General features: G+C 35.2%; 3 protein-coding genes and 1 long non-coding RNA gene across 7 annotated transcripts in view; 2 read left to right on the forward strand and 2 right to left on the reverse strand.

Annotated features, from left to right (window-relative positions):
- The window catches only part of LOC110463068, a 7,306-nt gene extending 1,809 nt beyond the window's left edge, over positions 1–5,497 (reverse strand). Inside the window, exons 1-4 of the long non-coding RNA XR_002464346.1 lie at positions 5,149–5,497; positions 4,822–4,889; positions 4,221–4,447; positions 30–302 (exon numbers count right to left, since the gene is read on the reverse strand). This is a non-coding gene — a long non-coding RNA (uncharacterized LOC110463068). The remainder of the gene's footprint in view (positions 1–29; positions 303–4,220; positions 4,448–4,821; positions 4,890–5,148) is intronic.
- A 9,540-nt stretch (positions 5,498–15,037) lies between these two features.
- LOC110463113 (T-complex protein 1 subunit zeta-like) lies at positions 15,038–28,526 on the reverse strand. The gene is made up of 15 exons (XM_021517466.1): positions 28,352–28,526; positions 25,286–25,349; positions 23,605–23,739; positions 23,296–23,355; positions 22,983–23,096; positions 22,617–22,720; positions 21,531–21,641; positions 21,079–21,238; positions 20,765–20,847; positions 18,983–19,079; positions 18,411–18,558; positions 17,703–17,795; positions 16,798–16,941; positions 15,793–15,865; positions 15,038–15,459 (listed from the first exon to the last, which is right to left on the reverse strand). The coding sequence occupies exons 1-15, from the start codon at positions 28,486–28,488 to the stop codon at positions 15,384–15,386; spliced, it is 1,599 nt and encodes a 532-aa protein (XP_021373141.1). The 5' UTR covers positions 28,489–28,526; the 3' UTR covers positions 15,038–15,383.
- A 4,022-nt stretch (positions 28,527–32,548) lies between these two features.
- LOC110463152 (NADPH--cytochrome P450 reductase-like) lies at positions 32,549–56,345 on the forward strand. Its single transcript, XM_021517541.1, has 15 exons — positions 32,549–32,669; positions 37,050–37,256; positions 37,815–37,869; positions 38,847–38,975; positions 39,589–39,738; positions 40,113–40,237; positions 40,578–40,667; positions 41,694–41,792; positions 42,051–42,167; positions 42,460–42,578; positions 43,481–43,659; positions 45,571–45,720; positions 45,900–46,164; positions 47,636–47,864; positions 48,581–56,345. Exons 2-15 carry the CDS (start codon positions 37,072–37,074, stop codon positions 48,723–48,725), a joined length of 2,037 nt encoding a protein of 678 aa, XP_021373216.1. The 5' UTR covers positions 32,549–32,669; positions 37,050–37,071; the 3' UTR covers positions 48,726–56,345.
- A 5,595-nt stretch (positions 56,346–61,940) lies between these two features.
- The window catches only part of LOC110463114 (twinkle protein, mitochondrial-like), a 25,234-nt gene continuing 15,085 nt past the window's right edge, over positions 61,941–72,089 (forward strand). The window contains exons 1-4 of one of the 4 annotated variants that reach the window (XM_021517470.1): positions 61,941–62,018; positions 66,752–67,931; positions 67,962–68,417; positions 69,255–69,348. In XM_021517470.1, coding sequence (XP_021373145.1) covers positions 66,815–67,931; positions 67,962–68,417; positions 69,255–69,348 — 1,667 coding nt within the window. In that variant the 5' untranslated portion in view covers positions 61,941–62,018; positions 66,752–66,814. Of the gene's footprint in view, positions 62,019–62,716; positions 62,767–66,751; positions 68,418–69,254; positions 69,349–72,089 lie in introns of those variants that run through there. The other 3 variants (XM_021517468.1, XM_021517469.1, XM_021517471.1) reach the window with 3 other exon arrangements.

Raw genomic sequence — 72,089 nt, forward strand, 5'->3', positions numbered from 1 at the left:
TGAACAATTCAGTAATTACAAAAACATACATAAACTTACCGTAAGATTTACAATATTATTCCAATCGCAGGCGCTAGTACAGTAATCAAGTTTTCTCCCACACCTGTCACATTCTTGTTATGGTTGTTATCGATGATGATATGATGATACATTTCATACCAACAGCAACCGCACAACAAGACCATTGATGCATAAAATAGTTTCCATTGGCTGTTCGATTGTCATTCATATGTCAGCACTACAAATCGTTTCTTCGATTCGTATATCAGCCCATAATGCTTCAGTCAGAATGAGCAGACGATCTGTAAAATTAATATTTGATGTCGCTATGTGAAATGAAACCCCAAATAACATGCTCGGTAATTAGTTATATACCTTCCGTGGTGATTTCTGCCGACGTAGTTGTGTTATAACACAAAGAGAGGGGACATTCAGGAATTGACTCTATTCTAAAAATAATTACATTTTAAAATAGATTTCACTTGGATGTCACTATACAGCATTAAATTTGATCGCTAACAGCGATTACAATAAACATGCAAATGGCGTTTAGACAAGCGTGACTCCTCGGCAACTTGTTATGAATATTTTGTTAACAGACAAAATCAAATTCAGCCAACCTCCACGAAATCTTTCTCTAGTAGTCATTTTAACACTGCATCCATCTACATGCCGGATGTAGACGCCAGATAACTGAATCTGTATCGTGTATATACAACGATGTGTCTCTGTAGTTTACATAACTGCTGGTCTGATATACGCATACGCTACGTTTGCATTGATATTATCTTAGTTGAGAAGAGAATTGAAAACTGTTTACCCAGTATAGCCAATGTTAACCTTGGACTCCGGACAGCCTTCACAGCAACGTTTAACATTGAACAATATGATAGGAAACGATTCGGACTACATATCATACTAAAGCATCAGGGTTCTGGATTATATGGTTCTGTAGAAGGTGTTGCTTGATGTTTTTAGCACATTCAACCCCAGCGACGTTACAAATACAGAACTTTAAAGCAGGGTCATTTATATACAAATGTTTGCACTCTATCACAGGTACCTACTAGCCAATTAGCGTGACTCGATCTCAGCCTTATGAAACTTGAGAATGGGTTTTTTAACGTCTTACCTTTACTGCCTAGGCTAACCTTTAACCCTATACAGTTTTCAGCAGTTGACCTTTGGCCTAAACAAATGTGCAAGAAAAAGCTGTATTGCTGGTCGACATAACTTCCATAACTCACGCCCTTATGTTCCATAGAAAATGTTGCTGGAAGTTGTATCATTGTGGACCCCTGTGACATTGAAAGTAAAACAATGTCATCGATAAGAGAAAACTTTATAGCACTCTCTCCTAGGTACCTCAATAACAGGACACTGGGTCTAATGGAAATTAGGAGGATTCTTTTAACTTTTTGCCCATTATTGCCCATGATAAACGTCGACTCCGTCTAACGTTGACCTTTGACCTTAACATTATATGCTTTATATTTAAAAAGAAATGCACTGCTGATTGACATATAATACAAAACACTCATGGCTTCAGACTTCAAAATTCTCTAGAAAATGTTGCTTGATATTTTTTTTACATATTTTTAACCCATTTGACTTTTGAAATAAGATCAATATCATTATATGAAGAAATGTTCTAGCACCACAACAAAGGGTTTTTTGGAAGTTGTTTAAAAAGTTTAATATGAACTTAAGTTTCTAACACTTATGAAATATGTGATTTGATTGAGAAAGCATTGCATCTCGATCACCTTTTACTTGTCAGTCATTCATGGGTATTAATAAATATTGTATTTATTGTGTTAGCCTAATGTTACATCTTGACACATACATGTTACAAAAACCGGTGCAGAATTGTCAACAAATGTGGTCCAAATCTGGCGCATAGACCACCTACTGTCCGCTAGGCATACCCCGAACATGTAGCTCAACTTGTCAAAGCATTGTTAGCTTTACCATTAGATTGTTGTGTTAGGATTGGTCGTTTTTCAGCCCGAGTATATGAAACAATTGCATGCTACGTTTATATGATTTACCACAATCAACCTTTATTTTAATGAGTTTAAACTGGTAAATTAGTGATGCATTCTTATTAATAAAAACCCAATTGACTGACTTTTCATGGATAACCATTTTTTACATAGATCAAGCTTAACTTTCCCTTGAGTTTGGTAATCTATACATTCTATTTGTGCCCTCCATGGGGTTCCCCACGGGTGTCATTAAAAGACCATTGTATACTCGTGTTTACATAGAAACACAATCCTATGCACGCCGCATATAGTACATATAGTACATATAGTATGCACAAGGACTTTTTTTTTGGCAGTTATGTCCCTTTTACCATACCTGTATTGAATCTTGCCAAATATATGTTTTTTGTCCCTTTTTTGTGAATCTAAGTTGATGTTTCTGTCTGAACTTATTAAAGTTAATCTCTTTTATGATATAAATATATTTTGTCCTGAGTATTACCCTCATTTCTCAGTCACCTTTATATGGCTGTATTTACTTGCAGTTTAAAGCCGAAAGCACCTTACTTACAATTAATACAGAAGAATATCTTATAATCTTATTCTAAACATAAAGTTGGTTTATTATTAAGCTGCAGTGCAAAAACTAGTTTCTCCTTTTTCTTCCACTTTCTGTTGACTTTCTCCGTTTTTCATTGCTATTTTTTTCCCTTCTTTTCTATTCTCTCTCTCTCTCTCTCTCTCTCTCTCTCTCTCTCTCTCTCTCTCTCTCTGTTCTCATAAAAGCAATATATGTGTACATGGGTACCATTACATGTACTTGTGTCTAAATATATCAACTGATGTAAGTAAGAGTATATATGAGTCGTGTGAGGTCTGAATATATAATATGAATTGTTTGAATGTAAATATACCATATATTGCAAAAAATCTTGAATAAAAAAAAAGAAAAAAAAAATATATATAGTATGCACAAAACACTAGAATTAACCCTTGCACGACATCATACCATTGATTTTAAAAGGTCTGTCAGTGATATAATCAAATATTGATTGACATGTCATGTCATCAGGATCACATGGACATGGTCATTATTTCTCATCCATGATTCTTATCACATATTACAGCATACACTTCTTACTACTAGGAAATTGCACTGCGGCACGTAACAATCATGGGATTAGACAGGTAACAAATTAAGTTAGGTGAGTGTTTAAGATCCACTTCAACACACCATGTGTGGAAGTTTGTTACTCTGTATTTCTAATAGTTTTTCAGTGCTATGCGATCTGATCATGAACATAACCAGTTTTATGTCTTGCCACTCTGCCCACATTGCTGCCAAATTCTGTGTATACACAGTATATTCCCCTCCATCTAGAGATGTCCTATACCATGTTTAGTCCAACTCCCCAATTCCTTTCTTTAATTCTTTCTCACAAAAATTCTGGATGCAAAACTGTAACATGCAGCATTTCCTGTTCCACATACTGATATCAAATTATTGCAGTTAGTTTTCCCCGCCCAGCAAAGTTGGCAGTGGATATACAAACGGGTTCTGGTCACAAGGGAGAGCTCTGTCCCAGTAGTCTAGTGGTGCGTTTTGCAAACTTTGTCATTTCTGGAGCATATGTCAAAAACTATAACATAACTTTACAAAAATGTCTAACTACATGAATCTAGTTGTCTGGCAGTGCTTTTCGTTATTAGGACATTTTCATTTTAGACATATTTTCTGCTTCCATAGAAACAAATGGACACTAATACAAAATTTGTCATTTCCGGAGCTTATCTCCTTTTGAGATAACTTGACAAAATTATTATGTACATCATTCTAGTTGTGTAGAATTGCCTTATACTATGGGTTTGTTTTTTTATTTTTGATATTTTCCCTAATGCAAAAGTAATGGCTTCAAGTTCATTTCTCAGAAAACTTTTTAGGTAACTTTACAAAACTTTGTATTTACATCAATCTAGTTGTTTAGTATTGCCGTTTACAAAGAGGATGTTTTCAATATTGACGTTTTCTGTTATTATGGAAACAAATGTAAGATAGCCAAAAATGCAAATTATAGCTGGTGGACAATATCTCAAAAGCCTTTCAAGATAACTTGATTAAATTTTATATGCATTCAAATCTAGTAGTTAGGTTGTGCTTTAAGCTATCAGCAAATTTTTGTTTTCGTTTTTTCCCTGTTACCACAGAATAATTTAATCTTGCTTGTAACAAACCTTTTCATTGGCCTAAAAAATTATGTTATCAGCCCATAACGTAAAAAATGACGTCGCAGTTTGTGTAACCGTTGTGTTCCACATAAATAGAGCCCACGGGTGTTGTTTACGTAATAATGAGTTCTTTATTCTTCAATGCTTGGTACAGTACAATTCACAGAGGCAGGGCAGGTGGCATAGATAGCATGTATTTACATACTGGATATTTATTGTATTCTGTAGATACTCTGAAATAAACATAAAAGAATATACTTAACACTGAGTGGAGAGAGCAGTGTAAATTACACGCACGTATAATCAAGGGACACAACTCTCTATTATGATGTACATCGATAAGTCCATTTCAAATGGAATTACTAAATAATCATAATATATTAAATGAGATAGAATCTTTAAGATTTACAATTTCATAGATCTTAATCCAACAATACAAATAATAACTTCTTTCAAGTTATTATAACGTTACAGTTAAATTGATAAGAATCAGAACTATAGAAATGATCTACAATTTATCATATATATATCAACATGGAAATGGCATCATATAAACGATTATATGACATTACCACTAAACAATTTAAACATGAAATAAGGCAAATACCTGTGTATGGCACAGAGCCATCCTAGATGCTTCTATTACTGCCACCTCTGTACAAGTTTCGAATAATTCTAAAATAATACAAACAAATACCTTACTACTATGACATTTGCAAATACATAGATATATCAAAATAGACAACTTTCAAACTGAACTTTGCACCATTTTTATGAAACATATACTTCTAGCTCTATGGCTGTAATTTTGAAAATAAGAAAATTACTAAATATACCAAATACTTCAACATTATGACTTATTGAAGTTACTTTATATATTAATGAAAACTAATATTACACAAGAAATAATTTACAGAAAAACATAGAAACTTACTTTGTAACTGCCTGGAATACTTTAAAGACAAGTAGATAGAGCTTGTGATCAGCTTGGCAGGCAGGAGTCTAACTGACCTAATAATGATATTCCCGCCAAGACTGACCAACAAGGGATTATAAAAATAGCGACCAATAAAAAGCAAGACAAGAACATGGACTCTGGACTTAAATCACTGGGCGTAAACTGTTACACTGAAAATAGCAACACATTACACAAAATACATAGAACACCACACCCTGTAACATGTAACGCCAACAAATGGACAAACAAATACACAAAACACCCTGGGCACATACAAATGGATATTTATACACAATTATAACATTTACTATATATGACAATAAAATTGACCCTGTTACATTTGTAACGTCGCTTTTGATTGGCTGATACAGCGGCGTAATAAATTCTAAGGGAAAAGAGTCCATCAATAAAAGTTGATTTCCACAGGGATTGTGCATGGTAGATTAAATTATAAGGATTGACTTGAATATGTTTTTTTATGTTATGGAGCTATATAACACAAAAAACAGGAGTGTACCTCGTTTTTTTGTGTTATAGCTCCATAACATAAAAAATATATTCAGGTTAAACCTTAAAAAACAAACAAATAAAAATGTAAAATTTGTTATTTCTGGAGCATATGCCCAAAACCTTTCATGATAACTTCAAGCTGCTAGACTTGAAACAATGATGTTTCTCCTTATTATTGTAAGCTTGGTTTCACTATACAGGGTCATCCATGGTTTGACATTTGACCATTAGTAGCCAACAGTGGTTAACACAACTAAGATATGGTCAAACCACCCTATTAACCATATTCAACAACGGTCAGTCACTTGCCTGGGTAATTTCATAACGTCTCTTAGTCACATCACCTCTTTCATTCGGTTCCTCATCCTAATAGTAATACCCATACAAATTAAAATGAGCTCTTGGTTCGAGTTCCGTAGAAGCATAAAACTGAAATTGTCAAAAAGTCAGAGTTGTTTCCCAAAAGACGAATGTTGTCAAACTAACAATGCATTGAAGGATAATTCATGATGCAACCAAAACTAGGGATCATATGCTACAGTATACATACATGTATAAATCACTTGCTATGGTGAATTATCAGATATTTACAGACAAATCAACTGCCAGAAGCCATCTCAAGAAATATATTTTCCAAACGAAAAATGTGTTCATCTTAAAATAAAAGTACGTTATAACTTATATATACGAAAAATAGTTTGATTATAGAGTAATAATAATTACAATAATTACAATAAGTTTATATAATAATACTATTTATTTTGTGAATGACCCTAGCGACTAAACAACGACTGTTCTGGGTACATCTTGACTAAATTAGATGAACAGACCACATGGGCTTTGCGAACAATGTTTACTTGCCGAAATATACGCAATTTAAATTCTAATTTAATCCGCCTTGCTACTTCCAGTCGCCATTTTGTAAACAGGACCTAATCTCGAGCTGATGCGCGTTTGAAAGAGTTTAAAGTATTGCAAAGCTTCTAAACGATCGTGCCCAGAACATACTCTCTAAGGATGATGTTTTTGATAAATTTACTATCAATTATTCACTATATTTCCTTTCTGTATCACTTTCATTAATTCATAAAAGAACAAATTTATTTTTTCCCGTTCAAACTTTTTTCTTTCAAATGTTAAAACACATTTTTTTGGAAAAAAATGTTCTAGTTTCCAGATTATGATCAAACGTCGTCTGCTTCGCAAACATTCAAGAATAATATTTTTCGCGCAGACCTACTTTCGTTTTACAGTTTACATACATTTGTACATGTCGGCATCGGCCTTAACTTGTGTCTTTCATCGTGCCGAAGATTATACATAGGCGCATTCGAGGAAAAGTTCGTGATTGAAAGCTTGTGTGTGTGGTTTTTTTTTTATCTTAAAATTATCGGATAAAAGCATAGTGGCATGTTACTTCAAAATACAAGATACAAGAATCATTATTTTACGTTGAATATATGTCATAGTTAACATAAGCTCTCAGGAGCTTGTATTTATATGGTAAAACATTGTAACAGTGTAAGGCAAACAACAAATTTTATCACAAGATACCTACGTTGGAAGGATTAACTAAGATAAAGAGGCTAAATAATCATGCTGCACAAAATTTGGCACTAAAACAACTTACTTAAAAACCAGTCCAGAGGGCAGGTGATTGGGACATAGCATTTATTTGTAAACTGGAGCACAGGTTTGGTAGCTGTTAATATTAAAAGACATTTTAAGTATTGATGCTGCTCGTGACGCCAGTGATGTATTTTTCGCTTACAAGTTAAAGCGTCATTATCCAAAGAGAAGAATAGTACGAATTGAAAAGTGAATTGCCTACAACTCGTGTCAAAAATAAAAAAACATTCCTCTCATGTTATTTCTCGTCACCTGGACATTTGTAAGTTAGAACAGCTGGTCTTGCAGATGCTTAAACTATGTACACAATATATATATACAGTTATACCACAGTATTGTATTGTCTCGGTATGGCTACGAATGCATTCCAGGTCAGGTAATAGAGCATCAAATGTATTAAATTCAAATATATCACCACTTCACGACAATCATGGATTCATATGGGTACAATGTTATTAAAATAGCATTCATACAATGCATGCAAGCTGAACTTAACAAATCATTTGTTTAAAATTACAAGTCATCATTTCCATGAAATTATCCAAATAAATAAGATCTTTATGTCAAAATAAACTTCAGGTTTGATTTAGTATTGTTTAATGTATGTCCTATCAACAGCTATACATGGTCATTTAAAGACGGCCTCCCCATATGCTAGATGCATGCGTGTGGTGAGTTCATGCATAATTAATTTGTGTTTTGGGAGTCTGTGGTATGTTCATCAGTTTGTCTCCTTGTGATAGCGCAGGACTGATGCTGACTTTATAGTGTCATTTCACTGGAGCATACTGCTGAAGACACATCTTATTTTACGATCTAATCTCGTTATCTCACCATCTTCAATAGCCAAGGGTTCATAATTTAAATTTGTACTATTCAACCTTGGCAGATTTAGCCTTGTGTTTAATTTCCCTCCCCTGCCACCTAGCAGAGACACTTTACTAGCAAAACTTTAAACTTTCAAGTTTATTTCAGCACTGGTCGCCTATGTATTTCCCTTGGTTATCATTTACAGTTAGAATATGGCCAATTATCTCTACCAACTGATCAAATACAGAAAATGTTTCTTTAAGTATTGTCCTCCTTTGTTTTTTGACATAAATCATGACATAGTCGACAAGGCAACTTGGTACTGGGCGCCGCCATTATTATTTACATGCACAGGGACTTGGTATTAATGTCTAACCCTCAGTTCACATATGTGTATTATATAATGTATGATATAAACAAAAATTGTGGACCATAGGATGGTAATTCGTGCCAAGTCCCTGTGCCACGTTCAGTAATTTGAAAGCTTAGAGAACAAGGCTAAATCCGCTAAGGTTGAATACATGAATATGTGAATTACAAAATGAACGCTTGGCTAGCAAAGAGGAGATGTTACAGGCTGGACAGAAAATGACAACAAAAACAGGCTGAAAACATGTATGGAATGTGTTTTTCTTAAGAGAGGCTGTATAAACACATTATGAATATGTAAAATCATGATGGAAGTCCATTTTACCCGAATTACCTGACGTTATTTTCAATAATTTTCAATTAATAGGAATCAGTTTGTTTTTTGGGTTTTATAAATCCTCGCAACCACTTTTAAGACATATGTATAAGAAAGGTCTGCCAAATATCTAATTCTTTGACAACTTTCAACAAATATATAGCAGCTAGGAATTGAGCTTTTTATATCCACTGCACTACATACACTTCATATTATTTGTTGACATTTTTCTGCTACAGTACATGGAGTTTCCTCAAAAGATGCTGATAACCAAAAAAGAGTCTGAAACCTTAATCATATCTTTTAGAATACTGTTTAAAAAAAAGGTTATACCGGTACAGTACATTTCACCTGTTATCACGTCTGTTAATGTCTCTTTTCGGTTATTATCATGTATTATTGATGCTCATGTATCTCTTCGATTCACTAAACATCAACAACAACAACATTTAAACCCTAAATCTGTGATTAAAAGGATTGTAAAAAAAAAAATGTGTTCCGTAAATGTTAAAATATTTCTGTTCAACATTCATATTTACAGTGGTGTTCAAATCCACTAATACATAAGTTAACATAAAATTGTACTGCAGTATTTTTTGGTCTGATTTTGACAGCTAAATAAGTCTCATCGACCTGTCAGAAGATGAAGTAGCCAAAGTTATTTGACTTTGGTGAAGAAGCATCCTATTTTCACGAACTTGAAGAGTTGTGCCCCTTTGTTTGTTTTCCTCTACATCTTATTCTGGCAGTTTATCATTCATATTTTTATTTTTCCATTTGGTATGCACTTCATATACATCTGATGAGAATGGGAGATATTTAAAAATGCACAAAATTCACCAAGAAAGCTGAAAGTCACAAAAGGTGAAACTTTACACCATGCAGACCAGGTTTGAACATTTTACTGTAATGTTTGTTTTACTTTCCATGTGGGGAGGATTTTGAATGCATCTCGACTGTTATATCAATCAATTAATTTTCATTTATATGGTGTCCCTGAGAATTATTTCTTATATAATTTAAAATTTGTTTCAAGTGATACTCATACTCTCTGTTTTAAACTAGGAACACTTGCTATTTACATGTACTCTAAGTATTTGTGTAGTTATGATTGATTGTCTTCCTTTTGATAATATTCCCGTGAGTTGTGTCCCTCACATGATTTCCTCACATTCCTTTTTGTTATACATCGGATATATAGTTTGTTACTTTGATAAGTTCCAAGTTTCCTTTTAGATAAAATATGTCATGTTTAGGTGATTTTTGAGAATAAGTGGTTTTGCAAAATTTGCTTATTGTTTTGCAAAGTACCAATATTTTTATGTTTATTACATATATAGGGTGCTCCCATAGCTACCACTTTCTTTGAAATGTAGATTTTCTTCCTGTTGTTTTTGGAAAAAAATATCCAGAAATTTTAGATAGTTTTGAACTTTTGCTTAAAACTTACCATATTGACAATGTCAGACAATTTCAGACATGCGAAACATATAATAATGTGTAATTCTTCTTGAATTTGGTGTACAGATATATCTTGAATTGACAGATCTGTCAGATCAGCACAAATTACTTGAATTGGAGTCTACATGACGAGTTATGTGCCTTCACTTTCTTTTCAAGTTTACATGATTCAAACAATTTTCTACTTGAGTCATCGAATCTCTCAAAATCTGTCAAACCATAATTTAATTTACATACAATGTACATAAGATGGGGGGGCCCCCTGAAGCTGAAGAATCGGGGATTTGCTTTCATGTCTACTACTTGGGGGACATTGAACAGACCAAAATAGATCTTCTGCCCCCATTGCAACACACTTGGGATCTTAAATCTTTCCTTTCTGTCTTCACTGTTCTGCCTTTCTTTGTGGTGCTGCCTGAGAAGCATGGCGAACAATTAAGGATCACGCTACTGTCCGTTGTCGTTGGCGGCGGCAGTCACATTTAAGTTTCCCAGACTTTTTTTCGCCACCATTTACCATATAAATTTGTAACTTTGTGTGTGGCTTAATCATAATAGATTACAGATCAAGTTGGAACCACAGGCCAATGTTTTATTTTTTTTGCTGGAGTTACATGTATGCATGGCCCTTTCTTTGCACATTGGAAGTTCTCATAATTAACTGTGTGTCATACTTTGTTCATTACCACTTGCCACTTTAATAGTATGTGGCTTTATCATAATGGATTACAGTAAGAGTCCAAACCCTATGTCAATATTTCATTTGTTGCTGAAGTTATGGCCCTTAATTTACAAATAAAAAATCTCATAATTAATGTTTTCCCAGACTTTTTTTCGCTACCACTTGCAACATCAATTTGTAACCTAATATGTGGCTTTGTCATAATGGATTACAGTTTGAGTTTGAACCTCGTGTTAATATTCTTTTTTTTTGCTGGAGTTATGGCCCTTCGCACATAGGAAATTATCAAAATAAACTTTTTTTGAACTTATTTCCCTACCGCTTGCCATATCAATTTGAAACTTTGTTTGTGGCTTTATCAATAATAGATTACAGAGTTTGAACCATGTACATGTATTAAAATTCCATTTTTGACTGGAGTTATGGCCCATTTGCACATAGGAAATTCTCATAATTAACTGTTTTCCATATTGTTTGTAACTTAGTATACATGTATAATGGATTACAGTTTGAGTTAGAATCCAGTGTCAATGTTGTATTTTTTCTGGAGTTATAGCCCTTTGCACGTAGGAAATTCTTATTAGTAATTGTATTTTTTCCGTCAACACATGCACTTCCTTCGAATTGTAGTTTTCTTCTATAGGTGTCTCCTTGACACCCGTCTTCATATGACCCTGGCTGTTGCGAGGTCATAAATCACCTAATACAGTACATCCTTTGAAGTCCTTCTGTATGGCTTGATGATGTTTTCAAACCAATGGTCTGGAGCATTACTCGGTTAAGAAGACTGAATGCCGTTTAAAGAGGGTCTCTCTCATAATACCCTGGCTCCCTAGGGGGAGGAGTGGGGTCCCAAAGGGGGATTCTCCAATTCAATTTCACAATTTGTTGTTAGGACCCCTGCACATCTATAGTTAGTAATCAGGTTTTCTGTCTGTCTGTCCTTCTATCTGTTTTTAGCTCACCTGCCAAGGACAAGTGAGCTTTTACCCTGGTGCGGCGTCCGACGTCCCGTCCTGTCCCGTCGCGTCGCATCCCGATTCAATGTAAACACTTAGCAACTTCATTCTTTGACAGTTTTTGGTCAAACTTTATACAAAGGTCAAGTATGAGTAAACTTCATAAATTGTTGTATTTCAGGGATCCAAGATCAAGGTCAAGGTCACACTTGCTATACATAGAAAATCCTCAACTGATTCAATTTAAACACTTAGCAACTTCAATCTTTCACGGATTTTGGTCAAACTTTATACATAGGTCAGATATGGGTATACCCTTGTGTTTCAGGGTTCCAAGGTCAAGGCCAAGGTCACTTGCTATATATAGAAAATCAACAACTGATTCAATTTTAACACTTAGCAACTTCATTCGTTCATGGATTATGGTCAAACTTTATGCAAAGGTCACGTATGAGTATACTTCGGACATTGCTGTGTTTCAGGGTTCCAAGGTCAAGGCCAAGGTCACTGTTGCTATATATAGAAAATCATCAACTGATTTAATTTAAACACTTAGCAACATCATCCAATATGTTATGGAGAGGGTAATAACATACAGAAAAACATAAGAATATTAAAATCAACTTAAAGTGTAGTACCTTGTGTGTGTGCATGTTTCAGGTTATCAAGATCAAAGTGGTTGTAACTTTTTATAGAACACTTAAACTAATTTCACATGGAAGCGGGGGCATTTATGTTTTACAGACCTTTTCTAGTCTCTTTAAACATCTTCTCAATAACCTAGAGGCCCAGAGACCTGGTATTGGGCCTGTAGCGTGCTGGGGTGAAGGGATATCAAGATTGTTCAAATGAGTGACCTTGCCCGACTTTTCCAGGTCACAAGGGTTAAATGAGGTAAAATGTTTAAACAACTTATTTTCAATAGGGGCCCAGAGACCTGATATGGTGCCTGTAGCATGCTTGAAAAAAGGACAACCAAATTGGTTCAAATGAATTATCTTGCCTGCCTTTCAAGGTAACAGAGGTCAAATGTGCTAAAATCTTAAAACAACTTCTCAATAACTAAGAGGACCATGCTATTGAGCCTATAGCATGCCTGGATGAGAGGTTACGAAGTGTGTTCAAATGAATGACGTTGACCGACTTTCAAGGTCACAGGGGTCAAATGTGCTAACATCTTCTCAATAACCAAGAAGCCCAGATACCTGATATTGGGCCTGCAGCATGCTTGGATAAAGGACTACCAAGTTTGTTCAGAGGTCACATGGGTCAAATGTGCTATATTTGAATAAAGTGGTAATGAGCTTAGCATCCACATAAATGACCTAGATCAACTTCAAAGTTGCATTAGAAGCAAATGAGCGACACAGGCCCATTGGGCTTCTTGTTTAATTTCTGCACAATATCTTCAGTAATGTTGGTTGGATTGCTTTCAGATTTTATCCAGTGCTTTTCTGAAGAAAGTGCTTGCTATGAATAGCTTTTCAGGTCCTGCGGTTTAAAGGTCAAGGTCACTGTTACCATGAATAGAAAATTAGTTAAGGCACAATATTTCCAATTCTGTTGGGATGATTATACTCAGGCTTTATCAAGTGCTACCTCAGAGAAAGTGCCTGCTTTGGTGGTGAAAGGTTAAGGTCATTGTTACTTTAGAAAGTATTTGCTTAGAATACAAATTGTAGCTTTTGAGGCATCGATGTCAAATTTCAAGGTTAATGTTACTATAAATAGAAAAACATTTTATGCACAATATGTGGAGCCCTTTTGGGCCGTATGCACTCCGACTTTATCCAGTGTAATAAAATATTTGCTTAAGCTTTTGGATAGCTTTTCAGCCTTTGATATCAAAGGTCAATGTCACTTACTATAAATAGAACATCAGTGTATATATACAAATCTTATTACCGGTTCGCTTGTAATAATAATAATAATAATAATTCGAGGTTCTTATATGGGTCGTCTCAAAGCAGTTCACAAATTATTATCCGAGGTTATAGGGCCTTTGCAACCAGACAATTTCTTTCTCAACCCATTGGGGACCATACAGCCGGTGCTGCCAATTCGGCGCTCACAACTAGCATTCAACAATTCTAGCACTGCCCAACCACGTACACATTTACAGCCGAGTAGACTGGAACAAGCGGAGTAAAGTGTATTGTTCACAGATACAACACAGTGCCGTGACGTGACTCGAACTCGCAATCCTTCGGTCACGAGCCCGGCGTCCTACCACTGGATAACCGTTCCTCCTGAAAGGACAAGGTCATGAAGTACCCGTGACTAAAATAGCAATCCAAAATATGCGGTGGAGCATATTCAAAGAAGGGCTCAAATAACCATATAGTCTAAACATCAGAATTCATGGCTATGTAATTAAGTGTATAGTCAAATCGTTATGACTGAAAACTGACAGAAGAAAACATGTTTTTCCAGTTTGGATGGAATGAATATTAATCAACAGAAAAGATGTTTGGAAAAGAATCGTTGGTTTATTCCTTTTTAAAATGGCCACCAAAACGTTGATTCCGAGATGCCCTTTTAATAGTTGATGACATTTGCAGATGTTTTGTAAGATGCAATAGTATGAAATATGTTCGAATGGCAGTTTTGGAAAAAATAAGGAAGGAAGAAAAGATGTAAAGCTTTGAGTTTGTTCTCAATCTGGTGATTCTATATTCACAAGAAAATAACCTATTTATTTCAAGCTTTTCCAGCCCTTTGGGTGCATCTGTTCTGGATTTGAGGGGGCGGCACACACCCATCATTTATACAAATCCGATTCCCCTTGGTCCAAGGATGCTCCAGTCCAAATAAGGATAAAAAACCTTAATTATCACGGCAGCAGACAGATTAGAATAATGATTCAAAGTAATTATTCCAGATGTATTAGGGATTGAAAATAGCAATTCTGAATCGAAAGTTATGAGGAGCAGGCTCCTATGTTATTTTAACATAGCTGGAAATAGTCCCTTTGGATTGTCTTTCACATTGACTATAAAGTCCTTGTTTGAAAATAAGTCTTATTATCTTGTTTATCTCAACTTGAGCACATGATTGTCCACTTCGTGTTTGGATGGTTTTGAAGTGTGAAATCATGACATGAAAATATTTCAATGGAAGCAAATGTTTAATACAAACACATATGACAGTATAAAGATTATATAAAGCTCCTTATATATTGTTTAATGCCCAAAACATAGGACATTTAATTAATTTTTTGTTCGAAGTTCAGCACTAATATAGAAATTCTTTTAGACATTTCTGAAAGTTCATGGCTTTTCCATTTCAATTCTTGATGTTGGCACAATAAAATTGACATGGTATTATATAAAGACATCTTTATTTTGTTGTTTCAGCTAAGATCCATTGAAGACATCCTTTCAATGAATATGTAAATCCTTATTTGGTCATATAAATTAAGAAAAATACGAGACAAACACAGGTGAGCACACAGGACAGCAGGATGAGACTAGGGCTAAGATCCCTTGAGTGATGTCATGCCAGCCCTCATGATCTCGTCTACCAGTAGAAGGTTGGTCGCAATTACAGAGCTGCAATACAAACCAATACCATATGAAAACAACTTTATATTTGCTTGGCAACATGATCATCATTCATCTTAAAATTTCTGGGTCACAATCTTTCCAAGAAAGAACGAGTAATTTTTTTACTGTAACAACTGTTTTACCACAAATTTAATTATATCACTACATTGCTTCCAGTCATTCTTCAAATAGTGGGACATGTTCAATACATACCCTGTTTGTATATAAAATAAAGTAACACTTTGATATAGCATGTTTCCTAACTGATGAGTGTTACTGAAAATGTATTACAAATTCGACAATCAATTTTATTAAAGGGTGTTTATTCCTCTTTCTTACCAAGAGTGGAGGAGTTGTTTCTTTACTCTATAGTTGTCTACAATACCAGCATCTGCAGGTATCAAGGCTTCACCTGTAAAAAGTAGACTCAATATAAATCTCAGTATTTTAAGCAGTGTTTGAACAGTCATCATATCAAACTGTAGAAAACAAATTGGAACTGAACCCAAAAATCTAAAATGTACGTTTTCTATTCCAGGCAATGTACAAATAATCTAGTTGCTTGTTATTGGCTTGGCTAGAGGAAATTTCACTCGAACATAATCAATTGGGCAATGTAAAAACTAGTCATCTGTAAAGCCGGGTTTGACTCCAGGTGGAGACACTTAGGAAAAGTCTTATCTTTTAAATATTTCTTAGAGATATCTTTACAATTCCCTGCTTCGAACTCAACTTTTAATGACTTTTAAAACTTCCAACATTTTGCCCCTTAGGACTTTCAAAATAATATTGCATGTGCTTTTCATTCAAACAGGTAATTAAGATAAATTTCCATTTTCAAAATTGTCTCGACAAACATTAAATTATTTTATCACTATGCAATGAAACAGACCAATATTTCCCAATTTACAGAAAAGATTTGTTTCAGGTAGCATGACTGAAAAAGGTATGATAGATCGGTTGGTATTTGCTTTTATTTTAATTCATTATTATTTTTTAAGGGGGTTGGGGAGCCGGCTAATTTAAGAAATTACTAAAATCACCAAACCTAATAACAATGCCTGTCTAATGCTGATTTTGTTACTTTTTCTATAATTCATATGTGAACATTGTGCAAATATGAGAAATCAATCAGGTTCAACCCGCCATCTTGGCAAATCCTGGTAAACCTATCATTGTCATAAAGACGCTTATCATTTTCGGTGCATTCCAATGTGACTTTTGGTGCATCTGAGTTATATAAAATTGTTTTGGTCAGTCAGAATACCTAAAATAAACATTTAAACATTAAAGTATTAAAGCATTTCATCCCCTTATCTGACTGCCCAATCATATCTTTATTACCTGTCTTGATGTCCAGTCCTACAGCATGGCTCGGGTCAGTGTATTCCTCCTGAAGCTTAACAATGGACTCTTGTGGGTCAAGGCCAGAGTTACTAGCCAACACCTTCACAATAATCAGTAGGGCATCAGCAAAGGCTTGCACACCTGTTAAAAAATATGTGTACTGTAGATTCAAAGCATTTTAGCATACATACTCCCCCCTTTCCTCCAACCTTAAAGGTTTAATTTCTTTCATACCCCTTTTCTTAGAAATATATGAAGCCTACTTTACAAAGGTATGGTAGCTGGGGATAAGCAGACACTCTTTTGTGACACACACACCACAATTTTCCCCCCTTTGACCAACTGTGTAAAATATTTTACACCCAACCCTCACTCTTATATATTCATATTGGAAATAACTCTAACATGTGTACACTTGTCACAAGCTTGTGTATATTGTAAGGAAATCACCGAATCATGCAGGAGAGACAGCTGGTCAGATGCTTGTCACCTCATTGTGCCATGATATTAATAGAAACTTACGGACCATACAGCAGTTTTCTCGCATCACAGAAATTCAACTTGTAGGGGACTTATAAGCAACTAAAACCAATTATGAATTTAGTCTTGTTTTTATTATATTGACAACTAGATTGTATTACCTAAGTAGACTCGTCACTTGTTTGATTTTTTTTTAACTTTTGCTCTCAATATGCTTGTTGATATTTTGTTTTGTTTAATTTGTCTTTATTTTTTCCCCATCTAGGTTTCACAATGCATGTACTTCGTTTCAAAAAGAATTTATCAAAGCTATTGTCATGCAAGTACAAAAGTTTCCAATTATTGTAAATTTTTGGGCAGCAGTATAGAGATACTTAATACCTCAAATTGCTTATTTGGATTAACTGGGTTTGTTTTACTACCTAAACGTGGTCGTCCCTTCACTTCATTTTTGTACTTCATCAGTTCCTGATAAGCTGCAATTTCAAAGGCTCCTGCTCCTGGGATGACGCATGCTGAAACCACAGAAACACAACTACTGATATATGCACCATGTAAAAGGATCAACATTTTTTGAATCCATTTTTTTTTAAATTTCTAATATAGGTAGTCTACTTTGTGGATAAATTTTGTAATTACTTTCCAAAAATAAAAACTTGAAACTTTTTTCCAGTATTAAATTGCTATTTCTAACGTTAGAAGGGAGATTTCATTGTGTAAACAGTATTTCAGTTTGGCTATATCAAATAGAGATCTCAGAGGATTTCCGATTGTTTTCAAAAATATCTTAACTCTGAATACATTATGATTTGATCACGTCGTAATTAATCAACATCAAAATATCATGGATTCAACATTTTCTTCAATTTAGATAAACAGTTCCCTAAAATTTGATACTAACGATACTTGAGGATTTTGATCTAGCATTGGATTCATAGAATTCCACAGACTGCAGATCTGGATCCCAAAAATTAGAACTAGTGGGTTTTTACTGTATAAAATACATTATAACATATGTACCTAACATTATAATATATTCCATTATACTCAATTTCTTATAATGCATCTCAAGTTATGATTTGAAATCAAAAATATTTTGTTTGTTTGAGCATGCCAAACATTAAACTGACCATCTTCAATGGCATTTTTGACTGCCCGGAGCCCATCTCTGATCGCGTCCTTGATCTGGGTCAGTGTGTGTTTGTTGGGCCCTTTCAGGACCAAGGTCACAGAGGCTGGGTTCTTGCACTGTTCCACAAAGGTGTATTTGTCTTCTCCCTGTAAAGGCAGATAACTACGTTAAAAATGGATAAATAACTGTCAACTAGGAATTAGAACCGTCTTAAATTCCTTTCTCTAAGTAAACATTTCCTTTGTTCAAGGTTTGCCTCAGCGTCATCAATTTTCAGTTCTTATTATAGCTTTATTCACACTTTGGCATATTTTCATTCTTTATGCAATGTAAGTAAACTTAACAATGGAATTTGTTTTTCATATAATTAATTAATGATAATAATTCATTAATTATCTCTGACTGAAGTTTATCAAACAGAATTAAACAAAAGCAATCTATAATGATACTAGACCAAGTGTCTTTAATTCATGCAATAAATAAAAAAAAAAGGGTCCGCAAAGCATTTGTTTTGATTTGCTGTCATATTGAAGGATCTGATTGTGAGAAATTAAAAAATATTGTACCTACCAAGACCTGTTCATACACCAGACCAGCATGTCCCAGACAATCTGGTGTCAGTTCTTCCACAGAGTTCATAGCAGCACCGCCGCAGGCCAGGGAAAGTCTGTTAGGACAGTAATGAATGGAGTCTCAGATAAAACAAGAGGCCCATGGGCCTTAACGGTCGCCTGATATATTTATACAGAGAATTGATTTTGTTTTTAACATGAACAGAAATATTATTCAAAGTGCCAAAAGACAATAAAACCCCCTTATTCAATATCAAGCATATAGATTTAAGACTAAAAAGTATTTGAAACTAGCACCTTTGATTCTAAACAAGGAAAATGAAGAAATGTTAGCACACTGACTCCTTTGGGTCCCACCCTACAGCCCTTGGGGTCAAACTGTCAACTCAAGGTTATAATTCCAATCAAGTTATTAACATGTATTATTCAAAGTATCATTTGCCATTATAAACCATAATAAATTTTGCCCCCCTCCTTCCCCAGGGGGTAAACGTGCGACCCTAGTCATAAACCTTAAGACCCTTCCATATATGAAGAGAATTTGATTCTATGATACCTGGGTCTTGAGAAAAGATTTTTGAAATTTTAGTCAATTTGACCCTTTTTGGCCCTGCCCCTCAGGCCCCTGGGCGCTTGGGACTAAACCGGCAACTATCTTTGTTGACATTAGTCCATGGAAGGTCCCTGAAGGTCCCTGCAAATTTCATTGAAAATGGTTAAGGGGGTTTGGAGAAGAAGATTTTTGAAAATTCAGTAAATTCGACCCTTTTTGGCCCCACCCATCAGCCCATGGGGTTCAGTCAGGGCTCATATGTGCATACTATCAAACTGCTACCTAATACTGATAATGCTACCCAAAATTGAATTACTTCCAATGGAAATTAAACAAATGCTGGTCCAAAATGTGATTTCCCTATATAAACTATAGTAAAGTTTACTCCCTCCCCAGAGGGAAACACGAGACCCCAGGGTCAAGAAATTCACAATTTTGGTAAAGCACCTTAAGGCCCTTCCATCTATGAAGAGGACTTGATTCTACCATATCTGGGTCTTGAGAAGCAGATTTTTGAAATTTTAGTCAATTTGACCATTTTTGGCCCTGCCCCTCAGGCCCCTGGGGGCTTGGTACAAAACCGGCCACTATTTTTGTTGACCTATGTCCATGGAAGGTCCCTGAAGGTCCCTGCAAATTTCATTGAAAATGGTTAAGGGGTTTTGGAGAAGAAGATTTTTGAAATTTTAGTCAATTTGACCCTTTTTGGCCCTGCCCCTCAGGCCCCTGGGGGCTTGGGACTAAACCGACCACTATTTTTGTTGACATTAGTCCATGGAAGGTCCCTGCAAAATTTCATTGACTGGCTTGGAATGAATTTGAGATCCCCCCCCTCACCCCCCACAAAACTCTTGTCGTCCTAAAATTTTCTGTCATCCCTATAGATGTCATAAATGTGACAGCAATCAGCTTTCCATGGGCGATAACAGACTTCAAATGCTGATAAACATTTTTTTAAACATATTATTGATACAATTGGAGCAAATAAATAATCCCTTTATGATGAGATATGCCAGAGAAATCTCTATCCCGAGGGTAAGATTCTTAAATGTCAAACCTTCACCTTGGAAGCCAGCTTTGGGTCAGGAATATCACTCCTGGAGTCAGTATGTCTCTGTCATACCCTCATGATAGTGGAAAATTCTATTCATCTTTCCTTTCAGATAATATCATCGTTCTCTTTAATTCCCTGTGAGATTTAACATCATCTTTTGTAAGAAATCTTACCGTTCCATGTTCCTCCTCTTAGCTCTCCTTAGTCCCACGATTCCTTCTTTAGCCAACATGTCAAGAGACATGGGATCAATACCCTGAAAACAACAATGGCAATATAGAATCGCCGATTCATACGTTATAAACTAGTTGCTTTACATTTTTTCCTGTCTATAACTTGACATAATAATAGTAAAATTAAAGCTGTAGTTGGGCTATGGTAAAACATAACAACATTTTCATTGGAATCAAATAAATTTGAAAAGTAGACAATGGAATTTTGCTAACATTGTTATTTTTTGTCTTGCTCTAAAAGCAAATGTACTAACCTTCTGGTTGATTACGATGAATCCAGAGTCATTTGCTGCGCAGACCTTTTTTTTCAGAGCAATAATCTTTCTGACCCTCTGATCTATAAACTCCCTCTCAGCTTGTACCAATTTCTCACGCTCTGCAGCGGTCTTGTAGTAGAATGCTGAGTTAACTTCACTGAAGAAAGAGGTTACATCATATAACTGTTGGTCTTAAACTTTCAATAAAGTGATCCCCTCCCAACCGCCGAAAACGTTGAAATGTTTAAAATGTCAAACTGAGTCTATTCTTATTCCAATTTTATTTCATAGTTAAGTCTAACGTGGTCGTTTTTTTCAAGTGCTACCTCAAGAAGAAATATCTCTACAAACTATTTTTATGACCCTGATCAAGTGGCTCTGATGCAGAGTCAAACTCATGTCTACAGTACATACTGGGATATTTTTATTTCCGTTCCTTCATTACTTACGTTTTTTCATACTCCAGCGAGACATTACATGTGAGAATAAAGCAGTCCTCTGAACGCTTCTTCATGTCTGGATGACGGGCACCATGGTCCATCACAATACCCCGTACCAAACTGAAAGTCAATACCATCCATTCTTAAAATTTCTGTATTAGACTTACTTTAATATCCAAGTAAATAAATTGGATTGGAAATAAAACATTATTTTAAACTGTGTGAAAATCTAAGTCTTACACTGAATTTTTTGCTTCTTCTCCTTTCTGAGGATTTGAAACTTTTTATTAAGCATCCTGTCACTTCACCTCGGAAAATGCTATTCATTCTTCCTTCTATTTACTTAAAATTCAAAATAGACGATCCTGCGTAGATTTAATACACTTTGATCAAGTCTAGTCATTACAAATTAGGAAAACTTGTCCATTCTTCCTACCTTTTTTAAGAATTCAAAATAGAAAGCAGATGGCTAGATAATTTAAACCTTGGTAAAGTAATTACAAAATAGGAAATCTTATCCCCCCCACCCTTTTTTTTTATAAAAGGTTTACAACAGAAAGCCTTTTAAATAGATCTATACATGTTCATAGTTAAATCTTGTGAGAAAATCTCATTCATCTTTTTATACTTTACATAGAATGTTTACAACAGGCAGTCTATACTCAAAATCCAGGGGTTATGCTCACTTATGTTCTCTTCACCTCTTGCATAAATTGTAAAGAAATCAAAGGCTAGGTGTAGATGCCACCTTGTGGGTGATACAAGTAGACTAGTTGGATTCTTTGTTGTACATCATGACAATCCTGGGGCAGCATAATGGTAAAATTGACTGGCATTGAAGTCAGGTGTCGCTCCTGTCATCTTTAGAGGACATGTACCTGTACCAGCTTTGCGATAGCTGATAGGTCTTTTATTTTTTTACCTTAAACCAATCGCATAGATAACTTACGTACCTTTGGTTTTGTCATGACATATTCCAGGGGTGCAGAGAAGATAAGTGAACATAGCGCCTGGAATTTCAAGGAAGTAGGGAAGCCTTCTGACTTAATAGTATATAAATGTAACAATATAAGAACGATCTTTAAGTAGACTTACGTCGTGTCCATGTCCGTCTTGTGTTGCATCTCCATAATCTCTACCATGTGTAAGTCGATGGCTTGTTTGGGTTTCTGGATGGCCAAAACAGCGTCCACCACATGCTGTAATTACAGTAACACTGTACTTAGCAGTTGTTTCAACTTTATACCTATCCAGAATGATTTGAATACAAGGTAGCTAAATGGATTGAAGTTCTGATGTTATAAAATTGCTTTTATGACCCCAAGCACCCGCACTGCACTGCACAAAGCCCTGGTGACTTCAAAGGAAAATAATGTGAAATCTGTATCAACTTAGTAATGGAATAGTATTCAAACCGATCTCTTAATTTATAGAGCATTTTTTTAAATAACTGAACTATACCTCGGTGAGAAGATCGGCAAGGTCGTTGTACACCTTTGTGCGAAGTGAAGTCCGTGCCACCTGGATCAGTGTATCACGATCTACTTCACGTTTGATCTTTACTTCATCCAGGACCTGAAACCACCACATGATTAAGTTCACACTCCTGATGTAACTAGAACGGATACCTGACTGTGTTTTACATTGAATAGTTTGATACTGTTACCACAGGTATTTGAAAATAGTAAAATTATGATGAACTGTTTTCAATGGAAATTTAAACATCAATTATCATGAGGCTTTAATAAGTCAAAAAAATGTTCTTTATACAAACCTGCAGAGCCCTGTTTCTTGCCATTTCAAACCCCTCTGCAATTATTCTAGGGTGAAGTCCCTAGAAAAATTAAAGGAAAACTTTTCAAATGAATGAATCAATATACAAATGAATCATACTTGATGAAATTTGTTTGAAATAACCTTTTTTCTTTCAATGTTTTTAAATAGACTGGCTTAATAAATTTTAGCTTCTTTATTTTTTGCAAAGTATCGAAAATGAGCAAATATACAGCTTTAACTGAAAACTTGTGATGATATTTTGAAATTTTGGATTAATGTTAGTTTTGAACACTGAACTATAAAATACCTCAGAGACATAGAGATCTGCCTGTTTCAATAGTTCTCCAATGATCAGTACGTTGGATGTCGTTCCATCGCCAGTGATGTCATCCTGTGCGGTAGCCACTCTAGCGATCAAGGAGGCTGTTGGATGCTGAATTTGCTATAAAAGAATAAAAAAAATATGAGTTAGCACAATGTTGATAAGCAGGGATAATCCTGGAGGGGGTCATGGGGCCATTGATCCCTCGTAACTGAAAATGATCCCTCCATTTTCTAATTTTATTTTTCCTAGAATGGCCCCTCTTAGTTTTGATATTGACTAAAAATTGCTAAAAATGGCCCACTGCTCTCCAATTCCAGGATTTTCCCTGGATAAACATCTTTATCAAAACTGTGTGACTATTATTCAGACAAACATAAAGATTTATGAGGGGTATAGGTGTCACGATTCACCGCGATGCACTTGTACCGCGATTATTTATGTTCAATTTGATTCACGATATATATTTTTCCGATTTTCGATGCGTCACGATCTGAATATTAGTGTATGCCGCTTCAGCCGAAACGTCTGTTTGACGTTCAATTTCATTAGCTGATCTCTAAACCCTCAACCAATCAGCTGCGAGGATGCAATTTTCACAAAGCATTCATAACAAATTGGCAGACTACCATAAGGAAATGAAAATTTGTGATGCTCCGGCAAGCTTTAAATCAAAAGTGTGGAAACACTGCGGGTTTCTGTGTATCGACGGCTTATTTATCTGCATTTTGTTTATATTTTGAAATAGAGGTTTATCGAATCGAAATAATCGAATCGTGGAACAAATATTGAGATACATATGGAATTGTGGGTAAAATGTATCGTGACAGCTCTAATGAGGGGTTAACAACTCCAGCAGTCTGATGCCAAGTTGTACTGTATCTGATGTCCTGATGAGTGAACATTTTCAACATTTATGATGTAAATATTGACTGGATTTAAAAATTTATGAAATCTATGGGTTTTGTACTGTAAACAATAGAATTACATACCCTCCGTCATAAGTAGCTTGACCTTTTCTTAATAATTAATAATAAGTTGTTCAAAGGAAAATGGTGTTCCCAAGTGTTCATGAATGTATTAAATTAACTGATTTAAAATGTATTTTAGAGTTAACTACCAAAATTGGATATAAATCATTTGATCAATAATCATAAGTTGGCTATCTGTTTCACCCATTTAAGTCCACAAAGAACTAAGTCATTATTGTCTCTACCAAATGCATTATTTGACTTTTCTGAATCAGAAAATTGATGTAAGATGTGAAATCATAATGCTGCTATGTCTATGTTTACCTGCAAAGTACTCAACAATGAAATAAAGGCCATAGATGCCATTAAAATGCAGATTGTGTCTGCTTATTGCTATTTCATCAGTATGAAAACTTTTCATCAAAATACTTATACTAATGATGACTTAAATATAAATTGGTCTTTCCACAAAAGCATGTTAGCATTCAAAGCTTTAAATGTGACTTTTAAACACCTGCAATATTGGAATATTCAGTGCAAATGCAGGATATTCCAAAACAATTCTACTATCTGCTATAGCTCATCCAAGTGTTTTACAGACTGACATCCACAAATGCAGGATGTACAACATGGCAGGTAGGTATTCACTTTTCCATATTCTTATCAATTAATGACAAGTTCTTGTGACAGTTTACCATTTCATGGAGAAGAACATTTCCATCCTTGGTTAGTTTGATATCACCAGACCCAGATACCAACCTGAAAAATTAAGGTGTGTACATTAATTTGTGAACATATTATAAACTTTTCATTATGCAACTATTATTTGTACATGTATTAACGTTACTTCTCACCGAACTCTAGTTTTTGTGGACTAGTTAACAGTTTCAGTTAATGTTGTAGAGTAAAAATGGACATTTGTTTTTTAAAAATTCTTGACAAACCAGTAATTATTCTTGCCTTGCTGATTATGGGGACATGTTGGCCCCTTTACCCAAATATATATGGGGGCCTTTTTTGTACAAATGCTGGGCAATTTTACTTAACAAGAAAATATAATTTTTTATCTAAAGGTAAGTTTAATTAAAAGCTTAAATTAAAGTTATAATACTACAGATTTATACTTATCTAATTACATAATAATTGTAAAAAATTTACCCTAAATAAAAATTCTGACTGCAGCATTGTTCGACTGTTCAATTGCATTTTGTATTTGAAGCTTGTTTGTGAAGAAAAACCTATAAACATATATCATTGTTTATTCACATTCCATTTGTTGAAAATATTATCTAAATCAATAAGGTTATCACATCTATTTAACCGATTTAATTAATAAGGTTATCATATCTATTTAACTGATTTAATTAATAAGGTTATCACATCTATTTAACCCATTTAATTAATAAGGTTATCACATCTATTTAACCCATTTAATCAATAAGGTAATCACATCTATTTAACTGATTTAGTGGCCCCAGTGACATACAACCACACGGAATTCAGTTTTGTTTTCAATTTTCCAAGAATCGTAAAGTAATACATGTATTTCTGGTCAATAATTATGTTTAAACCGTTATTTCTGGTCAATAATTATGTTTAAACTGTTGAGAACTAACATTCAGCCCTCTGAGGCTCTCCATGCTGCTATGATCTTGGAAACTGCACTGTTCAATACAGCTGTATCTAAATTACATGATGTAATATCAGTGCACATTCAATTAGACCTATTACGACCTGTGTGGCTCAGCGTGCTGAAGAGTCAGTAATTCAGGGCAATTCATATACCACATTGTAAAAAAAAAAATTCAAAGCACTCTCCCATTCATTTTCATTCATTCATTCTTTAATTCCTCTTTAAAGAGATACAAATAATTGCAAAAAGATAAGAGAGAAAAAATAGATATTGAGCAAAGTCTCTGGTTTTGGTTAAAGATTCATCGAGTCAAGATGTACGTTTTACATCCTGTCTTCTATTGATAGGTAACTATGTGACGCAGCTCTCAAGAACCGAGCTGCCATCATCCGAAACAGTTTGTCGTCCTCTATGTCCGGGTGTTTACGTCCAAATAAAATTTGTACAAATTTTTCTTCTGTTATATTGTCCATAGTCAGGAATGTTTCTATGCCACATATTTCTAGTAATTCCGTTGTGAAAATGTCTCTTGTTGGGTGAGTGACGTCACACTGAGTTACGTAATGGTGAATAAGGTCAGTCCGAGTTTTCCCACATTTATTACAATTTTGTTGTTCGGTTTGCGGGGCGTAAGTAATCAATTTTGACACAAATTGAACACATGCTAAGTCTGCTGTAGTATCTGGTAAGGACCATAGTATAAGGGCAAGTAACCCTTAGAATTAGAAATCCACTTGCCTGAAAATAACTGCCCCATAAAATGCTTATCATACAATTTTAAAAAAAATATCTTAATACTATCACTTTTCATGAAATATTCCAGAAGTTGCTTCCTGCAGGGTTGAACCTTGCTGCGATAACGTAGCTTCTGACCGCAAGACATTTTGTTTTATATACATATATCGCTTTGTTAGAGCCAAGAAGCGGTCCTATACCAACTAATGGAGCAAAGTCAAAAGTGCTTGTCTGTAGGATTACATATCATTCAGGCCTCATATGAGTATAATCATTAATGTCATCAAAATATTGCATAATTGTTAAAATAACGAATCCTTAGTTACTAATAGAATAACTCTTGAACGAAATTAGCCAAGTCTATCTTGGGAAAAAAATAGAAACGACCGCCATAATAATAATTCGAGGTTCCTATGTACCGCTTTATCACAACCTAGGCCTAGTTTGTCTCAAAGCGGTTCACAAATTATTATCCGTGGTTATAGGGCCTGATCATGACACCCATATCAGGTCGGGAAAAAACACTAACTTGCATATAATACGCAAACTCGCCTATTATATGCCAATAGGGGTATAGATTTGTTACTTAAAATAGCCAAAATCACTTTAATCTTCACTTTTTCAAATTGTTTATCCAAGTCGCTTTTATTCAGTCATGAAACATGGGAAAGTACCAAAAATAGATGCAATACTTCCGGTAAAGTTACATCAAGTTTCTAAGTAGTCAATGCTTTCAATAAACATCTTTTAGCAAAATATTATTTACCTTGTCGTAAATTAATGCGATTTTTAATAATAGATTGCAAAAGTTACTGTTACAACGATTTAGGTTATTTTCAGTAACAAATCCATACTCCAACAGGCGCATAATAGGCGAGTTAGCGTATTATACGCAAGTTGGTGGTTTTCCCCAACCTGCATATATAGACCTGTTTCGGAAGAGAGACCAAGTTTCCAACATGGCTGTCAATTCAGTTATTCAAAAATAATAAAAAGTTTTAAAAATGGTAAAAACAAAGTATTGATACACATTCCTCTCTTTTTATATTTCATATCAAATTGCTCGACCTCAATGTCGTCTAAGCCCCATTTCACTGTTTCAGTCCGTTTCTAGGCATCTGACAACAGTCTAGATACAGTACACTGTACAGTAGCAAATGTTGAAGGAAAAAAACAAGACACGGATTTTTTTTTAGAAAAACATGTAGGCAAATTTCATATTTCATTATGCCACAGTAAAAAGATACCCCATAGCAACTCTGCAAAACTCTTTCACAACAGTTCTGTCCCGACATGTTGTTAGAGAGAAAGCGTGAATCCCACGTGTTCCAGAAAGTTCTGGGAAAGCCCGTCAAAAAAATAGAAATTACATTTTCTACAGGAATATACTTACATTTTGAGTGTGCCTTTTGGACCGAGATTCGTTTTAAGCACATCTTGGAGACCTTTAGCAGCGCTAATGTTCACTGCTAAGGCCTGGGCGGCTCTTGCAACTTCTGCTTTGGGATTCAGTGATTTGATGGCAGACATGTTGAATCGGAATGCCGAAATCTCGCACTTCAACCGGAAGTGTGCGAGATGTGATCATTGGGGACCAGTAATGTTTTTATTATTATTATTAGAGTGATACTCGGTCGTTGTTTGGGTACTTAGTTTGGCAGTGCAGACAAAACGTGGACGCGTAGTTTCTATTCCAAATGATATTTGTAAAACGAATAGGAAAATTCATTATTTTTGCGAGTCTTTCTAGAATTAGTCCGAATTATTCTGACGTTTTATCGACTTTTTTCATATCGGTCTATCGTCGATTAAGGACAGATCGACCGATATGAAAAAAGTTGATAAAACGTCAGAATAATTCGGACTAATTCTAGAAAGACTCGGACTATTCTAGAATCAATAAGATGTTCTATATTGCAAATCTAACAAGATTGCTCACATTGTGACGTCATCTACTATGAATGTCTATGCCGATACAGTCAGGAAACATTTTTACCTGAATTACAGTGACAATGGGGGAAAGAGAAATTTACTTTGTTAGGAATTGATTTTAGTGTCAATCTGCAAGAAATGCATAAGATAAACTTTGACAAAAAAATAGTGAAACTGAAAAGTCTTATTAATACCGCGAAAATTAACTCTCCGATTGGGAAAATTCACTTAACAAAATCCTTAATGGTATCGCAATTAAACCATCTATTTATTTCACTTCCTAACCCAGATGAAAAAACTTTCACAAAAATAAATATTCTACTTCATGAATATTTATGGCATAGCAAAACTGATAAAGTTATAAGAGAGGTTATTGTTCAAGATTATATGGTTGGTGGTTTAAAGCTGCTTCATACTAAAAACTTTGTTGATTCTTTGAAACCAAGTTGGATAAAAAAAATATCAGTTCTCAGGAAATTGGAATACTATTTCAATAAAATTGGTTATATAAGCGACTTAATATTGGAGAGGATTATATAAAAGAGTGTCAAAATACATGTAATAATAATTTCTGGAAAAATGTTTTTGGGGCTTGGCATAGGCTATTATTAACAGTCTCGCTCTCTCCAATATTTTGTATTGGAAATTTGATTCAGGACATGGAATAACTCGCTTTGAAGCTGTGTATGTACATGTGAATTGATGTATACAACAACTAAGTGAGTGATTTGAAATGTGCGTAAAATGGTTTGTAAATCTAGAATGATGATGATATCATTATGAATTAATGATGAGGATGATGATGATGATATGATGATGATAATAATATGTTGATGAAGATACATATAGAATGATAATTGAAGATTATGATTGAAAATGATGATTGTATGATGATGATGATATAATGATGATGATAATTATATGTTGATGATGATACATATAAAATGATGATTGATGATAATGGATGATGATGATGATGATGATGATGACACTGATTATGATGATGATAATGATTGTATGATGATGTTATGTTGATGAAGATACATATGGAATGATGATTGTATGATGATGATATTGATTGTATGACAATGATAATGATGATGATGATGATGATGATGGCAATGATGATGATTGAATAATTATATATGAAAGATGATGACGATGATAAAGATGAATGATGAATGATGAAATATGATGACGAATGATGATGATGATGATGATGATGATGATGATGATGATGATGGTGATGATGATGATGATGATGATGATGATGATGACGATGATGATAACAATGAAAATGATTGTGATAATGCTAAATCCATGTCCGTGTGTGTATATGTGAGAATGCGTGAATGTCCTGTTTATGTGTATATGGATATGTAGTGAAAATCTTGGAAAAATAAAACCATTACAAAAAAAAAATGAATGTCTACGTCGTCATTTCATGTTCATTTTTGACGTCATCATTAATTTAACGTCATAATTGTGACGTTGGATGTAATGTCAATCTAAGCTTTCCTCAGATATGGCGATGAAAAAATCCGAATGAAAAGAATGGCTAGGATTGTTCCCCTTGAGCAGTAACATCACATTTATATAGATTAAGAACGTAGGTATAAACACGGACTTAGATAACAATCTAATTCCGTGGTATAATCAAGGATTTATATAGATATGCTGTTTTAAGTCCGTTTCATAATATAAGGTATAGAACGGATATCCATTCCATATGAGAAAACGAGTCGTTGATAACCTGAAATAAAATGTTCAGTCAATTAAGTGTTACACCTGTCACAATTTCAATTTAAACATGTTTATATTTTGTCAACAGAACCAGGGGTTTTCATCCGAATATTCTGAAAATAACAACGTTTTCATAACATATTTTATTTTAAGGGTAATGAACAGAGACGTATAAAAACCCACGTTATATATCCGCTAAGATTACGTCAAATGTACAGTAGAGACATATGTACGTCCCTGTTTGCAGTCATCGTTTGTTTTCATGATATAAACACGGCAGTGATGTCACCAGAAGAATCGTTATGAAAGCTTATGTGTGTGTTTTATTTTTATATAGAACAGAAACAGCCAAGTTTAATATTTTTACCCTTAATAACATTTAATCATCTTATCGGACAACACACAATGAAAAGGGGCCTGCTTATTATTTAGTACACTTGAAGATATTTGATATGCATGCAAGCAACTTCTTGTTTGCGTACAATGGCCAGAGACGTGTATTTTGGCTTGATACGTCTCTGCAGAGACAATTCAGGGCCCAGTTGTTCAAAAGATGATTAGCTTAATTAGTGATTAGTGGATTTTTTTTGTGTATCTAAAATCAACCAATCACTGAGTTAAAACTATCAGATAACACATTTTCAGTAGAATGAAATTACATGCAAAATTACAAGTTTTTAGCTTGCATAATTACCATTTTTTTAAATATTGGAAAATGTCGTTTAGCAGTGATTGAACCTGTCACCTATTGAAAATTCTGCGCCCTGATCTACTCAAGCAAAGCTATAAGTAATATACATATAGACGCTAAGTGTTTTAAATATTTGAATTTAAATTTAGATTACGCTTGTATATATTTAAAGGCCAGAACGATCGATGATCAGATATGGTTATTCCGCTTTTTGTTTTTTGAACTTTCCATGGGGGAGATTTTGAATTGTACATGTAACGTTACATGTATATTGCTCAAGTTCTAGACATGACGTCTATCATTTATATAAAAACCACGAGTGAACCAATTTACATTTTCATATCATACTTACCAACCAGCCAATAGTGTAATAACAGTCTGTATGTACTAAGATTACAGAGATGAACAGGACGCATGGTTATCCGGATTTCCGATAATGTTTTATTATCGGAAAGCTAGCCATGATGATGCGAGTCAGTTATCAAAATCATAAGCTAGAGTTTACATGCAACGAAGATTATTCTCCTGAACGAGTAGTACGAAGTTAACAGAGCCTAACAGATGATTTTAATCAGATTGATCCAACTCGGTGTCATTTTTTCTGATGACCAACATTTTATCACTGATAAAATGTAAATTCTGAAATACTATTCAGCATCAGTAATATAATGATAAAACATGTGTACCACATGGAATGCAAAAAAAAAGGCTTTAATATTAAAAAAAAAAAAAAAATGTGTTAAGGAAACACCTTGCTTTAGTTATTTATGGTTTCCTTTCGAAAGAGTTCCACAGACCAATTTATCTGTATGTGTACGTCTCTGTACCACCAGGGACAGTATACGTCCCTGGTACCACGGACTTAGATAACAAATCTAATTCCGTGTCTGTACTAATAAACCGGTCAAAAATTAATTATGAAAAGTATATATCATATCTAAAAATTATTTAAAAAACAGTGTTTTATAGAGAAACCTATAAAAGCCCTTGATATGTTTTCATATAAGTATGTTAATTGATATATATATATTTTAAGTGCAACTTTCCATGGAGATAATCCTTATATTTGCCAACATATCAGCAATCAAAAGGAGTGAGATAGCGTATATAATGATTTAAAATAAATATTACGTCAAATAGTATGACAAAATGTATTATAATATTACATCATAACAGTACATTACAGCGGTCGACTGAAAAAATGAACACTCCCTGGCCTTTATACGTCACGGGAACAAGCTAGTGTCACTGTTCTCACTCGACAGACTCAGGTCAGCGAATCGTCAGTTGTCGGCCAGGGCTATTGAACAACCACTGACAACTCTCTTACATGCGAAATATATGGGTAAGAACAAACTCCTCTTGCATGTTCGTTGTTTTCGCTGTAATCTGTTTCGGTAATATGTTGGGAGTAAATGATCGCGAAGAAATAACGTGAAATCGCTAAAATTTGATGTGACGTTTTTCTCATGGTGTTTATATAACGTTTTTGTCACGTAGGAACTTTATTTGCCTGTTCTGATTCTGTTACTAATTTATAAGTTATGATGGTTGTTATCTGTGAATAATTTGGCAAATAAGTGAAAACGTAATACATTGATCGTGCATCATGTCTAATTTTTTAAATGACATGTGTTCATCAGAGTTTAAAAACGGACGTCCTCGTTTATGACCCCCGTCGATTGGCAGAGAGAGAGTTTGCTTCGTCGTTTAACACCTAATATATAATATTGTGGGTGTATTGACGGTAATCGTATTGACAGGTGAGGCTTGTGCCTTTAGACGGAAGCCTAAATTAAAGGGCGTGATGTTAGCTGACAAAATGTCTACTTTAATTCTGCTTCATTGTATGCAGGAGCCTGAAATTCTGTCAAAAATAGTATTTTTTTGTAATACTGTTATTATTAGTTTTTGACAGAAATTCAGGCTTTTGTGATTGTACCATGCTTCTTCTTTCAATAATCTGCTTACCACCTCTAGTGTATTGTCGCAGATGTGAGGCTCAAGTTATCGGCATGGTATTTCATCATTATGACACTAAAACACTACAATCTGATTAAAATACAGATGTTACTTTAATCACATACAGTGTTTATGAGCATTTTAATAAGATTGGAAACAGTAAGGTTTGTTATACGTCTCTGGGATTGAACAGTGAATACATGAATTTGCAACAGTCTGGCCCAACTGATGTGTGTGTATGGGNCTTCTTAAACCTTAATGGCACAGTAAATTTTATGACAGTGCTTATTGGGAGGACTCAATAGTGTAAAGATTTGTACAGTTGTTTTGTAAGTGGAGTAAAAACTGTGTATGTGTTTATTGTGCAGGAGTGCAGGGGATACGAGCCTTGAAGTCATTTAGTGTTGCACATTCTACTGCTGCTGCTGGTACATGGTCATTGGTGTGTGCAATGAGTATTAATTTGTATGTGTCTTTTGTTGCAGAAATATGTTAGTGTAAGGGTGTACATGTCATGTTTTTTGGGTCTGTTAGTATGAGGATGTTGGGGGTCTATTCCAGTCTATTGCTACATGATTTAATAGGAAATCTAATGTGATGGTGGCCTAGAGTATCCATCATGTGTTGTACAGAGCTTGTATTGTGGTAGTTGTTGTGTGCGTACATATTGTGCTTGTATTTTTCTCTATCTGGTTGATTTAGAATGTGTTGTATGGGTTCCATACAGAAGAGCAGTATTCCAGTCTGAGTCTTAACTATTGTTTTGTATGCATGTTCTTCTATATGTTGTGTGTGGTTTCAGGTTGCAATTTAAGAATCCTAGTGATTTGTATGATTGAAAGTGATTTTGTTGATGTCGGTGTACTGTGCAATCCGAGATTGTTCTGTATAAATTATAATAATAATATACAACATTTGATATAGCACCCTATCTAGCTAACGTAAGCCAATCTAAAGCGCTTTACAGTACATACAAATACAATTAATACAATTAGGATATACACTTTTTGAGGAATTTGCGAGAGCTGCCTTATCAGGTGCTACAAGCTACTAGTCCCATACCACCTGGCTAATATCTCCCTATGTGTGTATGCCTGCGTGTGTACTGGAGATGTATTGTGTTCTGTTTGTAGTAATACCGTGCTTCCAAAGGCATCTTTTATAGTGCCACCTCACTTGAATGCAACATCCACCCCAGACCATTTTAAACTCCACCTGGGTTGTTTGAGTTGCGTGGGTAGGAGAAAAACACTTTCTCTGATATTCCATGCGTGCGATGATTTCGGGGATCGAACACCCCCCCCCCCGCGGACGCCTGCGTGGAAGACCGAAGTGTTAACCACTCGACCAATCCTCCCATACTGTATTGATGTTTTTAATGTGAGTGCCCCATTTAAGATTGCTCTGTAGTATTAAACCTAGGTATTTACTGGAGAAATATTCTTGTTGTAATATGTGGTTGTGGACTTTGTAATAACTTTTAATTTTTGTGCGTTTGTTGATGTTGAGATAATGATGAACTTGCATGAGCCAGTCTTGCTCCCATTTTCCTGTTGTGTCTATATCTATGTCCTGTTGTAGTTTGGTTGTATCTTCTCTGTTGTTTATTGTTTTGTATGACATATGTGTCACTACGACTGCTGCTCCCCAGAAACAAAGGTTGTATTATGTAGTGGAACTTGACTGGGTCCATCGTTGTGGACCAGTTAGCCCAATCGATAGAGCGTCTGTCATAAATTTATTAGAAGGTCCCAGGTTCGAATTCAGGACAGCCTCAGGACCTGTCATATTTACATTTTTCTATGATACAGGATTATCTCTAGTACTGTATTATTATTATGGCTGTAATGCTTGATACACATGTACTGTATATATACAAATTCTGTATATATATATATGCTCACAAATCGATATGAATATGATATTAATGCAAGTTAAAAAAAAAGATGTTTTATATTGCTATCTCAATCACCTGTTTGCTAATCAAGATGTTCTGAATTTGACTATTGTATTTGTGTATTGTTATGTAATGTCTTTGTTTGATAGGTAAAATTCTAGCATCAGTTTTGATGACTCTTTAGTCTTTAACAGTCTCAACCCCTTAAGTCTATGATAAGTAAGCTTCTTCAACATAGGTATACCCCTCGAGGCCGTATATGCCTGAGAGATAGCGGTATTGACTAAGTAAACATAGCAAGGCACATACGTAGACACCTACAGGCCACTCCTAACTGTATAAAGGTGTAATATATATGTACCCTCGTGTATTGTGTTTAGTGGATCATTATATTAGGTGCGTTAATTGACAACAGTTCCTGTTTCTGGGTAGAAAATGCTTTTTAAATTTTCCAGCACTGTCTGTAATTGACCTAATTAGTGTGCTAGGCACATATATATATATAGTGATAGTAGTTTGGGGAAATAAAAGTAATACCAGGTATAGGACACTTCAAAATTACTTTAAAATTGACATATTAGACATTTGTTTTCAGATGATAAATTATGATGAAGGGATAGGATGACCAAACAAAGGCTAAATGAGGAGGGGATATAAGGTTTAATATATTATGGTAGCTAGTTTAAGAAAATGATGTTAGTCCATGAAATGATGAATGATTATAATTTCAGTATTGCACAATGCAGGATGACTCATAAGAGATAAGATCATGATACTTTGCCCTCTAGCTGTGACAGTGACACATATCCATTTTGGGTATACTTTTAAACGTGTGGATATTGATTATATATGCATGGATTAAATTCATCCAATCACTAGAAATATTTCCTATAGTTTCCTGCCTAACTGTAAAAGACATAAATCCATGCTCAAGTTAACATGCAGCGTCTTATTAAAACTTCATGCAGGCTTAATTACGGCGCATGCATCATCACTACCTGATACACACGATGCATTATGATCATGAATATATATAGAATTGAATTATTTTATTAAATTGAGGCTATTGATATATGTTATAGATATAACTAATGGGTTATTTAATTTGTCAGCTTCAATTATTTCCTTTTCCTAACACGTTTACATACCGGTACATATATTGAGACATTCAAAAATGAAAAATTCAAGATTTTTTTCAACGAATATTTATAAAAAAAAACCACAGCAATACTCCAGGGTCTTTAAATTTCCTTGGTAGATTTATAAATAATGGAATTCATCTTCCATATTTGTAAGTATAATAGTATTCTAATTAGGTATACATTTAATATACTTTACAGGAACAAAATTAGACAGGAAATATTTGTTTGCTGGGGGGGGGGGCAGGAAATGTTATGCAAGAAGCACTTCAGTGAAAATACCATAAATGTGTCTCTCCATATAGCCTGTCGATTTAATAAAAACTATTTTTTCCCTCTGATGAAGACATTTTAATTGGTAGGTTTGTTGAGATTTAACTATAGATGTCCAAATACTCGTTAGATTTGGTTTAATTTGAGGGCAAATGAAGACCAGTGTGAACTTTTCTATTGAGTACATTGTTGTATTACCCTATATGTAAATTAAACCATTTTATTAATTCTCAAATATTTTTCAGTCATTTGTAAGTGGAAAATATTTTAATATATGCATTGTAATGTGAAAAAATAACTACCTTGTCTTTGTGGCACAAAGATTTTAAGCTATATAATAAATAGCTAAGATTGATTGTTTGAAGAACATTCGTGTTGACCTGGATTTATCCTGAGTGCTGCCTTAATTTCAGATCATTGTCCTTATAGTGATAATCTGGATATTTTTTTTCAGTTCTGAATAATCAACTACAAACATGAGTAATGGTGTACCAGATTCGGAGATCCCTATGGAGACTGCAGGAGCAGTCGCAGCGGAGGAGGGAATGTTCTCAACCCTTGATTTCTTCATACTGTCAGCCCTGGCTGGCGTTTGTGTATACTACTTCTTCTTCAAGAATAAAAAACAAGAGGAACCAACATTTAAAAAGCTAACTGTCCAGTAAGTATATAAACTAATTGATATCTGTAAATGTGTGCAGTGGAACAAAGCCTGTACAAGTTGGTGTCTGGGAAAAAAAAGTTTTCTAGTTAAATTAGATAAACAATGTATGTATGTCCATCACAAGTGTGAAATTTGAAGTCATATCTTGGATATAAGTGGCCACAATAGACCGAATTCACAGGGTTATGGGACGATTCACTGTATTAAGAAACTGGACTGTTCAGGAAACCAAAAAAAGCAAGAACACAGAAAGCTCTTATGCCACATGACATAATTATTGATATATCTTGCCTGGAGATAAACTTGCAGACAAACTGCAAATAAAAAAGAAATACAAATATTTATTCAGAGTTTGACAGTAAGTGTTGCAACTGTTATTAATCTTTTCATGAGTTTAGATTTTCTCAAATGTCAGTTAAATCAGCATCACAAAACCAATGTAATCATGAAAATTGAATAATATACAATACAACTGTATTTAATATTGCCCCTAGGTGAATGAGAAGATGACAAATTCTGCAGGTGTAAAAAAAACCCTAAACATTTCATTTTCAGGCCTATGCAGGACAGAGCTAGTAACACCGGATTTATAGAGAAGTTGAAATCATCCGTAAGTTTCCCATTCTAATATTGCGAAATTATATCTGAGGTATTTATGCTCACAGCAAATCTCTTTCTTTAATTATGAATCCTATTTTACCTTGACATATTACTGATCACCAGGTATGTTGTGTATTGTGTACATAGTAATCACGTAACTGACATTTGTTTACAACAGAAGGTTGTAATTTCTTAAATAGTTAAATGAAAATACTATAAGATTTAAAGGCTTTTAGAGGAAGTTTTGAGTTGAACAGACTGGAAAGTGTTTATAAAAAATGATGTATGCCATTAAACAGGTAGTAAATGTACTGTCTTGGGGCACAGTAAATGTACTGTCTTGGGCACAGTAAATGTACTGTCTTGGGGCACAGTAAATGTACTGTCTTGGGGCACAAAGTTTGTATGTTTTAGTCACCATTGCAACCAAAAATACTCGTTGATATATATCAACTCAGATCAGTACCCTGTTAATTAATCTTTGAAGTTACCTTGTGATCACTGGTGGAAAAAAATGGTATAAGCATATATGTGCATCAAGAATAATGCTGGATTATCTATACTCCCTGTTCCATTAAACATCTTACATATGAATCTGAAAATTCTTAAACAGCAAGAAGTTTCTGAATCTGATGCATGAGCCTTCAGATACTGCAAGAGCATATCTCTCTAGGTAATCATGTACAACAAAGGTTTATACAATGTATCTGAGTCTTATTAGACAGCAAGAATTTATTTTATTTCTGATTCTGAGCAATCATACCTGCGTAGAGCTTTTACATATGTATTTGAATATGAGCCTTCCTTTATAGCAAGAGCTTGTTTATGATATAGAACCTTCATAAACTGCAAGTGCTTATTTCTTGTTCTAAGCCTTGATACATATATAACAAGACCTTATTTATGAATCTAAGCCTTAATGTTTGACCATCAATTTAAAATCTTGACATTTTTATATACAATTCTAACCATGATTTTTTTCTCCAGGGAAGGAATGTGATAGTGTTTTACGGGTCCCAGACAGGAACAGCAGAGGAATTTGCTGGGCGTTTAGCGAAAGACGCCACTTGTTATGGAATGAAGGGCATGGTGGCAGATCCCGAAGAATGTGAAATGGTGAGCTTAATTAGTGAACATTGAGTCATGTGCAATGGACTCTATGAGAAAACATGTTATTTTTTTTCCACATATTTCAAATGTTAAAAGTAGCTTTATTAACATAATTAACACAATGTATACTTGTTATTTTAATTGACAAGCTAAGTTCATCTAAAAGAATTGGAGGTTAAAAAGTATTGTTATTAAAGTCATCATTGTGATGTACATAGTTTACTTTCAGAAACCTTGTTGAATGATTCTTTAAGAATAACGGACAATGTTTTCAGTTTTGAGCTAGAATTGTTAAATGCTAGTTGTGAGCACCAAAATGACAGCACCAGCTGTATGCTCCCCAGGGAGTTGAGAAAGATATTTGCTGGTTGCAAAGGCCCTATAACCATGGATAATAATTTGTGAACCACTTTGAGACAACCTACGAACTAGGTTGTGATAAAGCGGTATATAAGAACCTGAAATTAATATTATTATTATTATTATGAAATATGTACATGTATTTTCTGTTTTAATCACATAATGTATTGTTTTTGTTTCAACTCCAGTGACCAAATCATTGTTATTATAACCACAATAAGAATTTGACACTAAAAATGCATCACATTTTTTACTGCAGGAAGACCTTGTGAAGTTAAAAGAGATAGACAATGCACTGGCAATATTCTGCATGGCGACATACGGCGAAGGCGATCCCACTGATAATGCTCAGGAGTTTTACGATTGGTTACAAAACGCAGACTCTGATCTCACCGGAATTAAATTTGCTGTAAGTAACTCACTTTCTGAACAAGAAAATATGTGGTGTAAACCATGGATATTTCCCCTCATATTACTAACCAAATTAAACTAATAAAAAAAGGAAATTGGGTAAATTTTACAAATTTTTATGCCAGGTTTAACATCAAGTGTGTACCATATTGTATTTAGACCACAGGCAGATTTTGACAAATAATACCAGCTAAGCATTTATTTTCATTGTAAACAATGGAAAAAAAATCACAAATTATATAACAACTACTAATTCCATGCATTGGGCTGGAGCAATTGCACAGCCCTGAATATAAGTTATCTGAGGTGTAAATTTATTTTATATCATTGATGAAAATAAGTTAACTCTGCATATAATTTGATCTGTTACAGATTTTTGGATTGGGTAACAAGACCTATGAACATTTTAATGCTATGGGAGAGTTCATGGATAAGAAACTTGAAGAGTTGGGAGCAGAGAGAATATATGAACTCGGTAGTGGTGACGATGATGGAAAGTAAGTAATTTGTTTCGTGGAATATGAAATGAATTCTTGTAAAATAATTCTTACAAAGTAATAAATATGTTTGAACAGGATAATAAATGCTATAGATCTCTTCATTGTTCTGACTGTTTTTTACCACTGTAGACCATAATGGACTCATCTAGATCAATGCATGGTCGAGTCTACTTAAGTTACATAGGGGTGAAAGGGTTAATGATGTTTATTTTTTTTACTTTTAATGGATAACTAGGAAGATATTTAACAACTGTGAAGAATTTAAATTTTCAAAATAAATGACCCTGAGGGATACATACATACAGTCCCTCTAGAAAAAATGGAAATTTATTTTCAGTATTGAAGAAGATTTTGTGACCTGGAAAGAGAAATTTTGGCCAGCTGTATGTGAACACTTCGGAGTAGAAGCCACTGGAGATCAATTCAAGTAAGTGTTTAATTTAATTTTGGAAACCATTTTAATTATCTGGAATCACACTGGAAAAGTTAGAAACAGACACATAATTTGATTGATTTGCTCCTCTTTAAGAGTGAAAATGTTGTGAGTGTATTTTGAAAAATATCACAGTCTGTTAACAGTAATTTGTGATTTTATTTTATCATTGAGGAGGTAATACCTTGCTGCCATTTATCTTCCTGAGCTAGCTAGTCTTGCCAACTTGCATTTTTTTCATTGGGACGGAACAAATTTAATCTGAAGAAATCTAAAAACTGATATAAAAAGAATGTACAGCAGTTTGTGTTTGAAAGATAACGGTGTAATATGTCGTAGTGTAAGTTTTTTAGACACTGATGAAAAAGAAAAGAATTATGTTATTTTGTCGATATTGATGTTTATTATATACTTACTAATAAATACGTTTTTTTTTTGTATATATGCGATACGACACAATTGCTCTAACCCATATCAGCCCCCGCCGTATCACACCCCAAAACCCGTATCAGCCTTCTCCGTATCAGCTCGCAAGACCCGTATCACACCTCTTTTGGATTTTTTTGTTTTTCAATATTTTAAAAGAAAAATAGATCATAAGATAGTAGTTTTTATTAGTAAGTATGTAAAAAACAGAATAAAACATGCTTTCTTCCATATCACACCCAGTATCAACCCTCGACCAATATCAGCCCTCGGGCTGATATTGCAGTCTCGGGTTGATACTGGGTGTGATATGGAAAAAAGCATGTATTATTCTCTACATATTTATTGATATAAGAATGTCAAAATATTTTACTGGAAGCCAAACCATAATAGTTGGAGATATCAGATTATTTCTGTTTTCAAAATAGTTAGGAGTTTTGAATTTTTGGGGATTCTGATGATTTGTTTTAATCCCAGTACATATAGTTTTAGTTTTGAGTTTTAATATTTCTGAAAATATGCTGCACTAACTTGCTATTAGTGATACTCAGGCTTTGATTGACTAGACCCTTATAACTTGTTGTTTGTTTCTAGTATCCGACAGTACAGTCTAACAACCTATGATGACTTGCTTAAGGAGAAAACGTATTCTGGAGAAATAGCAAGACTTGGATCATTCAGAAATCAAAAACCGTAAGTTACTTTAAATCTTCATCAAAAACAGTCTGAAGGTAGCATTTCCTTATTTTTTATCTGAAGGTTATTAAAGAAAGACATATATTTCCAACAAATCTTCTTTGCTTTCTATATATAGCCATTTTACTTTTACTAAAAAGTGAAAAATGTTATTTTCAATGAGCATTTTTAGGTAACCTTGAAGAGACTGAATTCTTATTTTTAACAGTCTTTCTGTTTACATTAATGTATATGTCTTTGTACTTATTTTTACAGACCCTACGATGCCAAAAATCCGTACCTAGCTCCCGTTAATGTCAACCGAGAGTTACACAAGGGTGGAGACCGCTCCTGCATGCATATAGAATTTGATATCACCGGCTCAAAAATCAGGTACTGGTAGTTAAATTATAGGTTAAGAGTTACATACCTGAGTGCTGAATATGTGTTTGCATTTACCATCGATCTGTCCATCTGTCCATCAGTACATCTTAATTATACTTTGTACAAAGTGCTATAATAATATATCAGATGTATGTCACTGTGCAAATGTTTTCTTGATTATCTAATGTTTATGTTAATACATGAACATGTATAAAGCTTTCATTCTTGAATGTATAGAACCCATTCTGACCTTTTTGCAAATATTTCCTGATTATTTTGAAATGTTCTCTCCGTTATCAAGGTACGAGGCAGGAGATCATGTGGCTGTCTATCCCGTAAATAATCAGGACATTGTAAACAGAATTGGCAAACGTCTGAATGTGGATCTGGACCAAGTTTTCACGCTGACAAATGTTGATGGTGAGCTGTTCAAAGTTTTGAAAATTGCTATCAGTTTCTTTCTTTTATTCTTTTGATATCACTTCATAAGCTTTGACTTTTTTTGACATTTAGCTTTTCAAAGTGTAATGAGTATAACAATGATAAGCATACATGTAAAATATGTAACATAAAGATAGCTAAAACTAAGTCTAAAGCTATGTTGTATTTTTTTACCACTTAAGTCATTCGTGTAATTGGTATTTATGTAATGTTTATGGAGGCATGGTAGTCTAGTGGTAGGACGCCGGGCTCGTGACCAAAGGGTTGCCGGTTCGAGTCATGGCACGGCACTGTGTTGTATCTTTGAGCAAGATACTTTACTCCGCTTGTTCCAGTCTCCTCAGCTGTATGTGGTTGGGCATTGCTAGAATTGTAGAATGCTAGCTGTGAGCGCCGAAATGGCAGCACCGGCTGTATGCTCCCCAGAGAGTTGAGAAAGGTATTGGCTGGTTGCAAAGGCCCTATAACCACGGATAATAATTTGTGAACTGCTTTGAGACGACCTACGAACTAGGTTGTGATAAAGCCGTACATAAGAACCTCAAATTATTATTATTATTATTATTATTATAATTTCTTTACCGGGACAATTTAACCACAGCGTTTTATATCTTTTATATAGTGCAATATTGTTGAAAATACGTTAGAATTCAGCTTTCAGACAATTTAAGAGTTTACAATTTTACATATAAAAAATAAATTGACATGGACATTCAATACAACAATTATTACAAAATTATTAAAGACCCTGTTTAGATGTCACACAAGCTGCTTCCAACACCAAAATTTGAAATTGCACCAACCAATAAACTTGGGTTCAAACACAAGATCTCATGGCCGACAAGGGCTGGATATTAATATCTGATACATGTTGGTTACAGAGGAGGCCAGTAAGAAGCACCCATTTCCCTGTCCAACCACCTACCGAACGGCTCTGTCCCACTACCTGGACATCACAAGTATGCCCCGTACTCACATCCTTCGCGAACTGGCGGAGTATGGTAATGAAAAGGACAAGGAATTCATTGTCAAAATGACATCTTCATCTCCAGAATCTAAGGTACCTTCACATATCTAGTTTTAGAATTTATATAAAATGTTCAGGCCCATCAGTCCACCATTCAATCTGTGTATCATTTTGCTCTGTCATCTACCATTGTCAAATTTTGTATGCCAGTACCTGGAATGGACCCGTGTAAAATATTGAAATCAGGTTTGTGGTTGATAAACAGAGTTGTGGCCCTTTGTTCATAGTGCATCATTTGATGCATACATACCTGGTATACTTTAACAATTATAATTACCAGATTTTGTACGTGAGCCCCTAACATGGTAGTATATCACATACTTAAATTTAGTCTTTTGTCTTACTATATAATGTATATACAGAGTTAATGTCCCTTTTATAGGGGCGGGGCAAAATTGGGGAAATAGAGGTAAAACCTTTAACATCCTTCTTCTACCATAAATATTAAAGGATTTTATCCAAATTTTGCCTGGAATATCCTTGAGCAAAGGACTCTCAATTTTGTATAAACGGGGGGTTTGGACCCCCTGGGCGCAGAGGGGTGGGGCAAAATTGGGGAAATAGAGGTTAAAGCTTTGAAATCCTTCTTCTACAATACGGAGGAAGGGATTTTATCCCAATTAGTTCTAGAGCATCCTTCTTGCAAGGGGACTGATTTTTTTATAAATGGTGGGTGTGGCCCATCTGGGGGCAGTGGGGCGGGGCCCAATAGGGGAAATAGAGGTACAATCTTGAAATGCATTCTTTTACTGTAGGGATGGAGGGATTTTATCCTAATTTAGTCTGGAGCATCCATGGGCCAAGGGGATTAAATTTTATAAAAATTGTGGGTGTGGTCCCATGTGGGCAGAGAGGGGTAGGTCCCATTCGGAATACCCTTTCGTCATTTTCTACTATGCTAGGTAGCATAGGCGAGGTGTTCCGAATGGGGTGGGTCCAAATAGGTAAAACCTTTAAAATCCTTCTTCTACTATACGGATGAAGGGATTTTATCCCAATTAGTTCTAGAGCATCCTTCTTGCAAGGGAATTCAATTTTGTATAAATGGTGGGTGTGGCCCCTCTTGGTGCAGAGTTGTGGGGCTCAATAGGGGAATTGGAGGTTTAAATCTTCAAAATCTTCTTCCTCTGTACCATTTGAGGGATTTCATCTAACTTTGGCCTGGAGCATCCTTGGATCAAGGGGACTAAATTTAGTATAAACGAAGAGTGTGGCCCCTCTGGTTGCAGAGTTGTGGGGCCCAATAGGAGAATTTGAGGTTTAAATCTTTAAAATCCTTCTTCTTTTGAACCATTGGAGGTATTTTATGTAATATGAATAATTTCCCATTGTTGCTTATTATCCAGGTGAGCGCTACAGGCCCTCTAGGCTTTAGTTTTAGATTTGTCTGGAGCATATAACTCCCTTACTATTTCACTTGCATTGACCAATCTTACTCTACTTATGTTGCTTCATCCTTGATATCCAGGGGTTATGCTAACTTTCGCTCTCTACAACCCTGGAATATGTCATGGCAAAATTGAAGGCACCAATATAGCTGTTTGATTGGTCTCGGGTAAAAAACCCTGACCAATTGCTAGGCTAATACCTGTCCTTTGAAGATTACAAAGGAGAGACACTCGACTTCAAAGCTTGTCAGTTTTTACCGCTATGTGACGGTGAGATCAAAGGATTGAACTAGTCTTCTTGTCTCATCAAAAAGGTTGCTCACACCGAGCCTTCAATTTTGCTATGACATATTCCAGGGGTGTAGAGAGCGAAAGTGAGCGTAACACCTAGATATCGAGGATGATGTTGCTTTGGATATTTGGTTTTAATTATTAGCCTTCGTAATACACCATAATGACAATACTGTTTGACCAGAAGGAATTTTGATTGCTCATTACCTCTTTTTACCACGATACAGCTTAACATTTAGTAACTTACATCTTTTTGTTGTGACAGGCATCGTACAGTGATTGGATCATCAAAGATCATAGAAACATTCTGGCGGTCCTCGAGAGCCTGCCATCTCTAATGCCACCTATAGACCACCTACTGGAATTGTTGCCTAGGTTACAGGCCAGGTACTACTCCATTTCATCATCACCAAAGGTACGTATCAATTTTACAATTATTTGACACACCCTCAATGACATGAGCTTTTATTAAGGCACTTAACCCAATAAGGTTTATAATGGTAGAACAAATGCTGATGGTTGATAATTCATTAACATGTTTTACTTTTGTGTGCTTGTAGCATACAATAACATCGCTTTTTGATTTTCCAACAGATTCATCCTACAAGTATCCACATCACTGCGGTTATTGTACAGTACAATACTCGTACAGGGCGTGAAGTAGAAGGTGTTGCCACAAACTGGCTGGCACTCAAAAAACCAGACAATGGAATAAAGTATCAAGTACCAATCTATGTCCGCAAATCACAGTTCAGGCTTCCTTTCAAGACAAATACACCTGTGATCATGATTGGTCCTGGAACTGGTCTTGCACCTTTCCGAGGATTTATACAGGAGAGACAGTTTGTACGCAAAGATGGTAAGGAAAATTTATGATAAAGAAAACAGGTTTGAAAGAGAAAACAGTGTTTGTTGCATTCCTGGTGTAAATAAATTGCTTTGTTACATCGTAATCCCTAAGGCCTAATATAAATAAATGTGTGTTTCCGTTTAACCCTACCTACCCTTGACTTTTGTGCCGACCCTTAAGTTCTTATTGGCATTAAGTGATATGCATTGTTAAAGTCAATGCACTACTGTATATAAGCACAGTTAAATATTTTCCAAAATAAAAAGAATTGCTTTACCTATAGCTACCTACCATCTTTTTATCTGAGGATGATTGCAGAAACAGAAGTAATTATTTGTTTGGCCAAACTAGTACATCAGTGTTGCTAGGGTGGACTATAGGAGATCCCCACCGTATAACCATATATACAATTGCTGAGTATGAAGAGAAGAATGCACATATGCTTCCATGATGGCCCTGGGGTCTGGCCCCACCCTTGGAGACATAGTCCCTGGGTCATAACTTTGAAACGGTTGAGATCCCACCCCAAAACTTCATATACAAATGCTGGGCATAAAGAGATGAATGCAGTCATGATATTAGAATAGACCGTAGGGTCTGACCGATCCCCAAGGGATGTAGTTTCTGAGTCACAGCTTGGAAACAGATGAGATCCCCACCCTATAACCATATAAACAATTGCTGAGTATAAAGAGATGAACAACATACGCTTCCAGGATGGCTCCAGGGTCTGCCCCAGCCTTGGGCATTTAACCCCTGGGTCATAACTTCGAAACGGTTAAGATCCCCACCCCAAAACCATATATAAAATTGTAGGGCATAAAGAGACGAATGCAGTCATGATATTAGAATTGACCCCAAGGTCTGCCCCACCCTTGGAGACTTAACCCCTGGGTCATAACTTAGAAAGGGTTAAGATCCCCACCCCAAAAGTATATATATACAATTGTTGGGCATAAATAGACGAATACAGTCATGATATTAAAATTGATCCAAGGTCTGCCCCACCCTTGGAGACTTAACTCCTGGTTCATAACTTTGAAACAGTTGTAATCCCCACTCGAAAACTTTATATACAAATGCTGGGCATAAAGAGACGGATGCAGTCATGATATTAGAATTGATCCTGGGGTCTGGCCATTACCCTAGGGACCTAGTTTCTGAGTCACAGCTTTGAAACAGTTGAGATTCCCACCCCATAACTATACATAATATTGCTGTGCATGAAAAATCTAATACAGATATGCTACAAGGATTGGCCATGGGGTCTGGCCTATTCCCTTGGATCTCATTTAAAGAATATTTTTCCATGATTGCTTAGATATCCAGATGAGCCATACAGGCCCTCTCTGCCTCTTGTTTTAAATTTGACAGGGTTTTGTTTTGGGGTGGGGGAGGGCAATTTTGTTTAATTTACAGTAACATCCCGATTATTTTCAACTTGTAAATTGTGAAATACTTTTGTTTTTGCATTTTACAGGAAAAACAGTGGGTGACACAGTGTTGTTTTATGGGTGTCGTCACAAGGCACAAGACTTCCTGTACGAGGATGAGTTAAATGACTATCAGAATGATGGCACACTTACTAAGATGCATGTGGCATTCTCTCGCGATGGTCCAAACAAGGTGTATGTGCAACATTTACTGGGTAATAATAAGGAGGAAGTGTGGAAAATGCTTGATGCTGGAGGTCATATATATGTGTGTGGGTAAGTAATATCAGAATACTGTTTTTCATTTCAGCAATAATTATCATAACTTTGGTGTTCTATCTTCCTTTTCTATTCATCTTTCGTATACATCTTCATTACTAGCACCCATTATTTTGCATCCCATTGTAAAAGATTTTAATCTCTAATATCTTAAAAGACAAAACTCATCTTGCCCCACATAAGGGAGCTGAAAGTGGGGTTTTTTTGCCTAGTTTTACAGCCAAATACAGGCTGACCTTGGCTAAAAATTGCTTTATTTTCTCAAAAGGAAAAAAAATCTGGAATATCATCCCAATGAAAATATGCTTTAAATGTCATCTCTGATCTTTGCGAGTTGACTTAATAGTCCAGTTGTGTGATTTCATTCTCAGATGTAATGTGCATAACTGAATCGGCTCTAATCAGCTGTGAGTGTACCTTAGTGTTTGTTATTGTTGGTTCAAGTCCAAAACTTTGAGGAAACTAGAGTTGGACCTTGAAAAAGTGACTTGAAATGACTATCTAATTATTATCTCTGGGACAGCTATTGGTAAATTAAAAAAAAAACAGCTCATTAGCTGACCTTCTTTCATTTTGTGCGATGTGCCTACTTTAGGGAAATAACAACTGCAGTGAAACAAAGCGAACTAGGTCTGTATCATGTTATATGATACTGAGTGAAATCTGAACAGAACACGCGAAATCAAATAATTTTCTTTTAACGTCAATTTCAGTGATGCTCGTAACATGGCTCGTGATGTCCACGATACACTACTCAAGGTTCTGACAGAGTGTGGAGGCATGGAGCAGCAGGTGGCTGTTGATTACATCAAGAAAATGCAATCTAAGGGACGCTACTCTTGTGACGTGTGGAGTTGATCCTATTTTTGGTGTAGAATTTACATTACATTGTGAACATTTACGTAAGGGTGTTTCCTTGTGATAGTTTGAACAGTTAAATGTGGCAGTGTTCACCAGTATATTGAACACTGTAGTATAGAATGGGTTTTCAATCACATGTGATGTTTCATCATTTTTTGTCCTTGAACAATAGCTAGATTACTAAATTGAAAACTGGACATTTTTGCATGAAACTCAGATACTTACTGAAAGTCACGAATGGAAGATAATAAACATTGGCCGTTTGTTTGAAAGACCAAAGATTGAAAATTTTGTGGGGCAAAACTTGTGTATAATATATTGTGTATTATATTGATCACAGATAAATGGTCAGTAAACACAATCAGGTATAGAAATCAATTATTTTACTGACTTCTGTTTGTCTGTTCTCTGTTTTAACACAATAAGCATTTGTAGAATTGTTTTCAATTCAAGTGAAGTCTATGTTTTTAATGTGTGGAGTCTGTTATTTTTCTGAAAACCTGCGGCACTATGGTACATTCTGGAAAAGTTTGGCTATTTCTTGATGAACATTAATTATTTAGTTTTAAAAATATATGATTATGATTCCAACACATCAATTGATAAAGTATTATAAATATATTAAAACGGTTTCTTGTATAAATGAAATGACAAAGAATTAATTAATTTAGAATGTTGGTATGAATAAGATTGTATACAAATAAACAGATTTATAAACAAATTATACTATCGTTGATTATCCTATGAATTCCTGCTGTGTATATTTATATATTGTAGGTAGATAAACAATGATTTGCTTCTTCATTCCTCTGTCCATTGGCCCAAGGGTATTTCAAACCTGGTAAGCTTAACCTTTTCACCACTGTAGACCATAATGGACTCATCCATATCAATGTATGGCAGAGTCAATTAAAGTTACATATGGGTGAAAGGGTAAATGAATCACTAGCTGTTCAGAATGATATTTTTGAGAAATGGTTTTATGAAATTGATTTATTATTTAAATATTTTCTACGTCTTCTGATAATTCCTATACCAGAACTTGTTATTTTAGGTAATTGTACAATAAAACCCTGTTATCTTACCATCATTTTATATCCAGCAAAAGTTTTGTTATACTGGGTTTAAGATTTTTTTAAGTAAAATGGTAAATGAGTCCTTTGTATATGTTGGCAGTGATTTAAGTGACAGATGAATCGAGGGCAAAATATCAAAAAGTTTAACTAAAAACAAAAAACAAAAAAAACCTGCAAAACTACCTAGATAAAGAATTGTGTGAAACTTAATTTACTCAGAAATTTCATCAGAAAGAAAAAAAATTAAGTTTCATTAAAAACAAAACTTGTAATAGGACTTCATCATGCCAGTGTTACACATGTACTTGATTTTGACATTTGAGCCTTGTTATTCCAGTCATTAGTGGTGCTTTGTCTCACGAGTCTGGAGCATTGTTTACCCTGTTACAGTTTAGGACATCAGTCCAGTTACAAGCTTAGTCAATCCAGTCACAGTTGACCACTGTCAATCCAGTCACAGTTGACCTCTGTCAATCCAGTCACAGTTGACCTCTGTCAATCCAGTCACAGTTGACCTTTGTCAATCCAGTCATAGTTGACCTTTGTCGATTCCATCACAGTCGACCTTTCCGATCCTGTCACAGTTGACCTTTGTCATTCTAGTCACAGATGACCTTTGTCAATCCTGTCACAGTTGACCTTTGTCAATCCAGTCACTGTTGACCTTTGTCAATCCAGTCACAGTTGACCTTTGTCAATCCAGTCACTGTTGACCTTTGTCAATCCAGTCACAGTTGACCTTTGTCAATCCAGTCAGATTTGAGTTTTGTTTCAGTTTATTTTATTACTGTTATTCAGACAATTTCTCTGGGACCAAAGTATCTGGACTGACGAACTTCACATGTTACCTGATTTTCAAGATTAAATAGACGATCATTAAAAATATAAAATAGCACTATAAATAAAACAGTAATGAAAGTGTAAATTAACCAGTGTTATCAAAGCTAGTGGAAAAAATCTCTGGCAACACTTGCTATCTGTATAAATTGTACTGTATTATTGGTGATCAGTCCAACAGCTACCTATCAAGATAGGGGTAAATGGAGTGCTGGGATTATTTCCACATCTTCCACTATTATTTAAAAAAAATGCCCATCACATAGTGTTGTGGAGCACCATTTAATAAAAAGAAAAGAAATACAGTACATGTATGTATAATGTGTGTTTGTGTGTGTGTTTTTTTCCTAACTGGCCCCATAAACCCAACAGCTTGATTTTATTGTAGGAAGATATGTCTGGATACGATCGTCATCTGGAAAATGTGTTTAACTAATGGGTAAGGTGCGGTGGGGAGCATGGATATTTGTTTTGGTATTTACTCATTCACCCCTACCTATCTAAATTAGACTTGCCCAGTCTTTGAATTGGTAAGATTAAAATGTGACTTTAGGGGTGAATGGGTTAAATATGCTGCTATTAATATAACCAGACTGTCAAAGATAAGGTAGTGGTGTTGAGACTTTTCAAAGATAGAGTTGCTGTCCATGTTGTATACATGTACATGTTGTATAAAATACCTAAAGATGGTTTGATTTTTTAAACCAAAGATGTTTTTAAATTTAAATGAGGGCTGCCCTTGTTATTAGTGTATATGTTGTATAAAGATGATGCTTCTCCGAAAATGTGTGGATAAAGTAGCTAAGTCATGGATTGATTCTGGGTTTTTTTAGATGTTGGATGTAATCAGTATTTCAATAATTCGCAAGCTTTGTATATATGAATTTTGTAGATTGAAATAAGCATAAAAGATATACATAATTACTATTAATTGTACAAATTATGTAATTTAATTAATTTGCATACAATGAGCAGAGGTGTACAGTTTCATATTTAGAGTAATACTAGCCAGCTGGAAAAAAATCCTTGAGCCCAACATATTTTATCAGGTTGAAAATTTTCTCATAGCTCTGATGCAAAGTGTTCTAAACCCAGTTTTCCGCTCATGGAATTGTACACCCCGGCTATGAATGTAATTAAGCCATTTTGTCTGTAATTAGCCAATTGATCATGTAGTAATTATAAATACACAGCACTTTAGCTGTTCTTTATTATAATTATATATGCTTTGCTTTATGGAATATTTATGTAGTTGTCTGTTGAATAAAATATGTGTTTGTTATTTGTTTTAAGTATTTAAGCGACAAATTGATCAGCTATCAAGCATCAAACCTTGGTTTGCAATTACACAGCAACTGCCCGCTAATGTTCTTATTGATATAGGATTTTCGTTAATTTTGTTTTTATTGACATGCAATAAATTAATTAACAGATACAAAATAAAGAGTATTTTTTTTGTTAAAAGTAAAGATGGAGCTTTATTATCGACATACATGTAAACTCAGGAAGTTAACTCATTCACCCCTGAAGACACATCTAAACTCTTCCAAAGCAAAGGTTTGAATAGTTCATTTTGAAATTTCAGGGGTGAATGAGTTATATAAAATTGTCACCTTAAGAAGGCTTTATTTACAATACATAACTTGTGTAATATCAGTGTCATCAATTGTGATGCAGCAAAGAACAATGGGATGGAAGCACAGATACAAGGCTGTTTCCTGTTGACTCTTCCAATTTTCTTCCTTCCAGTCTAATTCTTAACATAAACTTTAAATTTAAGTTTAAATTGTTGAGTAATTGAAAATAAATCTAGGTTGCTTTCATTCCATCTGACTTTACTGAAACTTCCTGAATCTTGTTAAATTAATGGATTCCAATAAAAAAAAACCTCTGTTAAACTCTTTTTCTTGATTATAACTGATGCGTTTGTACACTTTAGTTACCATAATTGGAAATCATTTGTGGTCCACATGCTATGAAGAACTTGGTCTTGCAATGAGTTTGTGCATGTAATTGTATTAATGGAGTATCTTTATTATACAAACAAAACATTATCAGATTTGAACATTTTTAGTATCTTTCTTGTTGTATTCAGGCAAATTATTAGATGCAAAAAGAACCATTTTACCCCACTAAACCATCTTGGGGTAGTTGTTCCATCTATATATTAACAGGAGCTAGTCATTACAAAAAATAACAGAATTAATATGTAAATTATGTAATACATTTTACATGTTTTCATTTTGTTTTCTTCATGATAAGTGTTGAATGAGCGTATATGTTTGATACATGTATATGGATTGATTCAGTGTGGATGTTGGGACTGCATGGCTTGAAGGAATATGCACTGGTATGTAATATAATGACTTGAGTTTATACTGGCATGAACATTGAAAACATTTGATTTAATATGTAAATTTTCAGTCTACATTTGTGGTCATTAGAGATTTAATTTTCCAAAATGTTTGCAGTATTAATGTGTCTGTGTTATCGCTGTATTCATGGAACAGCCTAAGGTCTCCTTAATATTGGTTCCTTATGATGAATTCAAAGTATATGCGAGCTGGGAGGAAAAATGTCAGAAAGACACTCTTGACATTGTGTACATAGCCTATGAATGCAATTTCTTCTGATTTGGTTATAATTGGACTGCAGTGGAAATGTAAATATTGTGATTTATACATATAAAGCTTGAGGTCATCCGCTGTAAAAAAAAATGGGCTTGTTTGTACATGTAGAAAAGCTTGCTGTGGATAAAAAATGTGATTAACAATACTGTTAGTTTATATCTTGTGTATATTTCTATCAATTGTTTAACAGCGATTCACCTGTAGGTACATGTATTGTGTATTTTACTTGTTCGTACTTCAACAGATGAACAGTTACCCTAAAATTCCTTTTTGGATTTTAACTTTTATTAAAAGACATTTGTCAATAATATTTCATTTTTACCTAAAATATAAGAAATAATTGAACTTGCATGCAAAATACTACTAAAATGAAGAAAAAAAAACCATCAAACGTTTTATTCTGAAAGTTGGATTAACATTGATCTGATCTCTTGGTTATAGTGAAGGACACTTGTTTTCCTGTTAAAGATATTCCTTTGTATAGTTGATATTTGTTTGTATCATTATTTTATGCCTCTTTTTCTATCTTTATTCGAAGTTTAAAATTAATACCAGGACCAGCAATAACCAATAATGAGTTGGTTAACTTAAATTATTTAATTTTTCCATATTCCAAAGTATATGAATTTCAATTTGCCAAAAACTGTCTGAACACACTTGAATTAATGTGGTCATCTCTTCTAGCAAGTGTAAAAATATGTTATTTATATTGTATTTTTATATAAAGCTTAAAAATGTAGTGAACCTTTTCGTTACTATATATAGGCACATGGACACATGTAAACAAATTTATTGTTATTATTGTTTGATTGGTAAACTTTTTTGTGCTAATGTTACGGAACCAACAGTTTAATACCATTCATGCAGTTTATTATGTATTACTTTTACAACTCCCAATAAATTGAAGAGACAGATTTACCTTTCTCTTTTAGTTAGGAGAAATCTTTATAAATGTGTTTCTGATATACTGAGAATGATTTTGATGAATGATATCTAACTCCAAACTCCATGATGCTACTTTAAACACAAGCTTTCATTATTATACAACACTAAATTTAGTGTATTTTTGAGGAACTCCTTAAATGAGATGCAGTTCGTGTGACAGAACTTTGCTCAAAGTGAATTTTTCCTATTGAGCGTATTGGTGCTACAGATTTCGGTCATAAAAATTATCAGGTTTATCATCGCGTAATTGAGTTTAGATATTTGTATGGAACAACTTTTATGTTTTGTGGTCATGGGCGTTTTGAAAGTACTGATGAAAAAAGTACTGATTACAGTGTAACATGATTAAACCTACATTTGGCCAGTTCATACAGAATCTGGTGTATACAGAATCTGTAATGTTAGGTGTACAGCCTACAGGTCTATACATATATATACATATACATACGTTTGTGTAAGTAATTGGATATAATTTGAATTGTAGCATTGATGTAATAACAGAAAACAAAGAAGTTGTGAAGTTTTCATGTAATTTAAAATTCATACCAGTTCCTGCCTAGCAGTAATTTAGACCGAACCAACGACTAGAAAGAGTTGGCATTAAAAATAGGCTTCATCAAGCAATAAAGGCTCAATGGAGTTGTAAAAACTGCAGTTATTTTATTCAGAGTTTTGTAGTTTAAAAAAAGACAAATAGTGAAAACATTGTTTTTGTGCAGTTTTGATCAGTTCCAATTTTAATCTTGTATTTTTCAGAAATCTGTCGGAGATGATTACTTTGTTTGTGTATTTACCATGAAACCATCCCTCTATTATTTACTATTCAAACCAAATACATTGTATCACACTACCATTGTATCACACTAACATAGTATGTACTACATTTTATACCACTAAACCAAGGTTACACAATGTGCTTGCATGTTTTTTTTAATAAAACTTCATTTGTAATAACCATTATATTTTCTTGTCTTATGGCGAGAAATCATTTGTATGATTGGAAAACTGTCAAATTTGATTGATAAAATTTTACACAACTTATGTTGACCTCACGAAAAATATTTTCTGAAGTTTTCATTAACACATTTAATGACATGGGTTGTCCTGTTGATATATGGTAAAAGTTTGGTATATGTACTAGGAATCAGATATAAATATGGTATATATATATACCCGTTATATTAGTTCTAGTCACTATGGTTTTGACAACTCTAAACTCATTCCCCCCTGAAATGAACAATGAACTATTCCAACCTTGGTGGAAAAATACGCAGGAAGAGGCGGAGGAGTCCAACCTCCTATAGGTGCTGGTTGGTAGATGTCTCGGTGGAGGAATCAGGTGGATACTGGAGTATTCTAATAGAGCTTCATAGACGATAGCACGGAATTAGATTGCTATCTAAGTCCGTGACGATAGGTAATAACAAGTAGGTAAGAGATAGAGCATCAACACCAGGTATTCTGTCAATTAGGAGTTATTTGTTGACAGGTTTCGGTAGGCTAATTACGGTTCACAATAAAATGACATCATGATTTGCAAAATTGTTCTGATGATGGTAGGCGTAGCCTACCGAAACATGTCAACAAATAAAATCTCCTAATTCACGGAATCCCTGCTGTTGTTGATCCATCTCTTACCTACTTGTTATTCCAACTTTTCAATTGAAAGAGTTCAAATGTGTCTTCAGGGGTGAATGAGTTAATCTTCATGACACAGGGACTTGGCTTCTTGATCCAGTCCTCAAACAGTTATTTTCCTGTGAAATTTTGTTACTTCTACTATATTCAAACAAAGACAATTTGGGTTGAAAGCCTTTTTTCGTTGAAAAGGAAATTATGATGGTGTACTTTGTATATTACTCATTGCTGTAGTAAATGGGAAAGCAACTCCAAAACAGATGTGAAACAGATTGGAACTCTTCTTCATTGGCGATAAAATACGGAGCACAGGGGTACTCTACCTTAATATCAGGCCTCTGTGCACCATTTGAAAATAATAGATATTTGTTTGCCATTCATATTTGTCAACATAATACACAACAATTGAGACTGGAAAATGTTTACAAAGTCTGGTATTAGATAACTATAGCCTGTGATTATTTTTGGTAATTAAAACATACTCTATACTGTATGTCTGTTTTATTGTATTTGGAGCCTGGTTTAATGATATAGGACAGTTTTTGTAAAATAGACAGTTTTGAAAAGTTGAAAATACTTTTGCTATCCCCTCACAATGAGAGTTGGAGGGGACACTGTGTGTTCTTCCTTTTCATAAGTTAACTACCCACTGTTATCAAGGCAGACATAGGTTCTGTGAAGTTCCCAAAAATCTCTCAAGAAATTATCCAAATACCACTACTAGAGTGAGATAAGGAGTGTGGTGTGAACTGAATTAAACCTATACCACGGAATTAGATTAGAGAGAAAGGCAGCTGCCTCTTTGGCATAAGAAATATCTCTGTTGTACTTAGCTCCTTCAACAGGTTGAAGATTCTGCTATGTTCGTAGGTGGTGTGCATGGTGCTTGGCTGACGTCGAAAGGTTAAAAAGTTAATAAAAACAGGATAATAACAAAGGACCTCAGAGTTTTGACACACTGGCCTTGAAGGCGTCCAGTGTGTAGGCGAGGGTGATGTCTGGCGGGAGGGCGTTCCAGTCTCTGATCACCGTACGCGTCCTGGGAAAGAAGGACATCTTCCTTGTGTCGATCCTGCTTGTGAGGAGCGGATAGGATCTGGCATGGACAGATCTACCGAGTCTGCCAGGTAATAGCAAGACTAATTAAGCTACCTTCTCATTATCGGACAAATGATGAGGCCTGTGATTGAAAAATGTAGTTTACGAAAAAAGGCTTGATCACTCCATTGACATATTGGTGTACATTTTTGTGCTGGCAAATTCATGTCAGGTGTTTTGGTATCACTTGTCATTCATATATAGAAGGTTTTGAAAAGTTGAAAAGTTCAAAATGCACCGAAGCGACATCATAGATCAAAAAGACAACACGTACAAAACAGCTGTTACTTCTATATATATGTATAATAATGTGCAGTAAATAAAGGGGACACTTGTCCCAATACAGATGTTATCAAAACAACCGTTTCTAGTTAGTGCAGTAGTGGACATTTTGTCGTAAATGCCGAGAAAGTAATGCATACTTTCATTTATCAATTACAACTGGAATTGTTCATTAGCTCTCCGCCAACGTTTCTGAACTACCCAAAATGGAGAAAGTCAACGCAGCCAGCCTGTTTCTCCTGTAGTATATGCTTGCTAAGGTAGCTTCGGGCCTGTTTGATTACTACGGCCGACCTTATTTCATAAATAAACGATGCATATATGATTTATTGTTGTAATATGATATACATTAAAACATCTGTTGCAACATAAAGTCCCATAATTGGTAAAATAAAAATGCTTTTGAAGAGAAGATTCAAAAGACTACAAAAAATACTAGATACAGTACATCGTATTCACAGGGGCTCGGTTTCGGGATACTTTCGGTTAGTAATAAATCTATACACACCAGTAAATAACAGCAACACTTTTTATCCGGTGTTTTATAACGTTAAATTTTATACCCCGGTACCCTCAATTTGTATAAGGTTTTAGAATGTGTATTAACACCGGATAAAAAGTGTTGTTGTTATTTACTGGTGTGTATAGATTTATTACTAACCGAAAGTATCCCGAAACCGAGCCCCTGTGATCGTATTAACACCAGACGAGGCTTCGTATCTGTAGTATGTACCACAGGGACCTGCTAATTTGTTACAGCTATATTTGTATATTTGGACCTACACTAAGGTGTTCAGTGTATTTTACATGTTTTAGGTGTTTAGATCGACTGTCGTTAACTAAAAATGACACCCCCAATATTAATGATTCTATAGGAAGGGCGGAAATTTTTCGATGTCGAAAAGTCGACCCCTTATCTTATCTTGCATCAAATACAACATTTCTAGTTGATCTACGGGAAAATGCTTAGTGCCGTTGGAAAGATGGATAATTTTTCTTTTAAAAACCTCCTATATACACGTTGAATCTATTCTCCTTCCGCGGACATGATCTCCGTTCATCATGCAGTGTTAGTTGGTTAGGCGAAAAAATTGTCTGCACTTCCAGCCAATCGCACCACTGGTCTCGGCACGAGGCTGACACGTCAACCTCATTAACATTTAAAAAAAGTGTCACGATGATTTAGAAAAACTTTGAAACTCTGAAATGGCGTGAGTTTTTGGAGGAAACGTAGATCATGCCCGCCCCCGGTGCAGACAAAGAAAAGTGCAGCCATTTAATCAGGCTATATCTCGTTACTTCGTGACCTGCTGGACACTACATAAGGATATTTTAGACGTTTGGCCATCGTCTGTAAACTGACACAAGAATTACCGGAAGTTCGTACGGAAAGCATAAGCATTAATCACTGATTAAAAAAACGCATAAATATGCAGTTTTGTTTAATACACTTTGTATCTTGCTAAAAATGAGCTGATACCTGAAAAACCCCAGTGATATACTTCATTCAAGAACCAGTGTTTTTAAACGTATGGCAATGTCGTATGTAAATGAGTCCTCATCTCCTCTTTCAACACTGTTTGCAATGAAACTTAAACCTTGTAATGCAATGAACTTCCAATTTTAAACAGAATAAAATGAGAAATAACTTACCATCAACCAAAACCGATATAAGACTGCGCAAAAAAAGATATACATGTAAATAAAATTGAATAAATTTATAAAATTACATTAATTCGTTCAAGTTGACATATTGAAAAATCAATAAAAAAAATGTGAAATTTTTAAAAATCTGTTTTGATAATTAATTTTGACGATCAAAGATATTTGTGTATACCAAACGAAGCTTTAGTACGTGCGGGTCACTGTCTATTTAGTGTATTCGAGTTAACTTTCTTAACACTGAAAAAAAAACATGACGGTTACTTCGGACTGGAGAAATGTAAAAAAATGTATGTTCTGATATTTTTAAATACAGTTTTATGTAGATAGTTTTTTGTTTCCATTAGTAGATTGTGTAACTGCTTTTTGACAGTCATCCGTAATTTCAACAGTATTCTGCCGATATCATATCGCGACTGTTTCTGAAGTGCGTGGAAACCGATAACAGGAGGATATATACCAACAGAGAATAAGTATCAGCGTCAGATCTGTTATTTTTACAATATTTCCACCATTTTATTTAAAGTTAAGTTTCAATTTATGGATTATGCAAAATGTACGTCAAAAAAATACTGTACAAATTTCGGAATTTTAAATTTTGCCTGTTTTACAAGAAAACGTTCTTGCAGATAGATACTTTTCTTTGTATGATAATTTCGACAAAGGCACATTGACTTTATTTATCATATAACACCCCTGTTATGCAGTGAAAGATCTTAGAGCGATTTTGATTGGTTGACCGCTTCACACTTTCCCACGTTATTAAATAAATCTGCACTAACGTATTGTAGACAATATAGCGGGCGCGAAATTTCCAGTTGGCTCTAAATGACGGATGAAAACACACAGAAACAAATTTCCAGAATATATTATCTAATCAATCCAACTCGGGAATTTTACAAAACGTTCTTAACAACGGTACACAGATAGCAAATAACTTACAAAACAACAATGTCAACGTGCGATCTACGTGGAGTTCCGAGATCAGAGACTAGGTTACATCCAACATTTCATGGAAATGTGCATTTCCGTGTTTGGAGGAGACATTTCAGCATTAACATTTATCAACAATCTCCCACATCACTTTCCAAACCTGTGAAACAACGTAGGATTATCGAATCAGAGAGTGATATATGAAGTTGTTGACACGCGTAGTACACGTGTGTACAAAATACATGAGAAGACAAGAATACTATACATACAACGATGTCATCTGAGCGAAACTGAGCGAGACACCTCAAATTTCCGAGTAATGTGATACTTTGGAATGTAGCGATCTGTGACGTAGCGTGAATTATGTGAACTTGTTACTCTGTTTTGTTAAAGATTGTGTCCAAATTTCAGCTAAAGCTCTATATTTGTACAAAGTATTGAAAAGATGAATTAAATATTAACATTCATCCATGGGTTCGAGTGATTTAAAACAAGCAAATTCGTGGAATTTATATCCTCTGCTTGCAGGACATATTGTAGGTTAACATTATTGAGGTTAGGTTCATACATGTATATTTACATTTGCATGCCATTGTCACTATATAGCCTCTCTGAAAGCTGTGTCGTTGCTAGCGCGCATTATGTTGTTTGCTTGCAAAGCTGTGTCATTCAAATAGATCATAAATACCATACACAAACAGTTCAATACTTAAGAGTATCGTGCTGTTGAGACATAATGTATAGCTTGAAACTTGAGGGGGAAAAAGCCCAATACCTCATTGATTATCCGTAAATATGCACAAATCACATCGGTTGGCAAACTTAGCATGAGTTGAATGTGCATAAGGAATTTGGTTGAAACATCTTATCAATACAGCAACAAGTACTAATTGTAATGGGGGACCATTACAGATGTCCCCCAAACTGCCCCCATAGTCGCAAAGATGCACCAGAAAAGTATCGCATTGCCATAGTACACCTACAATGTACATACTAAATTTGAGTGAAATTGAGCAATTTCTAAATTGCAACCAATCAGAATACAATTGTGTAGTTGCTATGGCAACGGAACATATGTGATTGAATTTGCAGTTCCCTCTGTAATACCCCTATATACCAATTTTCATCGAAATCAAACAATATCTAAATTGCGACCAATCAGAAGCCTCCGTGTGGTTGCTATGGTAACGAAACTTATGCGGGTTTTATTCGCAGTCCCCTATATACCCCTATATACCATTTTTTCATAAAAATAACATAATATCTAACTTTCGACCAATCAGGAGCCTTTGTGTGGTTGCTATGGCAACGAAACCTATGCGGTTGAATTCGCAGTCCTCTTAAATTATACCCCATATACAATTTTCCATCAAAATCGAACAATATCTTCATTTCCACCAATCAGAAGCCTTTTGTATGGTTGCTATATGGCAACGAAACCTATGCGGTTGAATTAGCAGTCCCTTAATATTCCGGCCTATATACAAATTTTCATCAAAATCGAACAATATCTTAATTTCGACCAATCAAAAGCCTCTGTGTGGTAGCTATGGCAACGAAATCGATGCGGTTGAATTCGCAGTTCCCTAATATCCCTTTATACCAATTTTCATCAAAATCGAACAAAGTTTGAAGAAAATCGGTTAACATTTGTTATAGTTATTGCACAGAAACAAAACCCAGCAGATAATTACGTTTTTCATTATTCAAGTGGCCATAACTCTGACAAATGGAGTCCGGTGAAAGTGGTCATCGAACTTGGTCGAGCCCTTAAGGCATTTAACCCTGTAACCAAGTTTGAAGAAAATAGGTTAATATTTGTTGTAGTTATTGCACGGAAACGAAGCGTGACAGACAGACAGACGAACGGACAGACAGACGGACCCATATTAATATCCCCCGTTTTGCCTTCTAGCTTCGCGCCTGGAGGGAATTTCCATAAATTTGTCACACTGTATTATACCCGCCAAGAAGAAGTACACGTAACTAAGGACGCACCACGATTACAGTAGTTTGCTACCTAAATTTGAATTTATCTGTGTTGTCTCCCCTTACTAAAACAATTCGTTCGGATACTCTCTGGCCTTCACATTAGCTTCCATTTAGCACATGGGGTAATGGCGCGCTCCAACGTTCACATGCTGTCATCCAGTCGCTCTTCAAAGTAACTGTTATTTTAGTGATTATAGGTGAGTTGTGGAACTACCATACGCTGGGATAAAATTTTCTTCTGATTAATATGGACTAATGAACCTAATGACATTCACCAAAATAACGGTTCCTAAAATACATGTAACGTATCATTTTTTTATTGCACTGCACAGGTACCAGCTTCGTCTGTCAATTCAGTGAATACACCTATAATATGATCAGTATACGTGTATTGGCAGAAGAGGCTACTACCTGTGTATCACTGGACGCATTTGGTACCATTTTGTTTGCAGTTGAGACAGCCGGATCAGAATCACAAAGATAGATGATGAAGTTCCTTCGAAATAAACTGCTCGAAAGCACCTTCATTTATTTTATTAATACAGTCGTAAAAGATGTGCATTGATTAGGTTGCCTTACAAGTGTCAGCTGTAGTAGGATTTCCCTTCAGCTCATAGGCAGAGCATCAGACTGGAGAGCCAAGGGTTGTGGGTTCAAGCCCTGTTCAAGATGTGCATTGATTAGGTTGCCTTACAAGTGTCATCTGTACAAGGATTTCCCTTTATCTCATAGGCAGAGCATCAGACTGGAGAGCCAAGGGTTGTGGGTTCAAGCCCTGTTCAAGATGTGCATTGATTAGGTTGCCTTACAATTGTCAGCTGTAGAGAATTTCCCTTTAGCTCAGAGGTAGAGCATCTGGCTGGAGGGCCATGGGTCTCAGGATCGTCACTATTCCTCGTCCTACTACAAACTCACTACAGGTGCTGTTGACCCTTCCTGTTCAAGGTAGGAGAACCCTTGGCGTAGTCGATAATGGCATGACTTGTAACCAACATCCAGTGTGGTCAGATTTTCTTTTTGGAAAGCCGGTGATAAATATAGCTATGACCAAAATAGTGCAATATCTATCTATCTATCTACCATTAATGACCAACTTCAACTGACTGAAGGAATGTCATGTGGAGGTATTACATACAACAAGACATAGATTTCAAAAAAGTATTTACAAAATATTATGATTACAGAAATTATAATGATATATATATATACGATGTGATAAAGGTAGTAATTTAAGGTGTAATTAAATATTGAATTTTTTGAAGTGCCGTTTTAAAAGAGTCCACTGTGTCAGATTTGATGACTGAATCTGGTAGGGTGTTTCATTCTTTTATTGTTTTTGGGAAGAAAGACTGTTTTCTGTATTCTGATCTGCACTATGGGATTTGGAAACTGTTGGCATTGTTATGTCTTGTTTGCCTGTTGTTTGGTATTAAACGGTTTGAGTGTGGAATTGCAACCTGGTTGTTGATTATTTTATACAGCATTGTGAGACGAGCGTTTTTTTCTCCTGAGGGATAATGGTTCCCACTCAAGATGGTGGAACATGTCAGTGACACTAGAGGTGTTCCTGTAGCTATTGGTGGTGTATCTAGCTGCTCATCTTTGGACACTTTCAATGGCATCTATGTCTTTGTTGTATGTAGGGATCCCAGACAGTGCAGGCATACTCTAGAGATAGTCGTACAAGAGATGTGTATGCCTGCTCCTTGACTGTCTTGGAACTGATGTTGAGATTCCTTTTATGGAAGCCTAAGGTGGAACTGGCTTTGGATGCATATGTTATGTATATGGGGTTCCCATTTAAGATCTTGGCTGATTGTAACGCCCAAGTATTTGTTTTTTTCAGTGTGTTGTAGGGTATGGCCATGCAATGTGTATTTATGTTTGACTGCTTTTTTGTTCTTCGTGATGGATATCACATTGCGTTTATCTGGATAGAATGCCATTTTCCAAGATGTTTCCCATGATGCCAGTAAATCAAGATCTTTCTGGAGGATTTTTGCGTCAGAAGTTGATCCTATAGCAAGATAGACGACAGTGTCGTCAGCAAACAAGCGAACAGATGAGGTTAAACCAGGTAGCAGATAATTTATATAGTACAGAAAAAGAGGTGGTCCCAGGACTGAGCCCTGGGGAACCCCAGACTACACAGGAACATAGCCAGATTTTTCTCCCTCAACGACAACTGCATGATTTCTATTATAAAGATTTTTTTATCCGGCCTTTCAGCGAGTAGTAAACGTTGCTGTCAATGGTTAACACAGTGATATTGTCTCTGATTTCACACATAACACATACTAATGTCACATTAAATTTAAACAATGTATCGCAAACAAGAATTATAAGTATCATATTATACAAATCTAATGAGATGTTTGTTTTAACAGTTGGATTCAAATAGAAAGAAACAGTTTTAATTAGAGCATGCAAGCAAGAGGGTACCGTATGGAGAATTTCAAACCGCTCAAAGTACGATATAAGTAGGTTTAAATGTAAAATAAATTACTCATTTATAGCGTTGATTGAGATGTTGTTTAGAAAATGCTACTGATTCAGAACAAATGCTGGTATATGTAATATTCCAATGAAGTTAGCTGAACAAAACAAGAATTTACCTATTCTCCTAGACTGGAAAGACAATATATGTAAGAAGTTCACGAACAGCCGCTGCTAAAACATATGGTACATTTAAGGATTTCTGCGTTATAATTACATTGCGCACCAAGAAAACATTGTCTCTTGTCAATTTCTCGACATGAATTGTTCATAAGGAATAATTCAAACTATGAAAGATACTATAGTCACTCTAACTTCCAACCCCCTGAAAAGTCATATTTAAATTCCCCAATTAAAAACCAGAATTTATATATGTAATTTAATATATTGAACTTGTACAGCTATTAAAATGTTCTATAGCAAGGAAACATCATCAATAATAAGCCATTAAGACTGATGTTTCATAGAAATAGCTCACAGGACTTAAAACATGTCAATTAACCTCTTTTGCAACCCAACTGAATGCTACAAAGTGACATATTATCTAAACTTTAAAAAAGTTCATTTACATGTATATATACCTAGGTCATGCGAGCCTGATTTCTCTACCCCTAGCTTTTAGGTTATCTAGATTATTGCCTTTACCTGGTTGGTCACATTACTGCTGAGCTGATAGGTTATATTAATAATTTTGGTAATAGTATTGGTAGCGGAACTGGACTTGGTCAAATTTCAGTGACCAGAGAGCTCAATTGGTAAAGCGTTCGCCTAGAGTTTGGAAGGTCCCAGGTTCGAACCCCGGTCTGCTCGTGCATTTTTATGTCTCCCTTTCGAATGAAGGAAGACATATTGTATTAGTGCTGGTTCTTCTTCTTCTAGATCTTAATTCTTTCTCTGGTTCTTCTGATCACAGCTTGTCAGGGCCATAACTTTTAAACTGTTAAAGATATCTTGGTGAAACTTTAGGTATGCATGCATCACCCACAGAAGGTGTGCAGTGCACTGGAATTAGGTCTCGTGCATCACTATATACAGAGTTATGGCCCTTTGTTTATTTTTAATACCGAAGTTTGTCCACGGCATAACTTCTAAACCGTTGGAGATATCTTAATCAAACTTGAAGTATACCTGCATCACCCACAGAAGGTGTGAAGTGCATTAGAATTAGGTCTCATGCTTCACTATATGCAAAGTTATGGCCCTTTGTTTAATTTGAATACGGAAGTTTGTCTGGAGCATAAGTTCAATGTTATTTCACCTACGTTTACCAAACTTACCATATTTATGAATCTAGGGAAGACGGAATTTTTCGCACTAAAATCAGGTTCTATGCCCCACTATATACAGAGTTATGATCCTTTGTTTATTTTTAATACCGAAGGTTTGTCCACGGCATAACTTCCATGTTATTTCACCTAATGTATCTTGGGAAGTAGGAGTGTCACATTCTAAATTTGGGTCTCTTGCCCACTATATAAAGAGATATGGCCTTTTGTTAATTTTTCATACCAAAGTTTGTCTATTGGCTAATAAGGGGAGACATATGTTTTTGTTCACAAAAACAAAATTCTAGTTCCTCTCCTGTTACAGTGATACATGTGACCAACCCTTGTTTCAAGCATTTGGTGTATGCTTGGCAAGCGGATACCCAAACCTGGGTTGTACATAGTTGTGATTTTGGGGGCGAAGACTTAGAGAAAGGAGGGAGGAATGTAGTGGAACTGAACTGGGTTGATTGTCGGCGACTAGATAGCACAATTGGTAGAGCTGTTGTCTAGAGTTCGGAAGGTCTCGGTTTCAAACCCCAGTCTGGCCGTGCAATTTTCCTCTCCTGTTACACTGGAATGGTTCATTATTTTTATATGTTGAGTCCCTGACAAATGAGTTTAGTCCTTGGACTAAGTTCAGCTTCAAATTTTTTGCTTAGTTTTACAGCCAAATACTGACTGCCTGCATTTGCCCTAGCCAACAAAGTGATGTATTTTCACAAAATAAAGAAAAAAAGAGGAATATCTTCCCACTTTAAATAAAAATAATGCTATAATTTCCTATAAGAACAGACTGCCTTAAATTTAAGTTAAAAAAAACCACTGGTTTAAAACTTGATTATAATTATAGATCCTGCAATAGAAATTTGTGCTTAGCTCAGGGTTCCGATGTTCAAGGCTTGATCAGCTAATCAAATCATCAACACAAATTTTGAAATGCTACTATTGTTGCATTTCTTGTTCATAGTTGATTATATAATAATTAAAATTCCCATGCAGGTTTTGATTTTGAATTTGAGTATTTTTGAAACCATCCAATATGGAAGTTTAAAATTTATCAATAATCTAGGAATGCTTTGATCATCTGGGCCATGGGCTCAACATTTTGATCTGCAGAAGATTCTCCTTAATACACATGCATTAACCTTTTCTTTCTCTTCCAATAGGTGGAACTGGGACCAGCTTTAGAACAGAAGTTTGATAACTGAGTGCTTCATTCAACGATAGCTATGAGGAAGAGCTACAAACTCTCTTTGTATTATCACAAACATACTAAACTGTTACACTCGGGGATAATTCCAAACCCTGCGGCAGGCACTGCTTTATTAAAAAATGGAAATGGACCGGCAAAGAAACCATTGTCAGATTTTACAGTTTCAGGGAAGATTAGAGATGGGGCTCATTCACAATATGGGGTTTTGAAGTCAAGAAACAGGACTGCATCATCTTGTGTGTCAAAAAGTAATGAGCCTGCTCCAAGGCAGTTTTCTGTGCCGTCACTGGCATCATCAGAAAAATTGACACCAACTTGGTCAATTGTAAGGTATTATCTTCTGAAATATAAAAAGTATGCCCAGAAAAGTCAGAGCAATCCGCTAAAAAATGTTCTTGAAAAGCTGTGCCCAGAGGTACTTACTGATGTGAAGACAGAATTCCAAATAAACAGTAGAGAAAAGGCAGGTGCCAGGAGGAAAATTTCAAATTCAAAATGGCAACATGTCTCCCTGACACAAACTAGATATAGAGATGAAATTGTCAGGGGTTTCATTGGTACACCTACAATATCAATTAACGCATCCAGACTTTTCCATTCTTCTCCTCATTTACCAAACTCTGACAATATTACTAACACAGTGGACCATATGGCATTTGAGGAAGATTTTACTTTCGTAGAGAAACAAGCTGTTGTGTGTGAGGATCGCTATGTTCCCAGAAATACAAAAAGGCACACTGCAGATACATTGTCATTGTTCAAAAAGGACAGGCATCATTTAGAAGACAGAACAGATGCGACTAAGAGTCTTATGTCCAGGGATCATCAGTTTAGAAACAATGACATCCACTTACCTAATTTGGTACTGGATTCACCACATATGTTTGTTGATAAAACATTACCAACAGAAAAGGAAGAAAAGTTCCACGTGGCTGACACTGAAACACAAAGACTATTACAAAAGGAAATGGTTGAAGACAGTAATGATGATTTTGTGTCGAAAAGTGGAAGTAATGGAAATAGATTGAATGAAATGGAACCAAATTTAAAATGGGAAGATGCAGTTGAAGAAAAAGATATTGGCAAGGTATTGGAGGATACCGACGATGAAAGTCTCGAAAACGGCAGGAACATGTCAGTTTGGGGAAAAACTACTATTTTACCATCAGGGAATGTAAATTCAGCATTTGACAAAAATGAAAATAATGATCTAGTGCAGGAAAAAATGAAGAAAAGAAACAAAGAAAAAGATGACAAATCTGCAAGGGAGAGAAAAAATGATGCACTTAAAAATGGAGGTGAGAAATCTGTAGAGGAAGGGAAGAAAAGGCGAAAAAAATTGTATTCAAAATCAATTGAGGAAAGAACACCTGCCAGCATGGGAAAAAATCTGGAAGTAAATAATCGTGGTGTTGATACATCGTATAACTCTAATAAAGGGCCTGAGGTATTCAAGATGGTGGAAAACATACCATCCAACATTTCTGAGGCTGTGACTAAGTATGGACTGAAGCCTCTGACCGAGGGATACACTTGTCTAGTTACACGCTGCCCAAAGCTGCCGAAGAAAGTCAACAAGAACAAACCATACGGTAACCTGTACATCAATGCTACCTCTGGTGAGTTTATTCAAGTCACATGTACTCTTAAGTGATGCATAATGTGTACAACACTATTTATGTCTCTTGCTCAGTGGATGGTTGTTAAAACAAATCGCTTTGTCAGTGCACACGTTATAGGTTGAGGTATTTGAACTTTTCAAATTTAACTTGTGGCCTAGTACACTTAATATGAAATTACTAGGCAAACGAGATCCAACATCTGTTTCCAAAATCCTAATGTTCTGGTGGTCTTCTGCAGATTCAAAACCCTTTCACCCCTGTTGACCATAATGACTCATCCATATCAATGCATGGAAGAGTTTAATGAAGTTACATAGGGGTGAAAGGGTTAATGGAATACACAAGTCCAGCACAAAAAGTTATGAAAATTGAGGTAGAAATGGCTAGACAACATCCGACGGAAGGTAATTAGTCGGCACTATTTATTGTAGTTTACATATTTCGGCACACTTATAGGTATGCCTTCTTCAGAACATGTAAACTACAATAAATAGTGCTGTTTAACCTTCCGTCGAATGAAAACCTAACCTAAGTATGAAACTATATATCTATAGAAACATAACATTTTGCACCGGATTCAGTGGTGTTGCCCATCATTTCTATTTTCATCAGTATGAAATTGTACACCCCTGACTTAGATCATAATATTCTGTTAATCTTGTCTCATCCGACACCTCCTGCAAAAAATATTAGTATGTTAGAATACATAAGTTTCATGTGGTATGTGTAGTTTTCGTGGGGAAAAAAGGTTAGATCATTATGTTGGATTTTGATTTATGACAATGATAATAGGTTCAGACTATTAGAGGTTTCACTTGTCTCCCTTTTTTGAAGGTCATTTTCAATGTGATGAATGTCAGCAGCATGGCACCTGGACTGCTCTCAAGCTCAACTTGGAAAACATGCGGAATATCAAAAGACAGGCTAGGTAATGTACGAAACTTGTTTCCAGGTCAACTTGTAACATAACAAAAATGTAGGTCAAGATAGAGTTTAATTACCGACAATAATTGAATGTGATATCTTGCAAATAAGACCTTGCATGAATTTCTTTATATGTTTAATGCACAGAGAAGAACATAGTTCAATATTCAATAGTATTTTCTTTGAATTTACATGTCTTAGAATTGCCCATGTCTGTCAGTATGTGGGTGCATTGTTTTCCAGATTGTAACTTGTGTTCAAATCATTTAATTACATTCATCCACTTATTACAGAATGACTTGCATGAGTTTTTGATTTAGAAGGCCAATTGTCAAGTTCCAAGCGACCTGATGATGTTTTGTGAAAATAATTTTCAAACTCTTTAAATCAAATAATATTCTACTTTTAAAGAGTCTTAAACTTTTTTTATTATCTAACAATAAGTCCAACTAGAAACTTCTTTGCCAAAATGTCAAGGTCACCATTAATAAGAAATAAAATAAAAATCTGGACAGAATGACTACATGAGGTAAAGAGGAAGCCTATTGGGGTAATGAACCTTCAGGTAAAAACACATTTCAGCTACCATGGTGTTCATGTGAGGGTTCATGTTTTCTCCTAAAAGAGCTACAGGTTTCTTCATTCCTGACAAATTAAATAAAGCTGCAGGGGGTCGATAAACAGTTGTGGTTACCTTTTCATACAGTGTTCTCATTATAAAGCGAGTTGCTCGCAAAGGTAGCATGATATTCATCAACAATGGAACCGACTGTTTTTTTTTAGAATATGTATTGGTCAGCATTATTGCATGTGAACTTTCAACTGGTTATTCTTTCCAAGTCAACCACCTATTTCACATCTTAGAATGCTGGACATTGTTTCAAAATCAGTCTTTTAATTACGACCTCATGTAACACTGCTTTATAAATACGTATACCATCGTCCTAGAATGTGACATGAAAATCCATGGCAGTTGTTTACTAGATCAGAAAATGAAATGTATGCCCAGGGGGAAACATGGTTTTCTTAATGTAAAATGATCAACATATGGGAGAGAAATGCCCTGAAACTCATGATAGCTAGTTATCATTTTTAGCTCACCTGCCATACTGCGGCATCCGGAGTCCGTCCGTCAACTTTTCCTTTAAAACGCTACTACGTGTAGTCCTGAATGGCCCTAGTAGATTTTGACTAAATTTGGTCTGGAGCATCCTTAGGCCAAGGGGACTCAATTTTGTATAAACGGTGGGTGTGGCCCCCCTGGGGGCAGAGGGGCGGGGCAAAATAATGGAAATACAGGTAAACCATTTAAAATCCTTCTTCTACCATAGGGATTAAGGGATTTTATCCTAATTTTGTCTGGAGCATCCTTGGGCCAAGGGGACTCAATTTTGTATAAACAGTGGGTGTGGCCACCCTGGGGGCAGAAAGGCGGGCCCAATAAGAGATATACAGTAGAGGAATAGCTTTAATATTCTTTTTCTTCTGTTGGGATGAAGGTATTTTAACCAAATTTGAACAGAAGCATCCTATGGGGAAGGAAAATTAATTTGATATAAATGGTGGGTCTGACCTTCCTGGGGCCAGAGGAGTGGGGCCCAGTAGGGGTAATTTAGGAAATTCTTTAAAATTCGTCGTCTTCTGTAGCAATGACAGGATTTTGTCCATATTTGGTCTAAAGCATTCTTTGGTGAAGGGGACTATATTTTGTATAAACGTTGGGTCTGACCCCCTGGGGCAGATGGGAGGGGCCCAATAGGGGAAACATAGCAAATTCTTTAAAATACTTCTTCTTTTGTAGGAACGACAGGATTTTGTCCAAATTTGGGACGAAGAACCCTTGGGTGAAGGGGAACCAATTTTGTATTACCTGTGGGTTTTAACCCCCTGGGGCAGAGGGTCGGGGCCAAATAGGGAAAATAGAAAAATAGCTTTAAAATCCTACTTTTTCTGTAGGAATGACAGGATTTTGTCGCATATAAAAATAACCCCTTACTAACCATATGCATGTCATACATGTACAGCAACATCTGGTTATTTCAACTTCAATTTTGGTAACATTTCCAGGTGAGCGATACAGGCCCTCTGGGCCTCTTGTTATCTACTTAGTATATATAGCTCCCATTAGTTAATTTTCAAATGTAAAGACACTCTTTAAACCTTGTATCTTCATACAATTTGAGAATTAACTACTGTATGCTGGAAAACTTTTGCTCTGTCTAACTTTTGCCTTTTGTTGTTAAAATCAATATTCCCTCAGTGTTAAATTCGCCCCTCACATTAAATTATGTATTCCCTTTGAATGAAGGGATATATTGTATTAGTACTGGTTCTTCTACTTCTGGTTCTTCTAATCGCAACTTGTCTGGGCCATGACTTTTAAACTGTTAAAGATATCTTAATGAAACTTTAGGTATGCATGCATCACCCACAGAAGGTGTGCAGTGCACTGGAATTAGGTCACTGTGACCTTCACCTCAAGGTCAAAGGTCAAATAAGTGCAACATTTTCAGTAAATTCCTGTCCGGCCCGTAAATTTTAAACCGCTAAAGATATCTTGATCGAACTTGAAGTATACCTGCATCAACCACAGAAGGTGTGCAATGCACTAAAATTAGGTCTCGTGCCCCAATGTATGCAAAGTTATGGGCCTTTGTTTATTTTTAATACCGAAGTTTGTCCAGAGCATAACTTCCATGTTATTTCGCCTACGTTGACCAAACTTACCACATTTATGTATCTTGG

The sequence above is a fragment of the Mizuhopecten yessoensis genome, unplaced genomic scaffold, assembly GCF_002113885.1.
Source record: "Mizuhopecten yessoensis strain PY_sf001 unplaced genomic scaffold, ASM211388v2 scaffold10867, whole genome shotgun sequence".
NCBI lineage: Eukaryota > Metazoa > Mollusca > Bivalvia > Pectinida > Pectinidae > Mizuhopecten > Mizuhopecten yessoensis.

What these genes read in the sequence shown, in the direction of transcription:
- LOC110463113 (XM_021517466.1), bottom strand. Translation starts at nt 28,488, where the DNA reads ATGTCTGCCATCAAATCACTGAATCCCAAAGCAGAAGTTGCAAGAGCC. An exon ending in ATGTTCTTCTCCATGAAATG is followed by an intron (nt 23,740 to 25,285) that starts GTAAACTGTCAC and finishes ATTCTTTTATAG; the next exon opens with CAAATTCAGCATCCAACAGC. An exon ending in TCGCTGGAGTATGAAAAAAC is followed by an intron (nt 21,239 to 21,530) that starts GTAAGTAATGAA and finishes CTCTTTCTTCAG; the next exon opens with TGAAGTTAACTCAGCATTCT.
- LOC110463152 (XM_021517541.1), top strand. Translation starts at nt 37,072, where the DNA reads ATGAGTAATGGTGTACCAGATTCGGAGATCCCTATGGAGACTGCAGGA. An exon ending in TCACCGGAATTAAATTTGCT is followed by an intron (nt 39,739 to 40,112) that starts GTAAGTAACTCA and finishes GATCTGTTACAG; the next exon opens with ATTTTTGGATTGGGTAACAA. An exon ending in TCATTCAGAAATCAAAAACC is followed by an intron (nt 41,793 to 42,050) that starts GTAAGTTACTTT and finishes TTATTTTTACAG; the next exon opens with ACCCTACGATGCCAAAAATC.